This window comes from Quercus suber, unplaced genomic scaffold (assembly GCF_002906115.3).
Source record: "Quercus suber isolate HL8 unplaced genomic scaffold, Cork oak 2.0 scaffold_303, whole genome shotgun sequence".
Classification (NCBI taxonomy): Eukaryota; Viridiplantae; Streptophyta; class Magnoliopsida; order Fagales; family Fagaceae; genus Quercus; species Quercus suber.
The window spans coordinates 166358-238446 of record NW_027069759.1 but is presented as its reverse complement, the minus strand read 5'-3'; the positions used below and the strand labels follow the sequence as shown (position 1 = coordinate 238446).

The following is a 72089-nucleotide window of genomic DNA, read 5'->3' as shown; positions in this document are numbered from 1 at the left end:
ATCTCCTAGTTTTAGGCTCACTAGGGCCCATTTGTCATGGCAGGCTTGGACAGAGACTTGTGAGGTTTTTTTTTTTTTTTTTTTTTTTAAACCGAGTTCCAAGAGGTTTCCAATGAATGGAAAAGGTTTTGGTCCTAAAGGACGCTTTTTGGGAATTGACTTCCTTCTTCTTGCAATGGTCCGGAGGACCAGAATAATGGTCCAGCTGAGGCAAAGATACAGAATTAGTATACAGCTTAAAACTTACTTCCATCCCTGTGTGTAAGAGTTTTATTTTTATTTTTTTTAAAGAGGGTGTCAACTTATAACGCCCGATCTTCTAATAATATTTCTTTATTATTAAATCAAGATACTAAATAATTTTTAGCGTAAGCAGAGATTAAATTCTAAATTTCTTATTCGAGCATAAAATATTTATGCATGCAATAAAGTCTTATTCTTTTTTTTTTTTTTTCCTTTTTTTCATATTACCAATCCTCTACAAGTGGTTGCCATTGTCCATAAGCAAACGTTACAGAATTAAATTGACCTCTACGATTTGAATGGTATACGAACTGATACAGAATTAAATTGTCCATAAGCAAACGTTACAGAATTAAATTGACCTCTACGATTTGAATGGTATACCAACTGTGTTGGTACAGTGGTTGTGCCAGGGAAGAGGTGGACAATAATGTTGCTTTCTCTTTCAATTTTTATTATTCTGCTGATTTGTCCCATCAAAAAAAAAAAATATTCTGCTGATTTGTATAGGGAGGCTGGAGCCGGCATGGTTTTATTTTAGCTGGGGACAGGACAAATGCTAAATATTGGATTTTACTAATGGTGCCCTACCAACCTTTCCCACTCATCAGTCAAGTCAACACCACTTAAATGCCGACCTACTTCTTATTGCTGACTTCAAATGTGACATTTCTAATCTCAGATTCTCAATTACAACACATGTGAGCACGAGATTCGATTTTACTTCGCATATGAATAGTTTTTTTCTTTTCTTTACTTTTCTTGAGTGAATGTAGTTTTGCTGCAACAAGTACCAGCAGCAATGAATTCAACAGAATCAGAGATCTCCTTGATACAGAACAAAAGGAATATAATCATATTCTTCCAGCAAAAAATAAATAACCTTCTGTAAAGGAAAAAAGGGAGAGGGGGCGTAGCGTAGGAACTGGACAACAGCAGGACGGATGCGCATTTGGTAGATGAGAGCTCCTAAACACGGAACTCATATACATGTTATTGTGTTTGATCTTCTGAATCACACAGTATGTTGTATTTACATTTTTTTTTTTTTTTTTTTGGATAAGTACATAATTTCATTTGGTAGATGAGAGTTCCCAAATGTCCAATTATTGCAATAAAAGTATCTTTGTTAGGTTGGACTTGGAAGGATGGAAAATGTTGAAAGGATAATAAAAATTATAAAAAAATTTGGTCATCCATCATATATACTAGTGTGTGGTGCATTAGGCATTTGGCATTGGTAAGGGTAACAATGTTTGACGACCCTTAGAGCATCCGTAGAAACTCTCTCAAATGTGCCAAATGCCAAATATTTGGCACATTTGGCACACCAAACACAAAAATGGAGTTTTATCAGATGTGTTAAATGTGTCAAACTTTTGCAACATTGAACAATACTGTTGCAATTTTGACACGGTACGGACAAGAATGGCATTTGCATTTATTATTTTTTTATTTGACTTTTCTCTCTCCTCTCACTACTTTAATTGATTTTTTTCTCTCTCTTCACAATCTGTCTCTCTCTCCCAACCGGTGTTCTTTCCTCTTCAAATCAAATTCCCAGCTACTCCCTCAACCTCAATCGTCTTTCTCTCTCTTTGCACCTCAAATCAAACCCAAAAATCTTCTTTCTTCTCTCTTTATCGAGCGGCAGAGCTATGGACTGGGTCGTGATTAGTTGAGACAATAGATAGGTCAATTGGGTTGGGGTTTTTGGCGGGTTGTTGGTTGAGTTTTGGGTTTGGGTGGTGGAATTGGTTGAGTCGTGGTTGGTTGATTTTGGGATGGTGCTGTGGATTTGAGATTTGGGATGGTGCTGATGGGTTTGAGATTTGTGGTTGTGCCGATCTCTCTAGTTGTGTTTTTTTTTTTTTTTTTTTTTTTTTTTTTAAGGTGGCGTTGGTGGATGTGGTTTGTGCCGGTGGTTGCTGGTCGGTGTTGTTGCTGTTGGTGCTGTTGTTGCGGCAATGGTGGATGTGCCGTTGTGTGATGGATGATAGGGAGGAGATAATATATTATTTTAATGTGTAGTAAATATTTTTTATTATAGAATTGAATGATAAACATCTGATAAATGGGATGTTTAAAATAATGTAGTAAATATAATAAAGTAGGTTTTAGTATGTCAAAATTGCATTTTTATAAACATCTGCTACAGATGCTCTTACATTACATGGTATTGTTTGTCGATTAGCTTTTAGTGAAAATCAAATTGGTCAATATTATGTTTTTTTATTACTTACTTGTAAACTTCAAATAACTCAATTAATTAATAAAGTTAAAATGACCGAAGTTCTCTTGACACAAACTCATTTATCCCATATAAATGAGTATCATTTACAAACATAAATTGAATTTTAAAAATAAATTGAGTATTAAACAAATTTTATTAATTATTGGTAATTCCTTTTATGCAACCCTATAGTCCTCAAATCTTTTACTTTAAAAAAAAAACAAAAACCAAAAAACCAAAAAAACAAAAAAAAAACAAAAAACAAAACAAAAATATCTTCATATAATTTTATTTTTCCTAAATTATCTAAGTTTAAATGTTGATAAAATTCATTGGGTTCAAAAAGAACTTTAAAATTGTATGCTATTAGTACTCTAATTGACAATATTGTGAACAATAAGTTGCATGGAATTTATTGCTTATAATTGTTATAATTTATGTGCTTATAAAATATAATATATATATATATATATGTGTGTGTGTGTGTGTGTGTGTGTGTGTGTTAATTTGTTAGTTTTTAGATCATTTTATTAGATAGGTTNTTGAGAGATTTTGATATAAATCTTAATTTTGTGGTGTTCATGTCCTCACCTCTAAACATTGGTGTGTAGATATTGAAGGATTTGGTTCAAGAGGAGTATGGCCAATGTGGTAATAAAGGCTCACACATAAACAAGATATTACTAAAATATACAAGTGTAATAAATTACTCCTAGATAATGTAGTGGTCACAAGAATCAACAACATGTACAATATTATTAGACTCAGGGGCGGCCCAACAAATTTGGAGGCCTAAGGCAATATATTTAAATAGGGTTTTTTTGTTATCACTTAAATAATATTTAACTATTGTTTAATATCATTGTTTTTTTTTTTTTATATATAACAAAACTCTATTCTTTTTATTTTCTAATATGCTTTTTCTTTTTTTGGAAAAATGCTAAATCTACAACAAATTTTACTACAAAAAAACTTAGAAATGATGTAATAATGAATGTTATTAGTGATACTTCAAGAAGATAATAAATAAGTATTTGAATGAATGATGTTAGAGATATTATAAATTTTATAACATGAGGCTTACAAAGATATATCACCAATCACAAAATGTATTTTAAAAATGCATTTAATAAGTTGTTGACGTCCACAAATCATATTAATTGTCACATTAATTTGTAAAGGTCTTTGAAGTAAAACTTATAGTATATATTTCTTACATTTTCCTATCTAAATTATTTCTTGTGATTAATGACATATATATTTGTAGGAATCATTTATTTAAAGTTGTACTATCTCTAGCATTACTTAATTATTTGGGAGTTCTTAAAAGTAAAATATATATATATATATATCTCCAAAAAAATATTTTTTCAAAAAAATATATTAATTTTTACCCAAAATTTGGGGGTCTTTTTCTAATAAGGGGCCCTACGCGATGGCCTAAGTGGCCTAGGCCTAGGGCCGGCCCTGATTAGACTCAAATATATGAGTGTAAACTTTTGATTAAGATGATGTAAATGTAAGTCATGTAACTACATATATTATATTATGTAAAAGAGGTATCCCAGGCTCCTAGCTATTGGACTCAAATGTTGTCTCTCCGGCATAGCTTTATCCCGACCATTATGGCCTGTTTGGGAGTTTAAAAAAGGAAGGAGAGTAGAGTAGAGGGAGGGAGAGTAGTTCAATTACCTTGTTTGGAAGTTTTTTAAGGAATGAGGAGGAGAGGTTTGGAAGGGTTTTGGAGGGGTTTCAACTACTTCTAACCCCTTATTTTTAATTCCCCCAAATTGGAGAGATTTAGAGGGGAAGTAGAGTACATAAATTTTTGACCAAGTAAATTACTTAATTTACCCTTATCACATTAACAAAACTACAATGTTTTCTAACGTTAAAATAATAATAATAATAATAATAATAATAATAATAATAATCTGTAATAAGCAATTTGTGTGCCACTTTTTTGTGAGCCTCCTGTGCACAGAGTCACTATGGTCAAATAATAAGCAATTTATAGGTTTTTGAAACAGTACATGTCTGAGGTAATAAAGACTTCTAGTGTATCATTTTTCACGGTGGATCTTTGTGTAATATATAATCAATATAAATTCACATACTAAGAAAAAAAAATTAAAAATAATAATAATAAATGAAAGAAACACTCAAAATTCAATATTTTGTTGATTTTTTTCAGTAAACAAACAAACTAAACATTTTTTTCTTATTTTAATTATTATCAATTAAGGATAGTTTTTTTAGTATAATAAAAAAGTAGAAAAAATATTTAATCATAGATTAATGTTGATTATTTAATTCACATAAAAAAATTATAAAAAAAAAATAGTGCATGATATAGTCATAATTATTTAATCTAACAAATTATTCATAGACCAATGTTGCAAGTCCATTTTCAAATAGGGGTAAATTTGTCTATTTTAATCATTTTCTCTCCTCTCCTTCCTAATTTTTAAAACATCCAAACAAGGGGAAGGGCTAATTACTCCCTTCCCCCTTACTAATTTTAAAAACATCCAAATAAGGTGGAGGGGAACCATTCCCCTCTACTCTCCTCCCCTCTACTCCCCTTTACTCTCCTCTCTTTCTAAACTTCCAAACAGGCCATTAGTTTCACGAGGAAAGGTAGTTGTACTTCAATTTTAGTGATTAATGGAACATGTTTTTATTTTTAATAAGTGAATCGATTATGCTTTTTGGGTCCAACAACCCACTCACAGCAAGATAATACTAATCCGTATTGGATTTAGTGGAATCACCACTAATTGTCACGTCTCATGGATAATGCTCTACTTTTGGCTCCTTTTGGAAGTATATAGGAGAAACGAGTAGATATTATATACAGCGGCATAACACACGTCCGAGGACACCAAAGTCCGAGGTGAATGTAACTTTCATGTTATTGGGGAGACTCCGCCAAGTTGTATCTGAACTGGAAATTGAATATAACTTAAGGGGGCATCGGGGAAGGTAGCAAATATCTTCTAAGGCCATCACCTCCACATTAAATGCTTTCCAGCTAACACTCTGGCCGCATTAATGTGGAGGTGATACCTGAACAGTAACTAAGCAGCTTTATAGCCACTAAGCTGAAAGTTCCGGTAGGTGCTGGATGGGACAGAAAGGAGCTCCCAAGATAAGAACTACACGTGTACAATGGAAACAGGGGGAAAACGGAGTATATAACACAGGAGTGAAGGAAATAGAGGGGGGACTTTTTGAGAAAAAAAAGAAAAAAAGAAGAGAGAGACTGACTGAAAGAGAGCCGAGGAGAGTTTTTCTCAAGAAATGAACTCAAAGTATCTCTTGTTACTTAATGAGTAGAACATTTCCTGTTAAACAATACTAGTTCTTGGACCCATACTCTAAAAATTTATTGTTTGGGCTTGTTGGGTTGAAAACCCATTCATATTCAGGGTCAATCCAAATTGAGTCCCTACAATATTAATTGTCACATTAATTTGTAAAGGTCTTTGAAGTAAAACTTATAGTATATATTTCTTACATTTTCCTATCTAAATTATTTCTTGTGATTAATGACATATATATTTGTAGGAATTATTTATTTAAAGTTGTATTATCTCTCGCATTACTTAATTATTTGGGAGTTCTTAAAAGTAAAATATATATATATATATCTCCAAAAAAATATTTTTTCAAAAAAATATATTAATTTTTACCCCAAAATTTGGGGGTCTTTTTCTAGCAAGGGGCCCTACGCGATGGCCTAAGTGGCCTAGGCCTAGGGCCGGCCCTAATTAGACTCAAATATATGAGTGTAAACATGTTTTTATTTTTAATAAGTGAATCGATTATGCTTTTTGGGTCCAACAACCCACTCACAGCAAGATAATACTAATCCGTATTGGATTTAGTGGAATCACCACTAATTGTCACGTCTCATGGATAATGCTCTACTTTTGGCTCCTTTTGGAAGACACTTTCTCCACGAATCAATTATGAACTACGTGAATTATGATTCCATAATCATGGAGTTAGTGGGGGTTTAACTGTTTAAGTAATAGCTCTATGTTAATGATTTTTTTTTAATATTTCATGTTTATGGTTTGAATCTTACCTCTTCTTCCGTGTATAGTGCAACTGAAAAAATATAAAAATATCAACAAAATTTTGGTTCAAAATTAAACTAATGCCTATTGTTCTAATTTGAAGTTTCATGAGAGTTTGGGTTCAAACGATTGCTTCATATATAGTGATAGCCTTGATGGTATGTGTAGGATAGGTGGGAGGTGGTGGTACACAATGACCCATCTTGAAAGACCACTCTTTCGTCTAAGGATGTCTAATCGTTGCACCAATAATTCGTAGGAGGGATGACACTGCGAGGTGGGTAGTTTATCTGAGATTGATGCCTCCTAAAGAATAACAAAGGTGTGTGAAGGCAGGCTCAAGCTAAGGTTATGCTAGGCCTATAGATTTGCATTTCTAATAAAAGAAGAGTATATAATTAGATAGAAGTATATATAATTAGCCAGATCTTTTGAACTTTGAAGCTAGATATTGCCACATTAGCTAACAAAAAATGTTCTCTAAAGAACAAGTCAATTTATTTAATAAAGGTCTCATCACTCATACTAAAATTTTGAGATAAAAGCTTTTTTTTCATTATTGGCATCTAACATGAGTTATCAAGGGATATAATAAAATTACTTTCATATGTACATTATTAGCAGAGGTATCACACCCACCAAAANCAAAAAAATATTAAAAATAGGTCCCACGGCACTATTCACACACTTAAGAATTATTTTACTAAAATGTTTTCAGTTTTTAATTTTCAGCAAAATAAATTGTATCCAAACAGACCCTTAGGAGGTCAATTTTAGTATTTCTCAAAGTTTCATTAGATTCATGAGAGTTTGGGTTCAAACGATTGCTTCATATATAGTGATAGCCTTGATGGTATGTGTAGGATAGGTGGGAGGTGGTGGTACACAATGACCCATCTTGAAAGACCACTCTTTCGTCTAAGGATGTCTAATCGTTGCACCAATAATTCGTAGGAGGGATGACACTGCGAGGTGGGTAGTTTATCTGAGATTGATGCCTCCTAAAGAATAACAAAGGTGTGTGAAGGTAGGCTCAAGCTAAGGTTATGCTAGGCCTATAGATTTGCATTTCTAATAAAAGAAGAGTATATAATTAGATAGAAGTATATATAATTAGCCAGATCTTTTGAACTTTGAAGCTAGATATTGCCACATTAGCTAACAAAAAATGTTCTCTAAAGAACAAGTCAATTTATTTAATAAAGGTCTCATCACTCATACTAAAATTTTGAGATAAAAGCTTTTTTTTCATTATTGGCATCTAACATGAGTTATCAAGGGATATAATAAAATTACTTTCATATGTACATTATTAGCAGAGGTATCACACCCACCAAAAAAAATAAATAAATTATATATACTAGTATGTAACCCCGTGCTACCGCACGAGACTGGTTAATTGTAATGATGCTATTAGCCAATTTTTTTGTTTTTGTTTTTTTGGGTTTATCACACGAATGATAGAATTAAATCAAACAATGAAAAATATATATTGCATTTTATTATTTAAGTAATGCTATTGGTCTTTCTTTTCTTTTCTTTTTTTGATTTATCATACATAGGATAGCATTAGATAAAAAAATGAATAAAAAAAAGAGAATATTGCATTTTATTATTTAAGTGATGCTATAGTGAAGAAAAAAAAGAATATTGCATTTTATTATTTAAAATATATAAAGGGACATTAAAAAATAAAAACTAATCATTGAGCTTGGAATCTTCTAGGAGGCGCCAATAAAGCGCTAATGTATGAGAGTGTGAAGTAAGGAAAAGTGGAATTGAACATTGTGTTTGAACTCGGCCTTACTCTGAGAAATCTGTAAGGAGGAGAAGAGGGTAGTGTGTGGATCTAGTTGGTAGAAGATGAGAGAAGAGGAGACATAGGATGACGATATGGAATTAGAAAGAGATGATTTTTTGCTTTTATAGTCTTTCTTGTTGGACTCCTTGATTCTGGTTGGATGATTAGAAGAGCTCCAGACTCTATTAAGATCACCAATAAAAGTGTGCAAGTGAGATGTTCTTGCTTAAGCTAATGAGTATTATCATTGTAGTTTTCTTGATTTCCGTGTTAAATGTTAATACACCATTTATTTAGGCACAAAAATTAGAAAATTTAGATAAGATACATGACACGAAATTGAAGTCCAATTTATAATCTCCATAAAAGTGTGCAAGTAAGATGTTCTTACTTAGGTGAGCATTATCATTGTGGTTTTCTTGGCTTCTGTGTTAAATATTAATGCATCATTTATTGGGCACAAAAATTAGAAAATTTAGATAAAATACATGACACAAAATTAGAGTCAAATTTATAATCTAATTAGAATTTTTTTTGAGTTTTGGTTAGGACAAGTGGCGCAAAATTGAGAATCCAATTGAAATCTAATTGGATTTTCTCTCTGCTTCACCTATTATTATATATATATATATAGATTTGGTTAAAAGGATAAAAAAGTAGAAAGATGAAAAATTAAGGGTTATGTTTTTTTTTTTTTTTGAGATGAAAAGATAAGTAGAGCTTTATTTAATTAATATCTTTCTGTAACAGACATGGGAAAGAGAAGAGAGGGGCATTCTTCTACCCAAACAATAGCCTCCTCATTCTCTTTTGTAGCACTAGCTAAAGCTAGAGCAGCATGGTTACATTTTAAAGGAATAGAAACAAAGGATATACTAACAAATTGTTCACATATAAGCTTAATATCCTCCAAAATCCAAGCCACCTCTAGAGCGCAGATTCTATCTGAATTAATGAAGTCCACCAACTCAGCAAAATTACTCTCAATAATGACTTTGGAAAGCAAGTGTTTAGACAAAATACCAGGGCTTTACGCATGACCACAGCTGCTGTCCACAGAGAGTGCAGCTCTTTCCTAACACTCTCACAAGATGCTGCCACTTCCCTTTTGAATTACGAATAAGAAAACCCACACCAACTGAAGCTTTAGACCGAGACTGTGAAAGAGCAAGGTTTAGTTTGAAAACTGAATCAGAAAGGGGAGGAGACCATTTCCTGTCAGGTGCTGACTGTACCGCTAATCCAGTCTTGTTAACCTCCATAAACTCCATCACATACACTGACGCTCGAGACCACAACCCATCTGAACAGGGGGTTTTGTTTTCAAAGATGAATTTTGTTAACGAATGTCTTTAAGGCAATTGTTAATAAACCATTATTAGAAGTTTTGACACAATTTTCATAGAAAATATAAAAATTTGTCAACAATATTTATTGTTTTATCATTCTCCCAATAAAATGTTTCTAAAACAGATCCTATAAGGACATTAGTTAACATTTTCCAAAAAGAAAAATTAATTTTTTTTATTTGGTAGAGAAAAAAAAAAAAAAAAGAAGAGAGAGAGAGAGACAATGGAAAAGGTAGTTTCTATAAATTACTCTTATGCCTTTAAATTTTTTTAAAAAAAATATGCCCTTATAATTCATTATAAGTTAATGATATTTTTTTATATAAAAAAATCTTAATAGATTATCTTTTTTATGATGACATTATAATTAATTATGTAAAATATAAATAAATATTAATTATAACAATTGGTTATGGATCAATGCATTTTTACATNAAATAATAAAATAGACAAACATTGTACCATATACCTTCCCATATAAAACTAACCGTGGACTCATACCCGAACAAATTTAGGCCCCCCCCCCCCCCCCCCAAAAAAAAAAAAAAAAAAAAAAGGAAAAAGAAAAAAAAGAAGCAAAGTGCACCATTCAATTTTAGTAACATTTCAAGTAAGGATGGCAATGGGGCGGGGCTAAAGGATGAGGTCTTCGTCCCCGTCTCGCATGGTTTTGTCTTGCTCTATCCTCACCCTACCCCACATGACAGAAAAAACTTTCTTACCCCATTTTTGCCCCTTGGGGCCCCGCGAAGTCCCGTCCCACCCTGTAAAATTCTACTTTTGTTAATTTGCCCTAAAACTAGTACTTTTTTTTTAATAAAACATATTTCATTAATAAAAATATACTTAAAATTATAACTAAATTTATCCCATCAAATTAAATCAATTTTTAGAAAAAATTGAATAATATATCCAAACGTTTAAAAAAAAAAAAAACTTATAGTATAACACATAACAAAATAAAGGCAGAAAACCACGTTAGCTAAAATAAAATAAACTAATATTGATATATTTGTTTAAATAGTAGGGTTTTAGGGTATGAAATTTTTACAATTATAACTCTTAGTAACGTAGGCTAGGGCAGGGCGAGGCGGGGATGGGGAGGGGCGGGATGAGTTGGGTCCATAAAGTCTAAACTCATCCTCACCCCGCCCTGTGGTAGGAGGTTAAAATCTTGCTCCATCCTCGTCCCAGCACCTTTGCGAGGTGAAGTAGGAAGAGGCAGGTTAAGTAGCGCAGGACGAAATTGCCATCCCTAATTTCAAGGCTTCAAGCACAATATTGTAATTTCATTTCTCACACTTGTTTTCCTTTTCATTTTCACTCCATTTTGTAGTGATTAAAATTGGTGGGCTAGGATAGAAAACCCTAGACCCATCATTTTCTTTTCTTTTTTCCTATTTTCTCTCCAACGATCAAACAAGAGAACCATAATTCACCCTCCATTCTCCCTCCTCCCTTTCCAGTTCTCTCACTTTTCATCCCAACCAAACATAACATAAGCAAAGTGTGTGTGAGGCACTTTTATGATATCTTCTATATTCATCCTTTTCTGTTTCGGTCAACTTCATTTATAGTCCGAAGGCCTAAAAGGTTGGAGGCCTTATTCATCTTGGCTCGTTATCAACATATCATAGGGAAGGAAATAAATATTCTTACACGACCTTGTGTTAAACCAAATTAATTGGTTTTGAACGTATCCTTGCTAGTTACCCAAAGATCAACGAGGAATAGTACACGCAATGGAAGAGTATCAACCTCAACCCCTTTCCATGTTATAGTGCATAGGTACTATAATACGAGTTCCATTCACTTATTTTATAATACTAGCTCCATAAAAACCAACAAATTTTAAACCCTAAAACAAAACAACAAATAGGGTCTTGTTATAAAATCCCACTTTTACAGAAAAAATTTCTTGGCCTGTTTTGAAAGTCCAACTTTGTAAAAGAACATCATTTAATGCATTGTCTTTTACATAAAAATGTCCAAGTTTTAAAAACAACTATCACTAATTTAAATTTTGGTAAAAGCAGGGTATTGAATTTTTAAATAAAACATGGGGTATGCTAGGAAATTTATTCGTTAACTTTTCAATTGAGACTTCAGTTTGGGACATCCCAAAATGAAATAGAAGCCCAACAGAGATTGAAGTCTTTCAGCAATATATTCTATTAATTGTTATCAAAAGAATCTGCACGATTAGTGTCAATCTAAAGTGTCTAGGCACCATACTGCCCTTTCCCAGTTCACCACTAGAATGGCTAAGAAGAAAAGAAAGAGAGACATATTGGAGTTGCCACACACGACATGCAACAAAAACCCAACTTCTTTTGACGCTTTCTTTCAATAGTCAAAAGCTAAAGCAAATCACTCTGAAAGTTTGCAATTTGACAGGGCTTTTCCTCACTACAAATGCAAAATCTCTTAATTCTAAGTTTCCATAGCTCACACAAAGTTCCGGACAAATAAGATGTGAAGGAGTAACAGTGAGAATGTCATACATGTAACATACACCCAAAGCTAGTATATCTCATCATCTGGAACTTCAGGTGTCAAGAATTTTCTTGGATCTTTACTAATTTCCTCAAAATTTACTCTTGATTTCACCTTTTCTGGCACAGGCACCAAAGGAATAATGCTATCCCTATCAATTACCCCATCAATTATTCCATATTCAACTGCCTCTATAGGAGACATGTAACGATCCCTATCAATATCTTTTTGGACTTGTTCAAATGAGCGACCGGTAGATTCTGAAATAATTCTTGTGACATTATTCTTGTTATGCATGACTTCTTGGGCTTGAATCTCCACATCTATTGCTTGGCCACTTGCACCTCCCAGAGGTTGATGAATCATAATTCGTGTATTAGGCATTGCCAGACGCTTGCCTTTAGTGCCACCACCAAGGATTATGGAAGCTGTTGATGCTGCAATGCCAAGTGCAACTGTGGAAACATCAGCCCTCACAAGCTTTACAACATCATAGATGGCCATTGTAGCACTGATACAGATAATAACACCAAAAGACAATTAGGAAGTAGATAAAGTAGGGTAACTAAGACAGCAAATAATAAAAACAACATATCTAAAAATGGAAATTTAAAGGATGATATCTTTCTAGGTTAAAAATTGAATTTTTTTTTTCCAAGGTTTTGATAAGTAAATTATTAATTTTTTATTTACTGGTAAGTTACACACCTGATTAGTCTTGAGTCCACAACCTCACCCTTCACCTATATAAGGGGGAGGAGATGCCAATTGAGCTAGAGCTCAATGGCAGTGATAAGTAAATTATCATTTTAAAGCAAATCCTAAAGCATTATTAGTATGTAATTTAAATAAAAAATAACTACCTTGAAAAATACAACCAGTCATATTTTTGATAACTCAATAGTTACAATGGGGAGGGGAGATTTGAACCCTAGACATCTCTGTTGGAAATACCAAGAGGTGCTACTTGAGCTACAAGGCTTTTGGCCATACACCCAATCATCTTTTATAAGTCACAGTATAATTCCTTCATAAGTCCACGTATTTCCTCCAAATCATCCACAAAAGACATGATGAAATAGACTTCCAAATTTCACAACTTTTGAAACGACCATACACTCCCTGCCAACAAGTGCACAAATCAACAACTGTCTTTGACATCACCTATTGAACCCCAAACAGAGAAAAGACAAGTGAGCAAAGTTGTCTTGCCACTGTACAGTGAAGTTTGATAAGTAAAAATAAAATAATAAAATATGATTACTTGGACAAGAGAGCCTAGTGCACACATGCCTAAGCCCAAGTATAAGGTGATCTATTGTTTCCTACTTTCCTTGCATATTTAATACCAATCCACCATAAGTATACCCTTTTTCAGAAGATTGTCAAAATCTTCCTCCATGAAGCTGTCTAACCAAAGAATACAGAAACCTTAACTTCCATCTATTCTTCTAAGGAAACCCAGAATCCCACTTTCCTCTTAATAACCAGATTATAGTATCCACTAATACATCAAGATGTTAGAGTACAGAAGATTTATATATAACAACAAATTCCAACCCTAATCCTGGAGATCTCATATGTGCTCCTTGCTCCTCCAATCTCCATAAATACAAAGCAATAGCAGTCTCCTTATCTAAAGCTAGGGCGAACAAATTGGGATTTTTTTTTTACAAAGGAGAACCTCCACACCACAAATTATGCGAAAACAAACTTGATGCAGCCTAAAAAAGGCAGCAACGATGATAGGTTTCCTAAAAAACAACATATAAACCCTGAAAGGCAGAAAAATGAATAATTAATATATAGTACAATAATCAACTAATCATATAAGAATTTAAACATAAAAATTTATAAAATTCTCTTGTGCAGTACAAAAAAAAAACCAACCATCAATGTATATGGTTTACCCCAAAATAGTAAAAAGTAATGATTTTTATTTTTTTTTTTGATAAGTAGTAAAAAGTAATGATTTTTATGCAAAGGGTTTTAGGGGTTAAAGTTTGGGTTTAGGGAAAAAATAGAAAAGAGATTTTTATTATGCTTTGGGGCAATTCACTTCGCACTTTAAGAGCATCTTCTAGCAACACTGATCAAGTCTCTGGAACTATCAAAGAAGCTAGTTGGGTAGTCATTCACCCAAAATTGAGAACTGGACTGTTGAAATACAAAAGGCAAATCCATTTCCTCCAATCCTTGCAAAACCAAGTCTTTCCAACATATACATCAAATAATTCCAATTCATATGATTGTAGAACTTTTCAATATCCAAATCACAAATCAACCCATGCTAGCCACTATGTTTTATACTAAAGAAACACTCATTGGCAGTGAGTATCGAATCCAAAATTTGTTTACCAACAACAAAAGCATTGCAGTAGCCATGGCAGAAAGCATTCTAAAAATGCATAATGACATAATGATTTTTTTTTTTAGATAGAGTTTGGTATTATGCTAAAAATTTTACTAAAAAGTAATTGTCCAAAATGAAATTTTGTTTTGGTTATGCCATTGGAGAATGCATTTATTTTACAAAATAATAATAATAATAATAATAATAACTGTTTTTCTCAACAACAACAACAGGTTTGGACACGAAGAAGGAATGAGGTGAACACAGCGATGAGGAAGATGAGAGCAATTCCATGGCGTTGTTACTTGCTACTGTACTGGAGAGAGCGAGAGAGAGAGATTTGGAGGATGAGCAAAAGAAAGAGAGAGCAAGCAGCAAGCAACCCCTTGGATTGGGATGCCCTTTTGTTACGGCCCATGATTCATTTGATAGTTACATCAAAGCCCCTAAAACTGTGAATAAAAATTATCTATGTTTTAATTCTAAGAGCTGATGACCTTTTTTTTTTTTTTTTTTTCTCTTTTTCTTTCTTTCTTTCTTTTATATATATTTCAATTTCCATCCATTTTTTACAACTTTTTTTTTTTTTTTTTTAGCTATGTATTCAAAAAGTGCATAATGATTTTGGGTGATGCTTCTATTTTTAGGTTGTTTTGAATTTTGCTGTTAGGTTAGTATAACTCATATGAGAACTGTAAATTTTATAGTACTTAGAAATTTTACCATAAAGTTCAAGACACATTTCTTCTAAAAAAAAGAGAAATTTTACATATTCTACTTTTTTTTTAATTGAAATATATATTATTCTGTCAACTTTTAGTTCACATTTTTTATATGTAATTTGGTTGTCTTTTTGTGGTTTTTTTTTTTTTTATATATACATTTTCTTTAATATTAATGCAATGTATTATAAACTTAGTTTAAATATTAATATTACTATTTTCGTGTATATTCTAATATGTATTATTGTTTACTAAAAAAATATCATATTACGCATGTAGAAATGAAAAAAAAAAAATTCTTCTTCTTATTAATGTGAACTATTACAATTGTATTTGAAATTTTGAATGTAAGGTCTTAAATTTAAGAGATTTGAGGAATATATGTTATTAGATAACATAAAGTTATTTTATATGAATCTTTTAAAAACTTCAAGATCCTTTAGAAGTTTTTCTTTGCAATCTGCTTTATACAACGTTTGGGAGGTTACTTCAAATTTTGCAAACAATTGAAACTTTTTTTTTCTTTCTTATAAAATTAAATATTTCAAGAATAATATAACTAACACAACAATTTTGAAGTAAAATCCAAGTGATAAGTTGTTAATAATGGGTAAAAAATATAATGTCAGTTATGGGTTAAGATAAAAACTAGTTATAACTTGTCACTTAAAAAAACAAAGCTCTATTTATTGTGAAAGTAACGCTAAGATAATCATATTCAAACTTATTTTCAGTTGAGCTTAAAAAAAAATTATAGTCAAGGTGTTCAAATTTTTATTTTAAAGAGTACAAAACAAAAAATTAAAAAATTATATATAATTTTTTTTTATCAAGTTAGGGGGTTCATTTGAACCCCTGAGCTGAATGTAAAGTCACTCATGAGTATGGAGTAAGAATTGGNTATTTGTCAATTATCCTCAAGCAAAAAACAAAAAAAAAAAAAAAACAAAAAAAAAAATCTCATTCTCAACAGTAATAGGAAAAAAAAATCCCAATACAAGGCCTAAATGCATGCACTGCCCAACACACAGACACAAAAATCTTTGTTTTTTTAACTCTAAATTTGAACAATCAATCACATCTTCACCACTAATAGTAAAAAGCAAAATTTACAAAAACTCAATCAAGGAAAATGACGAATCACACTTTCAACAGTGAATTTGTAATGAGTTTGCAAAAGCTAGCAATGAGTTTGTAACGAATCACAATCTTTGTTTTTTTTTTTATAAAACTCTTTTTAAACAACTATGTTGTCATCCTGAACTCCATCTATACTTCCAATCTCAAACCCCAGAACTACCACTGAATTCCAAGCCCCAATCGCTGTCCTTCTGCACCTTCTCCAACACAGTCTCTCACATGACATCATCACCTTTGGTCAGAGTTCATCAACTTCACTGCCTTCTCCAGCCCCAGGCCCTCTCCAAGGCTGCCCTCAGTGTCCACAAGAACTACTCCTACTTCCACATCAACTCGATAACATCAAATGACAAATCAACAAGAAGTCAGAATTGAGAGGGAGAGAGATTGCCACCTCCTTGTGTTTCTAAGGAAGACATCCCCTCCTCCAACTATTGAATTATCAATAAAATAACAAATGAAGAGAGCACATGCAGCCATCTTCCTATTGTTTGTTGTAGACAAACTCGTCTTTTTTTTTTTGAAATGGAGTATGATGGGATTGTCAATTTGGCTTCAGAACATGAGAAATACAAAACGAAAACCAAGAAACTAGTCCCCAAAAAAAAAAAATGCATTTCATTTATTATAGGCAAATTACAACTTATCCACATGTGATTTGGATGAAATTTAAGTTGCCTACATGTGGTTTAAAATTTGATATTTTACCCACCTAAAGTTAGTTCAGTTAGATTTTCTTAACCCATCTCTGTTAAAAACATAGCTAAATATGTGATTTGTTTCACTTTTATGTTTCTCTCCTCCAAACACACAAAAAAAACATAAAAATACAAGGTAAAAAAGAATCCGGAACACTTACCAAATTTTAATCCACATATAGGCAACTTAAATTTCAGCACGTGGGTAAGTTATAACTTGCCCATTTATTATATAGAAATGCATAAAAATGAAATTCTAACAGAAACAGAGTAATTGAGAGTGAACTTCGTATCACTAAGTTTAAACCTATAATTAGGGAAATTTTGAATGGAAAATTTATAAAAAAAAAAATGAAACCTCAAAGCGCCACCAGGAGAATTGATGAAAAGACGGATATCCTTAGTGTGGTCGAGAGCATCCAAGAGGACCAACTGACTGATGATGGCGTCGGCGACGAAGTCATCGATTTGGGATCCCAAGAACACGATCCTCTCCTTCAGCAACAGCCCCATCGCGTCTGCTTCTCCTCTCGCGGGCATTGCCTGCGTCTCACTATTATTCTTAATAATAGTAATTGGACTCGGACTGCTGCCTCTCATGCTAGACGTAGAAGAAGAGTAGATTTTGGTCGAGGTTTTGCTTTTGCGGGGGCTTGAACCACGAGGAAGGAGAGACTTTGGGTTTGGACACGAAGAAGGAATGAGGTGAACACAGCGATGAGGAAGATGAGAGCAATTCCATGGCGTTGTTACTTGCTACTGTACTGGAGAGAGCGAGAGAGAGAGATTTGGAGGATGAGCAAAAGAAAGAGAGAGCAAGCAGCAAGCAACCCCTTGGATTGGGATGCCCTTTTGTTACGGCCCATGATTCATTTGATAGTTACATCAAAGCCCCTAAAACTGTGAATAAAAATTATCTATGTTTTAATTCTAAGAGCTGATGACCTTTTTTTTTTTTTTTTTTCTCTTTTTCTTTCTTTCTTTCTTTTATATATATTTCAATTTCCATCCATTTTTTACAACTTTTTTTTTTTTTTTTTTAGCTATGTATTCAAAAAGTGCATAATGATTTTGGGTGATAATTGAGGTTTAAGTTTTAAAGAGAGAGTTTCACATATATATACATAAAAGATAGTGTAAGATTTTAATCTCATATATATATATATATATATAAAGTCTTGAATATTAAAAAACAACTTGGTATTACATTTATGTTTTCTTAAATGCTCATGTTAATATGGCTGATGTTAACCAAAGGTCTTTATGTTGTCTGTAGGACGGAAAGAGAAGCAATCCATCCAAACCAACGATAAGAAGCTTTTTCTCAAAAGAAGAACACAGGGGGTCCCCCATATTGTCCTACACACAAAGTTATGCAAACAAGAAAAAATTTAAAAGGAGTAGCTCAACATTTTTCATGGAAAAAGATTTTAGCTTTCTATACAAACCGATAAATTATGTCTAGAAACAGTCACTGTATCATCGGCGGTAGGGTCAGCAGTTTCAGTTTCCATGGAATTAAAATGCTGAGGCATCTCATCCAAAAATGCATCAACAGTGGCACGGTCAGCACCCTCCTGCGTCTCATCCTGAAAAGCCTGAAGCACCTCATCCTACACACAAAGTTATGCAAACAAGAAAAAATTTAAAAGTAGTAGCTCAACATTTTTCATGGAAAAAGATTTTAGCTTTCTATACAAACCGATAAATTGTGTCTAGAAACAGTCACTGTATCATCGGCAGTAGGATCAGCAGTTCCAATTTCCATGGAATTAAAATGCTGAGGCATCTCATCCAAAAATGCATCAACAGCGGCACGGTCAGCACCCTCCTGCGTCTCATCCTGAAAAGCCTGAAGCGCCTCATCCTAAACAGCATGCATGCATTTTTTAATCCCATCTTGAGACGCACACAAGGGCTAAGTGTATTTTTTTTTTTTTTTTTTAGATTACATTGCATTAACCCATTTTATTTGCACGTCTCAAGAATTGCCCAAAAATTTCCCCCACCCCTCCCCCAAAAGCAAAAGGAAATATATCATACATCAAGTACATGAGTCTTCTCTCTCACATGAAGGTAGACCTCTCATAAAAGGGAGAACTCTTATATCCGATATATGATGTATTTTTCACAAAAACAGACACTTCATTCTTTCATTCCCAAAATTAGTCTGAATTTTGTAAAATAATTTCTTAATATTAATTATTTAAAATGATACTATTTTGAGTTATTTGAGAATGTAGCCTCTACTTTAAATTATATTCTAGAAACATATAATTTCAGTTGACTTGGCTGAATTTTAAATGATCTTGTTTTAAAAAAAAATACTTTTTTTTTTATTTTAAAAATATAGTAGATATTCAAATAGTTTCAAAACATTGACAAATTTAATAATTATTCTTAAAATAATATCTCCTCAAAATTTGCCCCAAAATTAGAGTTCCACAAACAACCCCACCTCCAAGGTTAAAGAATCAATTTTCTTTCCTTATTCTCATGGGCATCCAAAAGACCCTCTACTTTACGCAAGGGAATAATAATAGATACTAAACAAGAGATTTATTTTTTTTCCATAGTTAAATTATCACATGAAGAATGCTAAGATATTACAAGTTTTACCACATAACATTTATAAATAACCTTAGTAAAATTTGTTAGTTAAAATTTTTGGCAATAATGTATTAAAAAATTGCAGCCTAATCATAAAATGAGAGATAGTACATGAGTCTTCTCTCTCACATGAAGGTAGACCTCTCATAAAAGGGAGAACTCTTATATCCGATATATGATGTATTTTTCACAAAAACAGACACTTCATTCTTTCATTCCCAAAATTAGTCTGAATTTTGTAAAATAATTTCTTAATATTAATTATTTAAAATGATACTATTTTGAGTTATTTGAGAATGTAGCCTCTACTTTAAATTATATTCTAGAAACATATAATTTCAGTTGACTTGGCTGAATTTTAAATGATCTTGTTTTAAAAAAAAATACTTTTTTTTTTATTTTAAAAATATAGTAGATATTCAAATAGTTTCAAAACATTGACAAATTTAATAATTATTCTTAAAATAATATCTCCTCAAAATTTGCCCCAAAATTAGAGTTCCACAAACAACCCCACCTCCAAGGTTAAAGAATCAATTTTCTTTCCTTATTCTCATGGGCATCCAAAAGACCCTCTACTTTACGCAAGGGAATAATAATAGATACTAAACAAGAGATTTATTTTTTTTCCATAGTTAAATTATCACATGAAGAATGCTAAGATATTACAAGTTTTACCACATAACATTTATAAATAACCTTAGTAAAATTTGTTAGTTAAAATTTTTGGCAATAATGTATTAAAAAATTGCAGCCTAATCATAAAATGAGAGACAACACAAGAATAGCTGAGATAAGAAAAGAAATGATAGTTTATTCTTTTAGTCTCTGTTTAGACCTTCTATTTTTTCAAGAAACCTAATTTAATTAAAGGATGAGGTTAGAGATTTCATTACGCCTCCGATTCTCAATAATAACATATAGAGATTAAAGGAACAAAATGTTTCCAATAATATAAAGGCAACAAAAATTGAATATTTAATATAAAATTTTTTCCATGGCACCCTTTTGCCTGGTAACTGAGTTGTAACATTACAAATATTTGACCATACCACGACCCTCCACACTAAGTTTTGTGGCTTGAAGTTGCTTCTTCTTTGGTGCCTTCAATTGCTGTAACTTCTTATTCATCTGAGATTAACAAGTTGCAATCTGAGTTTAGAAAAATAAAATCAAAGAATTCACAATGCATATAGGCAAAACTAGTCACGTGTACTCCTACTTACACAGACATACACATGCTCACAAAGCAAACTTGCCGCCTAGGGAAAATCACACCAAAGATAATGAACTTGTGAGGTTCATTAATATACATCTTAACGCAGATTAAGTTACAAATTGGTCCAACAAATCATTCAACCCATCCCAATGAAAAAAGGAAGAGGGAAAATGATTCGATAGGATTGTATATCAATATATCAAGAAAATGTCATTTACACAGCTCAAATTTTTATATTTTAGTTATATCACGTATAGTCACAAACCACATCCATTAGCAGCCCAGAAGAGTAGTACAAGAGGGGGAAAGGATTGCATATGCAAGATATCAAGAAATTGTCATTCACACGGCTCAAATTTTTAGATTTTCCTTAGTTAGAACAAAGTTTATCTACAAATTGGTTATAACCTTAGGCTACAACCTTACTCAATGTCTTTTTATTGAAGGTGAATTTTGACAAATCTACCATTGAATCATATCTTCTTCTTATATTCTCCATACTTGCAAAATTTCTAAAAAATTAAAAATCAATAGCTATGTCATCAATAAATTATTTAAATTGTAAGTTTTTGTAGTTTAAAATTATGCATAAAATATAAATTTATAGATTATATAGTTAAAGATATCCAATTGACACAAAATTTGACGTGTATTGAGATCATAAAGAACATACAATTCAACAGTTAGATTTCCAAAATATATAGTAATGTTTATTTTATTGAGTAAGGTAGTAACCTTAGGTTACAACTAATTTTGTAGCTAAATTTTGTCCTTTTAGTTATACAAATCATGCAGTCATTCACAAACCACACGCATGTGAAACTAGGGTGCATGTGAAACTAACCTATTAAAAAAACAAAATAAAAATTCTCTGACATTTACGGGGTTCCAAACAAAGCACAAATGGCCTCACTTTAGTTTTAACAATACGAATTGTCAAATTTTGAGCCCTCCTACAAAAAGTTTACCAATTAGAAGAGAGCACAAGCATAATAATGTCTAGGGGTCCAGCATTTTCGTACACAGCTTGTAAGCTGAAAAACTAAAATTTCTACCAGCCCCAAGGTACAAGCCTCCTCCCTTCATTTTCAGCCCCACAGAAATGAAGTCATTAAAGAAACAAATTTGAACCCAAAAAAATAAATAAATCAGAGCTTGACATTAACCAGTAACCCATAAAAGCACTGGATTCTCTAAAGAGAAGTATTTTGGAAAAGTTTCATGAATACCGTATTCATTTGGGCCATCAGATAATCATTTTGAAAGAATAGATATAACGACTTTCAAATCAGATCATTCCTATTCACCACCATTAAGCTAATGCCGGAACCTAGGACTTCAACAAGCTAATGCTCTTGTTCTAAGACTGAGAAGGAATTTTGGGTGAAAATTATGTTCTACAATAAGCAAAAACTTATAAGAGCAAAGCAGAAGAGCATAGGTAAAATTTAGGCAAAAGTGTGAGCCTTGCCCCTTTAGTGAATTTTCATCATCTTTAGAATTTCTGATATCATTGGTTGATCATTGAGACTTTTATAGAAATAGGCAATTGAGCAGAAAAAAGTAATAACTAAAGGCAACATTCCCCTAAGATTTATCTATCGAATGTATATATATATATATATATATAAATATATATTCCCCTATGATTTTAAACCACTCTTTCTCTCGGATATGAAAAGTGAACAAGAGCAACTCATTTGTGTCCAAATTGGAGTAAATTATCTAACTAATTGGAACTAAACATCTTCATCACTCTATTCATGCTGACTTCAAGAGATGCCCACAGGTAGTTTCACTAATTCTAATATTTAACTTTTCAGCAAAGGAAAACAAACCTTTAAACGACGCTGATCTTGTACAACTTGTTTTGCACGAGCTCTAATTTCATCTGGATCAATCTTAGATTGTGGACGAACCACAAAATCTAAAGGAGTTGCTTCTGGCCTTGTAGCGTGCAACCTGGAAGATGATTGGCCAGACTTGCGTTCCCTGCAGTGTAATAAAACTTAACATCTAATATGATATGGCGTTGGAAAATTGTGCACAAATATAAATAAATTAAGGCGCATAGGAGCAAATATATGTCTGTCATTGCATCATACCGTGAGAATTCATCCAAACCAAGATCACCGTCTCTAGATTCCATTCCAGCAGCCTTATTAGCCGGCCTACCAAAATTAGAATAAAAATTAAACATAAGTATATATAAATTTGCGTGTGAAAGCAAAAATTTGGAGAAATATGCAGACGAGTTCACAAACAGTACTTCTTCACAGGTGGCCTCCGGTATGGAACCCTCTCATCATCAACATTTCTCATCTCCTCAAACCTAGTACTCTTATTAAATATTGGTCGACTCTGCACTCAAAGTAATGAAAATAAATATTCAATATTAATGAATACAATATGAAACCCATTTACAGATCTACATGGGTTGTTAAAGAAAGAGACTACATTTAAAAAAACATGGAAAATATGTGGAATCAGTTGTTAGCAACCTCATTCGTTCCATATATGAGTGGTCCCACGCAGGGAAGTTTGGCGATTCTCTTGTATTGTTTATAGTCCTTGCCTTTTTGTACATAACTTTTTCTAGTTGTAATTGTTTAGAGACTGCGTTGTTTGGGAAAAAAAAAAAAAAACATTGTCTCTTTTGAAAAAAAAAAAACTCATTCTTACTTACAAAAAAAAATCCATAAAAGTATTACAAAAATGCAACCACTGACCGAAAACATAAGAATCAGAAATTTGCAACAGAAATAGGAACCCTCGTAAAAAAAAATCAATTGACTAAAAATTAAGGAATTGAATGAGGTGGAGGAAGACATAAAATAACACTAGTAGATTAAAACATGTATATACTTAGGAGTTGAAACATGTATCACATTACCCATTTATCAACCAAATCCTTTGCAAGTTTTCTGTTGGATGTGGTTTCCTCATCAGATTTTGATAAAAACATAATGACCTGCCCAAAAATATAGTCAATCAGTCAAAGTTATTCCTTCAATATCCGAGCTGCAAAAGTTATGGACTGATTCTTCCAAGGTCATTCCTACCTTTCCAAGACCACTCTTCTTCAGTTGTTCTCTTCTATCATACTGCTCTAGATCAATAGGAAACTGCATAACAGAAGCAACATATCAGAGGCCACATATAGTCTGTCAATGGTCATTGTTACTACATGTTATAGACCAAAAAATGCTGGGAACTCTGACTTTACATCAGTCAAAATCTTCAGAATTGCAGCACGAATATTAATGTTTGGTAAGCTTCCATCAGGAAGAGGTTCAAGCCAATTCTTTAATAGAGTTAACACTCCATGATCTAAAAATTCTTGTTGAAGCTGCTTCCTGCACCAAGATTGGTTGACACAGAACATAAGAACCTAAAAGATACAAATTACTGATGCTATTAAAAGAGAAGAATTCCCAAAAATACTGATAGCAGACTGTTTACTTTGAAAGGACCTCGGTCAGAAGAGGCAGTTTTTTTAATTTATTAACAGCAGGCTTCGCCTGTCTATTAAGGTCTGCATCCTCTTCTGCTGTGACCTCAAGCTCAGCCATGACATTCTCAACTAGCAACGCAATTTCTGCAGGGCTTCTCTCATTCTTCTTTCTTTTCTTCCCCATCTTAAAGAGCTCCTTAATTTCATCATCTTCTTCACCCTCTTCTGCCTAGAAGCATCCAATGATGGATCAAAAAAAAAACAAAAGAATCAAGATACCAACCAGGCAGAAATCAAACAATCAATAGGAATGAGTTGATAAGCAGATTACTCAGTCAACAACATAGAAAAATACATATAGTCGATGTTTGGTGATCGTGTTGTCCTTTTTTTTTTTTTTTTTTACCCCTCAAACTTCAAAAATTTGAATCAACTACAATCAGCATGTACTTCATGCTATTCTAGGAAGAGCTTATTAAATGAAAAAACAACATAAACAACAAAAAGAGATGCACAGCAGCATTACATCATCCGTACTTCACCTAGAAATATATAAATATATATATATATATATATATATATATACAAAAATGAAAAATTGACCTGAGGAGCTTCACCAGGAGAACGCGGCTCATTACCACTTCCATACCCATCAGCGGGTTCCACACCAGTGTCATCTATGAAGTTGTCATCATCCACAGTCCTGGAACCCTCTTGATCATCCTAATCCATTGAAGAGTGGGAAATAATTAAAAATGTTTACTAGGATACTAAAAGCATAGACAACATACAGACCAAATGGATTTGTGGTAAACTATGATGAATTAATCTTCAAGGTCCCAAGATTTATAAAAAAAACACTAAAATCAGAATGTTAATTCCCAAAGCAAATAAATGAAAGGTTTAGCCCTTCATAATCTATTTATTGTACACACACCACACACAAAATACATCTGAATGCAAATTCTGTAAAAGCCAAATAAAAACTTAAAAGAAATCAGCAATGAACTAGATAAATATAATGCCGGAATGTAGAACATATCACAACTGGCTCTGAGCATTATCAATTAACCAAATTCCGGTCATCTTAATCACGAAATTCCATGGAAACAAAAACATCAAAGCACAGGCTTTGAACTCTGAAGACTGAAATAGATTTCGCGTCCCAAATCAAAACCATAAACAAAGAAGTCACAACCAATTCCAACTTCACCTAAAACTAGTTTTATCATTTGTTCTTTGATAGGTGTTATAGATCATGATGACAATAGTATAACCCAAGTACAGAAAATCAAAACCCTAGAATACCTCAGAATCGCCACCAGCAATAGTGTCCCACATCTCTTTGACCTCACCATCGTGATCCTTGCCAGACTTACCAGAAGAGAAGCCTCTCTTCGAGTCACCGCCGCCCTTTCCCTTTCCCGAAGAAGAAGAAGAAGAAAACCCTCTCTTCTCTCCTCCTTTACTATGCCTCTTTTCCTTCTTTCCACTACTTTCCTTTCCCTTCTTCCTCTTCCTCTCAAAATCATCGTCCTCCTCCTCCCCCACCAGATTCCTCAACCCTAAACCGTCGTCTTCGTCTTCGTCCTCATCGATCAAACTCGGAGCCACGATCTCCTTCGCCGTGTCTCCACTCTTCTTCACCAGCCGCTTCCGCGGCTTCCCGGACTTCAACGACGCCTCGTCGTACACCGGCGTCTCCGATCGCTCTCTCTGTTGCCAGTTTTCCTCATCGTCGTCATCTAAGAGATCCTGCCCCCGCGGCTCCGGAGATTGCTCCCGATCCGACTGTACGTCGTCGAAGTCCATCAATGGCTCTCCATCCTCGTCACGGAACCTGAAAATTTTCCAAATTTTATTTCATTTAATCGAAGTTAAAAAAAACCCTAATTTTGAGAGGAAGAGAGCAAGAAATACATACGGATCGTCTTGGAAACCCATAATTGGGGTAATGAATTAGAGAGATTTCAGTGCGAAAAGAAAATTGCTCTCAGAGAAATTTTTAGAATCCTCTATAAGGCAACCGAAAAAACAACAAGAAAGAAAATTTCGTTAGTGTGAGAGAGATTATGGAGTTTGAATTTGAGCACAGAGAGAGAAGCACGAGAAAGAAGAGTAGGTGGAGCTGTGGTCTTATACTGTGCGGATCTGTATAGCATTAAAGGTCGGTTCAGGTATTGTATCGTATTGTATTGTATGGTCAGTGATCAAGCCACGTTAGGATATAGGATTACCATATTCTCCCCCGACCGTCCCTCCCCTAAAGATATATGTAGATATGATTAGCGGGTTCCTTTTTCGACCAACAGATTTACGATGAATATATGAGTTTCATTGTTGAATCCATTGACTCGAGCATAGGAAATTGTAAGTTTGAGCAGTAACAAGTTTGACTATTATTTGTACATTCATAGTACTAGCATTTAAGCAGAGGTAGCAACCATATGCATGAGCTCCCTTTTTATCCATTAAAAAAAAAAAGCAAGGATTTGGCTGCAATAATTCTTGCATAGATCATTGTATTCATTTTGTTTTAAAGAAATCAACGGCAGATATCAAATTTAATAAAATAAAAGTGGAATTCACGTAAATAACTTGCCACATTGTACAAATCTCAAAGCACATGAAGAAAAATTTATAAACATGTGTCTATTTAATAGCTTGACACATCACCATTATGCAGGAATTGCTGCGGCAAATCCTTACCCTAAAAAAAATGGGAGTATCATCAACGCACTCGTGCTGAGCTTAATATCTAGCTCATTGGATATTGAGCTCTAAAAAGTGATTGAGGTAAAGTTTATGGGAACTTAACTTAGTTAGGTAAAGTGTCAACTTTTGAACAACAAATAAATAAACTGGAATTGAGCCATATTACATGTAGGTAATCTGTAATTATCCAAAAAAAAGAAAATGATAAATTATGCAAAGTTCCCTTGAGATTTGGGAGAATAATACTCCATAGTCTACTCTCATCCTTTGAGATTAAAGAAATCAACATATTAATTATTCCTCTAATAATAGTAACAAAATATTTCAAATTTTGAAAAAAATTCCTCAGTTAAACCCTAACCACTGTTTGGTGACAATAACATACACCCAAAAATAAAAAATAAAACCCTTTCACTAACCAATGATTAGGGTTTCATTGAGGGGATAATTTCAAATTTTTTAATATTCTTATTATTGTATTAACAAAATGAATAATGTGTTGATTTCTTCATATCTCAATGAAGGGGAGTGTTACTCCCTTTAAGATTTAAGGTAGAGTGGTATCCTCTCAAATCTCAAGAAAAGTTTGTGTAATTTACCCCCAAACAATATATCATTGTCATTAGACCCATTGGATAACATGAAAGGGAAATTCATTGTGGAAAGTATATTAGCACTTAAAACCTTTTTTTTTTTAAGTTGCATTCATCCAAATAAACAAAATAATAAGTTATATAATCTAAAACAAACCATCTATATCATATTCAAAATTTAAAATTTTCAGATCTTATTATCAAATTTATGAGTTAGATATTATTATCAAATTTAACTTTGGAATTTTAAAACAATAAATCTAGAATACAAAATGGTCCAAAGAATAATAAATGAGTTTCTTACAAACCGGGAGTATGGGTTCTCGCCCGGAAGCAAGAGGGTGCTACTATGGTCACGTCCAAGTAAGGAAGCGACACTGGTTGCTCCCCTCTACTCATTTTTTGTTTACCAAAAAAAAAAAAAAAAAAAGTGCAAAAGTTCACCTCTTGTTTTTTTTTTTTTTTTTTTTTTACAAATAGTCTAACATGACTCAATATGAAAATAATATTATTCTAATTAATAATTATATGTCCATAACTTACCACTTAAAAAGTTTGTGCCAAAAAACTTGGGATCGTACTGTGACTTTTCTTTTTAAAAAAAAAAATTAATGTTACTTGTCTTTTAAAAAAAATAATGTTAAAATTGCAAGATAAAGAAGAAACATGACTTTTTTTTCTCTCTCTCTTTAAAAGAAGGAAAAATTCATTGATGCCCACTTTCCTAATAAATGTTTTGCGATCACATGTTTAGCCATATTTTTTTATCCCACTTTCTAAAATAAATTGTTCACGTCCATATATACACAAAAGGTCACCTTATGGTAGATTATGTATATGTCATGCATGCTTGTGTCATTCTAGGATAGATTGTACGTGTCATTCTCACATGTCATTCTAGAATAGATTTTACCTTTGCTTCGTGTCATTGCACGCATAATATATTTTCTTTAAAACCAAATGCCAAATATTTCAATTGTTATTTAAATTGTGAGATTTAAAAATTAAATTTGAAACAAGGTACTATCTTATTGGATAAGCGTTGTGAGATGTATAACACTTTCCCCTTATGTAATCAAATTTCTAAATCTATGATTTTTGGTTCTAGACATTATTTTTTTAGCTTAGGAGCCCTTGGGTTTTCTGTATGGAGTCCGCAACCTCAGTCCAACCTTTCAAATTGTTTGGCACAACCCAACAAATGGGTGGAGTCGTGTTATTTTCTCTTAAGAGTGAAAGTTCTACTGAAAAATGAAAAAGTGAGGACCAAAATGGAAATAAGGTGAAAATATAGGGATAGAAAAATTCATTTTCACAATAACTTTTTATTGGATTAATATTTCAAAAATCCTATCATTTAATTACATGTTTTCTATATTCTTAACATGTATACCAAGTTTCATAACAATCAGATGTAATTTTTTATTTAATCTAAAATCTCATCTTTTATGCATAATTTTATATACAAAAAATTGAAATTTAAATATTTGATCGATGACATAATTATTAATTTCATATTATTTTGAAATTTTGCAAGCATTTAGAGTATAAGAAGAAAACATAATTTAACAGTAGATTTGTTAACATTCATATCCAATAAAAAATATTGAGTGGTATAACATAATTTAGAATATATAGGGGAGTGGTCCCTAAATCACACTCCGCGGGTCATAGAACATAAACTCATTAAAGAGTAGAACTGTCCAGGGAAATGGACCCGTACCATGATCCTGGGCCCAATGAATAAACTAAGGTCTGACAACAAAAGTGGCTTGCATCCCTGAATTGATGCAAGATAATATATGACCCTTAGACAAAGATAGCCTAGGAGCTTGATGCCGATGAAGTAGCCGACAACAAACACAGCCCCATAAGGACCGTCCGAGGTTTCTAGGTAAATAACCCTGAAGACAAGCAACAATCACTTCTGCATTAATTAGACGTTCCTAGCTGACACAACTGCATTTATTACTAAATGACTGGCCTAAATAGTTTTTCATACCCAAAAATCCATTTTCATCGTCAAAAGAGAGGAGGAAACACCTGATGGGACAAGTATCTCTTGACGCACATTATGACAGTCCACTAATGATAAGAGGGCTTAGGGGTATAAATAGAGAGGAGAAACATACATAGAAGGGGCAGAAAAACTTAGAGAGAGAAGAGTTTAGAGGAACACTTGTATTTGCCTTTGGATGGATGTATCCTTGGCAAGATTAATTCCAAGCCGTTTATCAATAATAAGTTCGTATCATTTAATTTCTATTCTTGTTAATTTCTATTCTTGTTCTAACCTCCCAATGTGGATTATACATCTTCCACTCATTACAAATTAGTTTTGATGATCAAATTCTGATTAGCGTTTCATTTTGTTAGTTAGTTTTTGACCCCGACAATACACACACACACACACACACACACGAGGTGCATAGTTGTATAACAAAAGTTCTCCTAAATAATTAGATGATAAAAAGAATTACAAATTGAAAAGAAAGAGAATCAATAAAATTTACAAACAAACAAATATCATTAAGACCATAGGACCAAGAGTGCAAGAGCATTCAAACAAGGATCTCACAATCCAGGACTCCCAACGCCATAACTGATTACCGCACAACGTTAAATGTATGATTGATCCTCTCGCTCCATATTGCCCACGCTAGAATAACGAGGCTATAATCCAAACAAAATACCTATGATGTTAAACAGTAGAGGATGTACACAACCTTCTTAGGCATCATCCAACGTACCCCAAACATATAGTAAGAACAAATGACAAGACTACCAAGTCTCAGGCTATTCCACAATTATAACAAATATTCCATTGCTGCACTACTTTATTTGCACATGCAACACAAATCTACCAAAACAATTCCTCTTTTAACAAGGGTTCACCTGTCAAAAAAATTCCCTTTGTTTCTGTCTAGATAAAGAGCAACTATCTTTGGAGTCTTTGTGCACCAAAGACTCTTCCATGGAAAGCTATTACCATTGGAATCTCTTAGATCCCCTCAAAGAGCTATTACCATGAAACAGGTTTTAATGAACCCTGTTGGAAGAAGATCCAGAATGACCATAATAAGAATAGAGAATCAAAATAACGAATGAGTTTGCCTCAAAACAAAATAGATATTCTTGACTTCTTGTTTGATGCTAAAGAATCTTCTTTTCTTTTCCTTTTTCTTCTTCTTCCCTTATTTTTATTTTTAAATTAAGAACATTTCTCATCATTAACAGATATAATAAAAGAAAATGTTTCTGTAATAAATATAAACAAAAGTCCTTTAAGTTCTAAAAACTTTCCTTTAATTGGATCTTCCATCCTTTCTAATACCACACTAAAGCCACAACACTACGAAAGACCTTAATCCCAAAATTTCAAAATACACTTTTTTTTCTAAAAGTATTATACCAATTGGTATAAAAACAAAATAGATATTCTTGTTTGATGCTAAGACTCTTCTTTTCTTTCTTTTTCTTTTTCTTTTCTTTCTTTAAAAAAAAGTTAAGAACATTTCTCACCATTGCAATACAGATATGATAAAAAGAAAAAATTCCTGTAATAACGTACACAAAAGGTCACTGAAGTTCTAAAAATATTCCTTTACATTGGATCTTCCATAAAGCCACAATAAAGAGAAAGACACATAAATAACAACAATGAAAAGACCTTGGCCCCAAAATTTTGAAATACACTTTTTTTTTTTTAAACATACCAATTGGTATCAAAACAAAATAGACATTCTTGTTTGATGATAAGTCTATTTTTTCTTCCCTTTTCTTTTTTTAATTAAAAGCATTTCTCATTATTGCAATACAAATATTGTAAAAAAGATGTTTCTGTAATAATATATTCAAAAGTCCTTGATTTCTTTCATACTTTCAAAACTGGGTCACTGCATATTTTCTGGAATGGATTGTACTAGAGTCACATGAGTCTTATTTTATGTTTTGAGTCCTTTTTCTATTTTGGTTTAAAAGTTCTTAATTACTTCTCTTTATAATTAGGAGTCTCAGTCTTTCTAGATAAAGGTTGTTTAGCAATCACATTCCTACTAGAAGTAGTGTTGGCAAATAGCCTATACAAGAGTATTCTATGTATTCAATAATAGACAGATGGCGAGATTAACTATAATAAAATTCCAGCAGCTTAAGAGTGCAATTGCCTTCTCCTACCTAAGAATGATTTTGTGTAGGAAACTAGAAGTTATTTCTAGGGTTTATCTTGCTTTGTTTCTTGTTCTATCCATGGTTTTAACTTTTAACATCTAAAGGTTATGAAGCTCATTCACTAATTACTATCCAAATTTTTTTATTACTTAACTAGGCTTACACCCTTAAACACCAACCCTAATCAAGAACCTTCAAGATTTCATCAAGAACCCTAATTTAGTGCTGAATTCCTAAAGATTCTACATCAAAATTGGCTTCTATGAGTTCTATCCTACATCACACGTGTGACATGAAAATTCAACAAGCACATACCTGTTATTATGCACAATTAAATTTTTGAAAAAAAATGTTTATCACATGATAAACTAAGGGGAAAAAAAATACTTAAAAGGGAGTACAAAATAAATAGCAGGCAATCCATAGTGTCATTCTTATAGTGTTGATTATGCAAGCAGTATTTAAACACAAGCAGGTTTTTAACGACTCCAACCTTCCCCCCAAAATACACACTAGAAAAATGCTACCATGCAACTAGTAAACCCAGTCATGTACAAGTTGCATATAAATTTCACACTCAATACTGGCTTTTCAAGCATAGCAACTAGACATATCAAAGATGAAGTTGTGCAAAACCAATCACTGAGGAGACCTCGATATTAGGAAATTATAAATACAATATATAAGATACAACAACTAATTAGCAGTCCTTTTTCTTGAGGACCATTGACAAAAAGCATAGAATTATTAGAATAGGGAAACTTGCTCCTCCTCTCCCCCAGGAAAACAAAACAAAACAAAAATAAAAAAGGTATAACCAACTAGTCCAAAATCATTAAACAGCCTAATTTTAATCAATCTGCGGGGTTAAAACACTTTATTTGAAGATTGTTAGTATGCAATTGGAAGGACTCGATAATAAATAGGTCAGGAATACTTATTAAAAATAAATAAATAGGAGAGGAATGGTTGCGTTTTTGACAAATGCAGTTTCTAGCTCACATTATGTAAACAATAACATCCACTTATTTTACAATACTGTTATGATGATCACGAGACTAAATTATAGAAGCCTACCAGACAATTCTGCGCAACTTTTCTCACTTATGTTTGTTTTCTTCCTCAATTAATAGAATTTGTTAGTGTGCTTTTCTATTGACTGAAATTTAGGGCCTGAAGTGACTGCTTTATACCAATTTTAACAATCTTATACAGTTTGAAGTGTTCAGAATTGCATGAATAACTAGTAGCATTAACAGTAAGCATATGCAATGCAGAATGTAGGTGCAAGTGCCCCATTACCTGATATGCACCCAAGAACACAACCCATCCGATCATCCCCAAACATCAAAATTAATAAACAAAGATTGTAATTTGTGGAGAACTTAAACTATCTGAAGCACATTGACCTCATGATTCTGTTTATGTAGGATATTAAAGACAAGATAGTGTAGTTATACAACTGACTGCATTATGTTAAGGTGAAGTACCCTCATTTGCTACAGAGGTCACAAAGGGTGACCGAGAATAGTCATTAGCTCATAAGGGTGCTTGATGTACATTAACATACTTCAACCCCTAACTGATGAAAAGCTATACACAGAGCACTCATTACCAGAATTACCTCCGCCAATCAATACTAAGCAAATCTGAAGGAAGTGAAGCAGGATCAAGTTCCCAACAATCTTTCAAAAGCTCTGGAGCCTCATTCCCAGAAAGCTTCCTTGCTGGAATCTGATGTGAAAACAACCGAACATCATCTCCTTCAAGACATCTAATAGCATGAGAACCAATCTCCCTTCTCTTAAACACCGTCTTGAACCCATCAACCTTCTCAAGATATGCCATGCTTAAACCATGAATCTCACTGAAATTAGTCAAAATATATATACACAAAAGGTCACCTTATGGTAGATTATGTATATGTCATGCATCCTCGTGTCATTCTAGGATAGATTGTACATGTCATTCTCACATGTCATTCTAGAATAGATTTTACCTTTGTTTCATGTCATTGCACGCATAATATATTTTCTTTAAAACCAAATGCCAAATATTTCAATTGTTATTTAAATTGTGAGATTTAAAAATTAAATTTGAAACAAGGTACTATCTTATTGGATAAGCGTTGTGAGATGTATAACACTTTTCCCTCATGTAATCGAATTTCTATATCTATGATTTTTGGTTCTAGACATTATTATTTTTAGCTTAGGAGCCCTTGGGTTTTCTGTATGGAGTCCGCGACCCCAGTCCAACCTTTCAAATTGTTTGGCACAACCCAACAAATAGGTGGAGTCGTGTTATTTTCTCTCAAGAGTGAAAGTTCTACTGAAAAATGAAAAAGTGAGGACCAAAATGGAAATAAGGTGAAAATATAGGGATAGAAAAATTCATTTTCACAATAACTTTTTATTGGATTAATATTTCAAAAATCCTATCGTTTAATTACATGTTTTCTATATTCTTAACATGTATACCAAGTTTCATAACAATCATATGTTATTTATTATTCAATCTAAAATCTCATCTTTTATACATAATTTTATATACAAAAAATTGAAATTTAAATATTTGATCGATAACATAGTTATTAATTTCATATTATTTTGAAATTTTGCAAGCATTTAGAGTCTAAGAAGAAAAAATAATTTAACAATAGATTTGTTAACATTCATATCCAATAAAAAATATTGAATAATATAACATAACTTAGAGTTAGAATATATAGGGGAGTGGTCCCTAAGTGCCCGTTTGTTTGGGCGTTTTGAGCCCAAAAGTTGGCTTTTTGAAAAAGCCAGCCCAACTTCAGTGTTTGGTGAGCACAAAACGTAACTTTTTGACAAAAGCTGCGTTTTACATTTACAAAGGAATGCGCGTTTCAGTTTATGGACATGTTTCGGTCCATAAACTAAAAGCTGGAGTGGGCGTTTATAATGTATCCGTTGAAGTGAGTGCAATTACCAAAATTACCCTTCAATTACAACAACAACAGCAGATCAAGAACCGAAAAAAACAGAAAAAAAAAACAGCAGATCAAGAACAGTAGCTGGAGTGAGTGCAATTACAACAACAACAGCAGATCAAGAACAGAAAAAAAAAAATTAGAACAATAAATGATCAAGAAAAAAAAATAGAAGCCGATCTGATAGGAGGAGCAGCGGTGGCGGTGTGGTGGAGCAAAGACGATTTCTCCTTTCTCTCCATGCGTGTCTACGTGTGTTTGAAGATAATGACACCAGAAAGCAAGATTATGGAATCAAGTATTACAGAGAGAGCTAGAGAATTTATGGAATCAAGTAAAAAAAAAAAAAATAAATAAAGAGAGAGAGCAGAGAATGAGAGAGCCATGAAAGGAAGGCTCTGGAATCACGTTTGGTAAATGAAGAGAAAGAAGGCTCTGGAATATAAAGGAAAAAGAAAGATGAAGGTCCTTGGGTATACGTGTGTGGTGGATAAAATGCAAGAGAAAAAAAAAAAAAGGAAAAAAGAAAAGAGTAAACGTATGGATAAAAGAAGTCAAACAATTAGAAATTACAATTTAAAAATATTACAATAATATTTTCACAATATTTTCACAATAAATTTTAAGTAATTAGCTAATATTGATAAGTAAAAATATAATTTCAGTGGTGGGTTTAAATTAGAACTAGTAACAACTTTCCATATAAAATTTTGTTATGATTATTGTGAAAGTATTGCAAAAAAATATTGTAGATGTAACACTTTTTGTTGAAAAATATAATTGTTGAGAATGAATAGAAAAAGAAAAAATAAATATTAAAAAAGAATAAATTTGATTAAAAAATAAAGATTAAAAAAGTGGATAATCAAAAAGTAAATGTCACAGTTGATTGTCCAAACAATACAAAAATTTGTCTAACCTGCTGAAGATGCTCTTATATATACATTGTCCTTTTTGGTAATTTATTCCTCAAACTGCCACTTTTATAAATACTAGCCAAACACTCAGCTTTTTCAAAAAGCACTTTTAACAGTTTTTACCAAACACTCAGCTTTTTGAAACTCCACTTTTTCATTATGCACTTTTTAAAAACTCAACTTTTTCATTATGTACTTTTACAAAAAGCTGAACCAAACTCACCCTAAATCACACTCCGCGGGTCATAGAACATATACTCATTAAAGAGTAGAACTGTCCAGGGAAATGGACCCATACCATGATCCTGGGCCCAATAAATAAACTAAGGTCTGACAACAAAAGTGGCTTGCATCCCTGAATTGACGCAAGATAATATATGACCCTTAGACAAAGATAGCCTAGGAGCTTGATGCCGATGAAGTAGCCGGCAACAAACACAGCCCCATAAGGACCGCCCAAGGTTCCTAGGTAAATAACCCTGAAGACAAGCAACAATCACCTTTGCATTAATTAGACATTCCTAGCTGGTATAACTGCATTTATTACTAAATGACTGGCCTAAATAGTTTTTCATACTCCAAAAATCCATTTTCGTCGTCAAAAGAGAAGAGGAAACACCCGATGGGACAAGTATCTCTTGACGCACATTATGACAGTCCACTAATGATAAGAGGGCTTAGGGGTATAAATAGAGAGGAGAAACATACATAGAAGGGGCAGAAAAACTTAGAGAGAGGAGCTTAGAGGAACACTTGTATTTGCCTTTAGATGGATGTATCCTTGGCAAGATTAATTCCAAGCCGTTTATCAATAATAAGTTCGTACCATTTAATTTCTATTCTTGTTAATTTCTATTCTTGTTCTAACCTCCCAATGTGGATTATACATCTTCCACTCATTACAAATTAGTTTTGATGATCAAATTCTGATTAGCGTTTCATTTTGTTAGTTAGTTTTTGACCCCGACAATACATACACACACACACACACGAGGTGCATAGTTGTATAACAAAAGTTCTCCTAAAGAATTAGATGATAAAAAGAATTACAAATTGAAAAGAAAGAGAATCAATAAAATTTACAAACAAACAAATATCATTAAGACCATAGGACCAAGAGTGCAAGAGCATTCAAACAAGGATCTCACAATCCAGGACTCCCAACACCATAACTGATTACCGCACAACGTTAAATGTATGATTGATCCTCTCGCTCCATATTGCCCACGCTAGAATAACGAGGCTATAATCCAAACAAAATACCTATGATGTTAAACAGTAGAGGATGTACACAACCTTCTTAGGCATCATCCAACGTACCCCAAACATATAGTAAGAACAAATGACAAGACTACCAAGTCTCAGGCTATTCCACAATTATAACAAATGTTCCATTGCTGCACTACTTTATTTGCACATGCAACACAAATCTACCAAAACAATTCCTCTTTTAACAAGGGTTCACCTGTCAAAAAAATTCCCTTTGTTTCTGTCTAGATAAAGAGCAACTATCTTTGGAGTCTTTGTGCACCAAAGACTCTTCCATGGAAAGCTATTACCATTGGAATCTCTTAGATCCCCTCAAAGAGCTATTACCATGAAACAGGTTTTAATGAACCCTGTTGGAAGAAGATCCAGAATGACCATAATAAGAATAGAGAATCAAAATAACGAATGAGTTTGCATCAAAACAAAATAGATATTCTTGACTTCTTGTTTGATGCTAAAGAATCTTCTTTTCTTTTCCTTTTTCTTCTTCTTCCCTTATTTTTATTTTTAAATTAAGAACATTTCTCATCATTAACAGATATAATAAAAGAAAATGTTTCTGTAATAAATATAAACAAAAGTCCTTTAAGTTCTAAAAACTTTCCTTTAATTGGATCTTCCATCCTTTCTAATACCACACTAAAGCCACAACACTACGAAAGACCTTAGTCCCAAAATTTCAAAATACACTTTTTTTCTATAAGTATTATACCAATTGGTATAAAAACAAAATAGATATTCTTGTTTGATGCTAAGACTCTTCTTTTCTTTCTTTAAAAAAAAGTTAAGAACATTTCTCACCATTGCAATACAGATATGATAAAAAGAAAAATTTTCTGTAATAACGTACACAAAAAGTCACTGAAGTTCTAAAAATATTCCTTTACATTGGATCTTCCATAAAGCCACAATAAAGGGAAAGACACATAAATAACAACAATGAAAAGACCTTGGCCCCAAAATTTTGAAATACACTCTTTTTTTTTTTTTTTTTTTTTAACATACCAATTGGTATCAAAACAAAATAGACATTCTTGTTTGATGCTAAGTCTATTTTTTCTTCCCTTTTCTTTTTTTAATTAAAAGCATTTCTCATTATTGCAATACAAATATTGTAAAAAAGATGTTTCTGTAATAATATATTCAAAAGTCCTTGATTTCTTTCATACTTTCTAAACTGGGTCACTGCATATTTTCTGGAATGGATTGTACTAGAGTCATATGAGTCTTATTTTATGTTTTGAGTCCTTTTTCTATTTTGGTTTAAAAGTTCTTAATTACTTCTCTTTATAATTAGGAGTCTCAGTCTTTCTAGATAAAGGTTATTTAGCAATCATATTCCTACTAGAAGTAGTGTTGGCCAATAGCCTATACAAGAGTATTCTATGTATTCAATAATAGACAGATGGCGAGATTAACTATAATAAAATTCCAGCAGCTTAAGAGTGTAATTGCCTTCTCCTACCTAAGAATGATTTTGTGTAGGAAACTAGAAGTTATTTCTAGGGTTTATCTTGCTTTGTTTCTTGTTCTATTTATGGTTTTAACTTTTAACATCTAAAGGTTATGAAGCTCATTCACTAATTACTATCCAAATTTTTTTATTACTTAACTAGGCTTACACCCTTAAACACCAACCCTAATTAAGAACCTTCAAGAACCCTAATTTAGTGCTGAATTCCTAAAGATTCTACATCAAAATTGGCTTCTATGAGTTCTATCCTACATCACACGTGTGACATGAAAATTCAACAAGCACATACCTGTTATTATGCACAATTAAATTTTTGAAAAAAAATGTTTATCACATGATAAACTAAGGGGAAAAAAAAAAAAAAAAACTTAAAAGGGAGTACAAAATAAATAGCAGGCAATCCATAGTGTCATTCTTTTTTTTTCTTTTTTTTTTTTTTGATAGGTAAGAAAAAACATATTAAAAAACTGCTAGATGCAAAAAAAGCACCAGCAGGGCAAATTACAAAAAGGAAGAAAAAGCAAAGACATAAAAAACTTAAATTACAAAGAAAGAGAGCTAAGGAAAAGAGGAAGAGAGTCACTAGATATGAGTCCCCAAGCCCTAGCCCAATCAAACAGAGAACCAGAAAAGAAAGCATGCATTTGGTCCTCAGATCTATCCAAATTCTCAAATGTCTGTCAATTGCGTTCCTTCCAAATACACCACATCAAACACAATGGAACTAAGTACCAAATGTAAGATGAATGCTTCCCCAACCAATTCCACCAACTAAAAAGAAAATCTGACACCGTAAATGAGGAAACCTAAGAAATCCCAAAAATCTTAAAGACAAAGCACCACAGCCGATAAGTCTTTCCACAATGTAACAACAAATGATCCACTGTCTCACCACAGTAACGACACATAATACACCAGTCAACAAAATCAAAGCCTCTAAGCCGCAAGTTATCACCCGTGAGGATCTTATCCCATGGCTGTCCAAAGAAAGAAAGAAACGCGCCAGAGAGCCTTAACTTTCCAAATACCTTTCCAAGGAAAAACAACAGAAGAAGGGCCATGTAACTTATGATAATATGAACGGATAGTAAAATCCCTGTTTTTGGTCAACTTCCATCTCAACCGATCACCAACAGTCCCTGAAGGTAAATTGGCTGCCAAGAATCGAAAGAAATCAACCACCACAGCAGCCTCCCAATCATTAGGATCTCAATTAAAACGAACATTCCAAGTTCTCCCATCCCCTGCTCCTTGACTTATCAAAGATGATTCTACTGAAGTATTTAAAAATGCTTCAGGGACTCCAACCTTCCCCTGCTCCCATAGTGTCATTCTTATAGTGTTGATTATGCAAGCAGTATTCAAACACAAGCAGGTTTATAACGACTCCAACCTTCCCCCCAAAATACACACTAGAAAAATGCTACCATGCAACTAGTAAACCCAATCATGTACAAGTTGCATATAAATTTCACACTCAATACTGGCTTTTCAAGCATAGCAACTAGACATATCAAAGATGAAGTTGTGCAAAACCAATCACTGAGGAGACCTCGATATTAGGAAATTATAAATACAATACATAAGATACAACAACTAATTAGTAGTCCTTTTTCTTGAGGACCATTGACAAAAAGCATAGAATTATTAGAATAGGGAAACTTGCTCCTCCTCTCCCCCAGGAAAACAAAACAAAACAAAACAAAAATAAAAAAGGTATAACCAACTAGTCCAAAATCATTAAACAGCCTAATTTTAATCAATCTGCAGGGTTAAAACACTTTATTTGAAGATTGTTAGTATAGATTTGGAAGGACTCGATAATAAATAGGTTAGGAATACTTATTAAAAATAAATAAATAGGAGAGGAATGGTTGCGATTTTGACAAATGCAGTTTCTAGCTCACATTATGTAAACAATAACATCCACTTATTTTACAATACTGTTATAATGATCACGAGACTAAATTATAGAAGCCTATCAGACAATTCTGCGCAATTTTTCTCACTTATGTTTGTTTTCTTCCTCAATTAATAGAATTTGTTAGTGTGCTTTTCTATTGACTGAAATTTAGGGCTTGAAGTGACTGCTTTATACCAATTTTAACAATCTTATACAGTTTGAAGTGTTCAGAATTGCATGAATAACTAGTAGCATTAACAGTAAGCATATGCAATGCAGAATGTAGGTGCAAGTGCCCCATTACCTGATATGGACTCAAGAACACAACCCATCCGATCATCCCCACACATCAAAATTAATAAACAAAGATTGTAATTTGTGGAGAACTTAAACTATCTGAAGCACATTGACCTCATGATTCTGTTTATGTAGGATATTAAAGACAAGATAATGTAGTTATAAACTGACTGCATTATGTTAAGGTGAAGTACCCTCATTTGCTACAGAGGTCACAAAGGGTGACTGAGAATAGTCATTAGCTCATAAGGGTGCTTGATGTACATTAACATACTTCAACCCCTAATTGATGAAAAGCTATACACAGAGCACTCATTACCAGAATTACCTCCGCCAATCAATACTAAGCAAATCTGAAGGAAGTGAAGCAGGATCAAGTTCCCAACAATCTTTCAAAAGCTCTGGAGCCTCATTCCCAGAAAGCTTCCTTGCTGGAATCTGATGTGAAAACAACCGAACATCATCTCCTTCAAGACATCTAATAGCATGAGAACCAATCTCCCTTCTCTTAAACACCGTCTTGAACCCATCAACCTTCTCAAGATATGCCATGCTTAAACCATGAATCTCACTGAAATTAGTCAAAAATTGATGAAAAGCTATACACAGAGCACTCATTACCAGAATTACCTCCGCCAATCAATACTAAGCAAATCTGAAGGAAGTGAAGCAGGATCAAGTTCCCAACAATCTTTCAAAAGCTCTGGAGCCTCATTCCCAGAAAGCTTCCTTGCTGGAATCTGATGTGAAAACAACCGAACATCATCTCCTTCAAGACATCTAATAGCATGAGAACCAATCTCCCTTCTCTTAAACACCGTCTTGAACCCATCAACCTTCTCAAGATATGCCATGCTTAAACCATGAATCTCACTGAAATTAGTCAAAAATACAACTATGTCATAGCACCGCTTATCTTTAGCAGAGAGGTTTCTTCCTTCTGCATCAACAGCAGCATCGTTATAAAGTGCCCACACTGAGCCCTTCCTCGGATAAATTCTATAAACCTCCCTTGCTGCTCGTTCACAATCCACAATATGTGAAAAGACATTCACTGAGTTAATGGAAGTCTTCCTAGCAACCTTAAATCTTCCACAAGAAATATGAAATCCCATTTTCTCCCAAATTATAAGCCCCTCATCCCCATTACTTTGAAAATCCAACCAACTCATCATCACCTCAAAAGGATTGACCGAAACAACTTCATCTATCAAACCATAATGCCTCGGCATTCCATCATCATCATCATAGATAGCCCACACTTGCCCTCTCTTAAAACTTTTCTCTACTCTATCCTTATCAAAATCATAATAGTCTGAATCCTCCACTGACATAATCTCCAAATCCCCACTTCTAGAATCCTTGCGCCTTTCAATTTCCAAGCCCACGCCCTTCTTCCTGTGCCTCTCAATTTCTAAATCTCCACGTTTAGAATCCCTACTCTTCTTCAAATCTCCATGCCTCTCCTTCTCCTTCCTCTTTTCTCTTTCATTCTTCTCCTTTTCCTTTGACTTCAATTTCATCCTCTCTTGATGTGCCTTTTGCTTTGCTTCCAACTGCATCTCCGCCAATGTCATCATTTCCTCCCCAGTTTTCGCCCTCTTCGGCATTGACCTCTCTAACACATCCCCAACAGTCCTCATTCTCTTCAAACCCGAATTCCTCAATCTCCCACCACTCCATATACCTCTATCATCACCATCACCATCACCATCCTCATCATCATCCTCTTCCCTTTCCAATTCCCCACTTGTCACTCCGCCACCTCCGTGCAATCCCCCCTTAACATTCACACTTCCCAAATTCACACCACTACCCCTTTTTCCCTTCACACCACAGACACTTGTCAAATTCTCAACACTACCCATTTTCCGATTAGAACCCAACTGCTCAAAACTCCTGACAAGACCCAAATTTCTCTTCCTCAACCTCTCACTCCGAACCCTAGTTTCCTCCACAGCATCATCGCCATCATTGGTCTCAACCTGCACAGCCAAAAAGCTCTTCCTACAACTAGGACACACCAAACTATGACCCAAATACTTTTTCTCAAACTTGTGCAACAAACGGCACGTGGAACAAGCGGTCCAGAAAGTGTCCAGAACTGCAGGAGCAGCAGCATTGACATTGACATTGTCATCCTGAATCCTAATCCTAAGCTTCATATCATACTCTTTCCTACGAATCTTATCGGACAAGAACCGAAAGGCGTCGCCGACGAGCTTAAAGGCCTCTTCGGAGCCGGCATAAGGGTTCTTGTCAGGGTGAAGAAGCAAGGCAAGTTTTTTGTACTGTTTTTTAATGGTGTTAATGTGAGCAAAAGGTTCTACCTGGAGGATGGTGTACCAATCAGAATCAGGGGAGCGGAGGATCTTGAAGGATGTGACCATCTCCGAGAGCCCATCCAGGTTGGGGGCTAGCCGAAGGGCTCGCTTCGCGTACTTGAGGGCGGACTTCAGGTTCGACTTCTTGTATTTCGTCTCTGCTATGCTTTTCAGACGCAGCGCTTCTTCCTCTTCTTCAGGACCCCCCATTTCTCTTATCTCTAATCTCTGGGACTCACTCACTGACTGAAACAACAGCAATTGGTTTGGGTGAGGAAGATATATCAGGGTTTTGGGAGTGAGCCTAGAATGAAATAATAACGAACATTCCAGCAGAGATACAAACTTTATTACATAAAATTTTATAAACCGGATTGGTTATTAGGAAATAAAAAAAAGTGTTATTGTAAATTTCGGGGAGGTCTGGTAAAGTGTTCTTTTATGCTTGAATAAAATATTTGAAGTTTAATTTTTGTTTATATCAAAAATTAATTGGTGTTTTGATCTGATAATAAAAAGTTAGCTATATTAACACTTTGTAGAAATATTGTAAAATTGTTTGTGTATTAGCATTTCTCAAAAAATAATAATAATAATAAATTAATAATAATAATAATAAAATCATTCGTAAGCAATATGTTTACAATAATACTTAAGTGACAAATTGTTATTAGTTGTTATAATTAAGTAAAAAAGTAATTTAGGTTATGAATTTAAATTAGAACTAATAACAATTTACTACTTCTAATTTATTATGAAAGTGTTATGAAAATGTTTTAGAAAAAATGTAAGGTAAATAATATGAATAATGTTTAATTTCACTTTACAAATAATAATAATAATAATAATAATAATAATAAATTTGACTAATCCCTATAAAAAAATTTTGATTAATCAAATTATTTGTTCTATGTCTACAAATATATATATATATATATATTTTAGATATCCTTTAGGGGATTGGAGTCCGGTTCCTTAAAGGATATCTTTTTTTTTTTTTTTTTCTTATCCTTAGAAGCATGATGCCTTCCCGCACGATATCATTTAGGGAACCGGGCTCTAATCCCCTACAGCGTTTCTCGAGAAAGTTTGGATCCTCGGGAGACAACCTTTATTCGTCATTATTTGTTCTTGTCCTCATCCCTTTGCTTTACAAGCTTATCTTACTGTTCAACCCTCTTCAGGCTACTCTACATTCTTGGGCATGGCCTACAGCCCAATATTCCTACTTGGCTCATTTATCCTTACAATATATATATATATATGTGTGTGTGTGTGTAGGGTTGGGTTTAAGTTACAACTGGTGTAACTTTAAGTGATGTTACACCACTCAATATTTTGTAATTGGATGCGAATTTTAAGAAATCCACAGTTGGATTACATTATCTTCATATATTCTCTATGCTTGCAAAATTTCGAGGTGATAAAAAATTAATAGTTATGTCATCAATCAACTATTTAAATTCAAATTTTTGTATTTTAAAATAATGCATAAAAGATGAGTTTATGGATTAAATGATAAATAACATCCAATTGGCATGAATGTTAAGAACATATAAAACATGTAATTTAACAGTGAGATTTTCAAAATATGAATTTTATAACAAGTTCTTGAACTCAACCCATATATGTACATATATATATATATATATGTATGTATATATACAAAGTTGACTCATTTCTCATCTCTTGTAAATTCCTATTAATTATTAAATTCACATGACTCATTTTATCACATTTTTAATCCACAGTGCTAATAAAAACATAAAGTACCAAATTTAGAATTTCATAAAGGTAATAATAATACATATAGAATTTAATAGGCTTGAAATAGTGTGGGTTATCCTTCGCATCAATGTGTATAGCTTGAAATAGAGACTCCTCATATTTTTAACATTAGTCAACGTTTCTTGTGATTTGTAACAATTGTGTATAACTACCACTACTCTTTTGTTAATATTTCTCGATAAGTTGATTCAGCTAATACTACAAGGTCATATTAATAGTTAGAATGCCAGAACAAGATTCTCGAAGAATTTGCTCAATTCTACCTTAGCAAAAGACCAAGATCCAATGTTCACTTGCTTCACATAGAACCAATTGGAAAAAAGGAGGGGAGAAGAGCTAAAAAACTTTAGAGGCAGTACTTACTACATCTAATTGCCCTCAAGAGATCGAAAATCCCACTTTAAAGAAAGAGAACAAAAGCAGCGACAAACGATTCTCATATGGTTATGCTCTTTCTACTTTTAGTTCTTGACAGAGGGCTCAAGAGAGATAACCAAGGAGATGCGATGAGTTAGTCTTTCACAACATGCTCTAGTCCTAAGGTCTTCTGGTGGTCTTCTAGCGTTAGAAGAAGTTGTGTTCACAACGGACATTTGCAACGTCCTCCCACGCTTTTTTGATTTGAAATATGCAACCCTTCAAAGATATAATTGTTTATAAAATATTAGCAAAATAACTATGATTTAAGTCATTATTATTTTAGCCTTTCAATTTATTAGTAACAACAAAAAGTAAGTTTAGAGTAAACAATCATCAATATAAATTTACCTAGAAAGCCCCACTAACAGCTTCTGTCCAGTGCCTCCAGTGCACTAGACTTGCTGTGATCATGACACATGTCTATTTTCGGACCTGTGTCATGATCGCAGCGGGTTCAATGTCACAGGACACTAGACAGAAGCCACACCCCCCATTAAGTATGTTACTTTTTTTGCTAAGTGAGTAACTAAGATATAACATAGGCTCCATTCTACTAATGATAAAATTCCTCGTAAACCTAAAAATGTCTTTTGATGAATGAGGAATATCAAGACACATTAAAATGGTTCCAAGACTTGTAAATGTGATTGCACTCAAAATGTTTTTGCAACTGCTATAAAACCTATAACAACTCTTATTTTGTTTATAGTTTTTTAATTCTTTCTTTGACATTCCTTTCTTTCTCCTTTTTTTTTCATTCTTTTTTATTCTGGAAATTTTTCACTTTATTAATAATCAAAGAAACAAAAATTTTGACTTCGGAATAAAATCATATTCATCTAACACATCGGGTAACTTTAATAAAATGGTTTATTATGTTAATAATGAAAATCATATACGATGTTGACAAAAGAAAGAAAAAAAAAAAAAAAAAAAAAAAAAAAAAAAAAAAAAAAAAAAAAAAAAAAACCTTAAATAGGAGCTATTACGAAAATAATTATCGCATTCAAAAAATTGTCACTCTATTTTTAACTGAAAAGTTGAGATTCTTCCCAGCATAGGTATATTATTTGGTTTTATTTTTATTTTATTTTTTCTATCTCTTGTCTTCTTTGTATATTAAATTTATAATCTATTATCAACTATTTTCCTTTCATGTGCGACCCAATTAACCTAAAATTTCATAGAATATGATAGCTAAATGTAGAGATAAACTGCTGAATTACATGCTTTTTCTAAGAATAACTCCATCATTTCCCAACCATTTCGTTCTCTCTCATCTCTCACAATTTCACAATTATAAAATAAGAAAAATAATTATAATAAGAAGTAAATTGCTGGTTAGATACAAACTGTGGGACCAGAAAATCGGGTAGCCTCGGCCCACTTCAAACCAGGCCCAAATGGCCCACGCCGAGGACGACCCTGTCTTCAGTCGTCCGAGACTTGGGAAAAACACGAGACCGCCCCACCAAAGGACTCCTGGAATATCCGAGGAGGAGAGGACCCAGTGCCACGTGTTGGCAACAGAAGTATGAAGAAGGGCCAGGCCCTGGGCGGACTGTCACCTCGGCATTGAATACGCTCACCTAACTCTTTTGGCCGCATTAATGGGGATGTAACCCCTTGACAGAGCAACATCTATTAGGGCGAACCACTGGAGCATGGATATGGCCTCTGATGGGACGGACGGTCAGGAGGGAGGCTAATAGATGATCAACAGGAGGAGGAAGAGAGGGATAGGAGGAAAAAAAAAAAAAAAAGGAGCTACCAAACAAACGTAGCAGGAAGACAAAAGTTCAAAACAGAAGATCCAAAAAAAAAAAAAAAAAACTGCACATTACTTTATTAAGCAAAAAGTTACAATGTACAATCAGAGGCTCAGACATGCGTGTTTTAAAACTATTCCTACAAGCTAGTTCTACAATCAGAGGCCCAGGTGGACCTGTCCTAAAACTAGCTAGAGGGAAGTGTCAACCCGTACTCTTATTGGCATCAAGAGAATGGGAGAACTTGACAATAAGATGGGGGAAAGGGGCTGAGGCTGGCTCGCTTCAAGGCCACCAACAACTCCTTTCTCGGTGCGGCGGAGCTTGAACAAAGCGAGGAGCAGATGCAGGGGCACCGGGACGCCCTCCCCCGTGATGTTCCCTTGATTCTCTCCAATCCTCACGAGCATTGGCCGTTGGAGACGGCAACACTCGGGCACCAGCCATGACATGAGTTCGTGCGTCTCCTCCGTCGGGGGTGCGCTCCGGGGAGAGACATTAGGTACTTCAACGACGTCCCTCTTGGCCACCGCGTACGGCACTGTCAATGTTATGCCTAGACTTTGCCGCACCGGAAGCCCAGTGGGGGCTGCGGTTACAATGGCTCTTGGCACGGATGTCCTCACACCCGCCCAAAGCTGCCCCATATCTGCCAACTCCGGTCACAATTCCGGCGGGGTTATTAAAGGGGCTTGGGGGGTTGAAAGGGCGTGTTTTCTGTTTGTGTTGGGAAGTTCATGGCGTATGGAGAAACCATTCCCCCGGAAGGCCTTATATAAAGGATGAAGGTTGGTGAGAATTAATCCACACAGAATTCGAAAAGAGAATTATCAGTAGTGCTAATCACGAAGCTACCAAATTCCAAGGGGACTGTAGACCGCTAGATTTGTGTTAATTCACGAGGACATTAATGAAGGCGCGTCTCGCACACCGAAACGTCAAGCACGGAGCGCGAACGGCCAAAGGACGCCTCGTAAATGAAAAAGATGGAGACTCGAGCTGGAGGCGAGATCAACGCCACGTGTAACATCATAGTCCAACCCAAGGAGGAATCGTCTCCAATAAAGCGGTCTGAGGACAAACCCCTCCTTACAGAGAAATGGAAGCGTTAGACAGAACCAAGGCACTGCATAGTCCTCGGACTCAGGCCTATGGGGAAACTAACTGCTCAGCTATACCTGGGTACTAGACAGAACCAAGGTATTGCATGGTCCTCAGACTCAAACCTATGGGGAAACTAGATACTTACAGAGAAATGGAAGCGTTAGACAGAACCAAGGCACTGCATGGTCCTCGGACTCAGGCCTATAGGGAAACTAACTGCTCAGCTATACCTGGGTACTAGACAGAACCAAGGTATTGCATGGTCCTCGGACTCAAACCTATAGGGAAACTAGATACTTACAGAGAAATGAAAGCGTTAGACAGAACCAAGGCATTGCATGGTCCTCGGACTTAGGCCTATGGGGAAACTAACCGCTCAGCTATACCTGGGTACTAGACAGAACCAAGGTATTGCATGGTCCTTGAACTTAAACCTATGGGGAAACTAGATACTTACAGAGAAATGGAAGCGTTAGACAGAATCAAGGCACTGCATGGTCCTCGGACTCAAGCCTATAGGGAAACTAACCGCTCAGCTATACCTGGGTACTAGACAGAACCAAGGTATTGCATGGTCCTCGGACTCAAACCTATGGGAAAACTAGATACTTACAGAGAAATGGAAGTGTTAGACAGAACCAAGGCACTGCATGGTCCTCGGACTCAGGCCTATGGGGAAACTAACCGCTCAACTATACCTGGGTGCTAAACAGAACCAAGGTATTGCATGGTCCTCGGACTCAGGCCTACAGGGAGACTTAACTACAAAATATCCCAAGTTAGGAAAGGATCAAGCCCCACCTAGCCCTTGAGACGCAAGAAAGCTGCCCATGCATACGTGCTCTCTCCTTATCATCGTTACTGGCGCAATTGGCCGACATACAATTCAAGCTAAAATCGTACAGATCAAAGGAAAAAAGGAAAAGCAGGCAGCGTGTACACAAATAAGCAATTCAAATAAATATAAAGGGAAATTAAATTCGCATTACAACAATGAGTTCGTAAAAATTGCATGGCAAGAGCCACAGTACATAGAGGAGAAGCACAACAAAATAAAATGAAAACGTGAAAGTAGGACGAGCCGAGACGCCGGGAAGTCTACTCCTTTTGCTTAGGCTGGACAGGGGCAACCCCTGACCCATCCGAGCCCTGGCCTAAGGGGACGGCCTGCAAGGGTACGGCGAGAACAGCTACTTCCTCGGTAGTGGGGGTTGGATCATCAGAAGGGATCTCCACTATCTCTTGGGGAACCCCCTCGCTCGAATGCTCCACCAGTTCAGTCGCCCCCACCTCTTTAACAATTTCCCCAACCTTAGCGCCATCAGGGGCAGTCTCGCGGATAGCAGGGGGTAATACATGCTCTCTGCCTTCCACAGGTCGGACGTGGCCTCCACCCCAGCCTGTTTGAGGGCCTCAGCCCAGACTTGGGAACAATATCGCCTACACACCCCCGGGACTTGAGCCTTGTAGAGGGCCTCTACTGCAGCCATCCCATCAGCGTAGGCTGCGGTCTCAGCCTCCTCCTTGGCACTCTGGGCCATCTCCCTGCCATGGTCAGCCTCGTCTTTAGCCCGCCGAGCCTGGTCTCTGGCCCATTTTGCCTCCCTCTGGGCCCCTTCGGCCTTTGTCACCTTAGCCTGCAGATCAGCGATCAGATCCCTCGCGATCCGCAATTGCTCATCCGCTTCGCCCAGGCGCCTCGTCTGCTCATTGGCCTGGTTCTGGGCACCCTCAAGACCAGACAGGGCACTGTCTTGCTCCTTGGTCACCGCCTTCAAATCCTCTCGGGCCTTGGCGAGGTCAGCCTCGGAATTCTTCAGAGCCCCGGTGGCCTGGTAGCGCCAATCACGCTCCCGTTTGAGGGCCTCCTTCTGGTCGTTTGCCGCCGCCTCCAACATAAAGATAGCTTGGACAGCCTGCCAGAATAACCAATGTGCTATAAGCCCAATAAAAGAAAAAGAGTGGGAGAAGAGTCGAGGTTGTAGCCCTTACCATCCCCACATATCGCTTGAGGCTAAGGAATACCTGCTCGCTCGTCAAAGAGTTAAGCTCAGCCATATCTGTTGAGAGTAGTAGGCTCCTCTCTAGCGCATCGGCCACGCGCGCACCTTCGCCCTCATTGAAGTCCCTGAGGGAGATGTTATCCCTCAAGGGCTTCCCACGGAGCATCGGGGTTGGGAGCCAGGCTTGGGCCTCGGAAGAGGTGGTGTCGGCGACCTGCCTCTCCTAGCTCTTGACGCTTATTTTAAGCTGCTTAGACGGCCGTAGAGTAGTGTCCTCCTCCTGCGAGGACACCGTCTTATCCTCCACAGGCCTTTTACCCTTATCCTTCTTCTTCTTGGGGCTAGCAGGCACGGACCCAGAGGGCGAGCGCGTCTGAGAAGGAGAAGGAGGGAGCTTTTGCCGAGCGAAAGTCGACCTAGTCTTCAGAGGTGGAGTGGGAAGTTTCTGTTAGGACTCCCCCGGCTGGCCCTCAATCAGGTCCAGCAAGTTGGTGGTGGGCTTCCTCTTATAACCCATTGTCGGCCGAGGAGGGGCTTCTGAAGCAAGGAGGCCTGCTTCGGTCAAATTAGGATCACCCAAGTCCCCGGGAGGGTCCTCAGACTGATCAAGCTGAGCGAAAACGTCAAACGCGTCCCCTTCCCCCTCTGGAGCTTCCTCGGCGGCCTCGGCGAACGGTTGGAAAGAGGAGGGGACGGCTAGTGTGACAGCTTCCTGGTCGGACGGCTCCTCGGGGAACGAAAATCCGTCCTCGGTCACAGTAATCCTCTGAAGCCGAGGATTGTTGGCTCCGATGACGTGCTTTGGAACCGGGAACGATTTCTGGGTAGGTTTATACCCTAAAATTATGTGGGCGGCCCTAACCTGATTGTCATCCTCGTTTATATACACCGGCGCCCTCAGCACCTTTTGCAAATCTTCCCGGTTGACCAGATGGAAGTGACGCTCAAAAGCGTGTGGATTTGCAAACGGAAAGTACTATCGTGTTAGTAAAAAAAAAGGGGGAAAGAAAAAAGATAAGAGCTTGAAACCCCTTCTGTTTCCCACTGCCCCACCTGGTATTCCCTCTGTTATTAGGCAGTGAAGGCCGTCATGCCACTCCCCTGACACGATGAGGAAATCCTCGTTGAACCCCTTGTTGGACTCGGGGAGGCACTGAATGAGCCGCACTCTGTTGTCTCTCGTCTTCAGGTAATACGACTTGCCTTTAAGAAGCTGAAGGTTGTAACACCAGTTCACGTCGTGGTGGGTCAAACTCAGCCCTATCTTCTCGTTCAGGGCGTCCACACAGCCCAGAATCCTAAAGACGTTTATCCCACATTGGGTGGGGGCCAACCGGAAGTGCATGAGGTAATCCCTCATCACCTGCCCTATGGGGATCGTCATCCCCCCTTCAAGGAAGGCGACTATGGGAATTACCATCTCGCCCTCCTGCCTATGTATGCGCCACTCCTTGTCCTCACAATATCTTAGACCTACATTGCTAGGAATTCTGCGGTCGGTGATGAATTTCTCCATCGCCTCCGCGGTATCGACGTATTTCTTAAACCTACCCATCCCAGTTGACGCCTAAAAGAACTAAGAAAGAACAGGCAAAGTAGAAAAAGGGGTAAAGAGAAAGAGAGGTCAGAGAGAGACAGAGCAACTTACTGGAAAGAGGAAGGGCTCCTCGGACAGGCTTTTGTGCTGGAGGTGCTAGTGAGAGTGTGGCTGAACTCAGGAGGGGCGCACGAATATTTTCGATTACAAATGAGGAACAGGAAGAGGCGGTTCGTACGGGTATTTATACCCCGAATCGAGGAACCATGCGAGTTTTCCCGCCTATAAATGCAAGACGAACCTCCACCGTTGGATGGGTAACGCCTCATTAGACGTGGGGAGCACAGAGCCGCCTGAATTTAATGATGGGCACGTTACGTGCTCCGAAACGTCAGCGACGTGCCTTGGGCAGGTGAATAGACCCCAGCACTGACGGGGGTGGGGGGGTAAGGCCGAGGATGTCAAAATCCTTCTCCCCTCCCGAGGATGCGTGCAGTAAGATTTTGAGGGGTTATTGTGGGGCTAGAAAATCGGGTAGCCTCGGCCCACTTCAAACCAGGCCCAAATGGCCCACGCCGAGGACGACCCTGTCCTCAGTTGTCCGAGACCTGGGAAAAACACGAGGACCGCCCCACCAAAGGACTCCTGGAATATCCGAGGAGGAGATGACCCAGTGCCACGCGTTGGCAACAGAAGTACGAAGAAGGGGCAGGCCCTGGGCGGACTGTCACCTCGGCATTGAATACGCTCACCTAACCCTTCTGGCCGCATTAATGGGGATGTAACCCCTTTACAGAGCAACATCGATCAGGGCGAACTACTGGAGCATGAATATGACCTCTAATGGGACGGACGGTCAGGAGGGAGGCCAATAGATGATCAACAGGAGGAGGAAGAGAGGGATATATAAAAAAGGTGAGCAAAATGTCAAGGGGGGGAAAAGGAGGAAAAGGGGAAGAAAAACCTCCTCGGCCATGGGCTGAGGAGCATCCCCCAGTTGTAAACTGTTCTTAGTATTTTTCAATAAAAGAAAGTAGTTTATGCTTCATGCATGCCGGCGAGCGCCTAAACCTTCGATCCACTCTCTACAAATTCATTGTTCTGGGTTCGTTGGGCCTTTAACCCATATCCTTTGGCCTTGGGCAACAAAAACAGACCCTACACAAACCAATATATATATATATATAACTTAAATTGATACAAAACCCAAAGGAGAAAGAAGCGAACGATTTGAAATATTGACCATGGCCAATGTAGATAGTGAACTTTTTAGGTAGTCAGGTCATGTAAGTACCATTGGAAGAATTATAAGCATCATTATTGACTTAAATTATGAATAATACAAACAGAAATTTTAGAATAAAAACAACAGTGGAATTTTATCAAACAATTTGTGATCATTTTAGTAAAATGTAGTTACCATTACCATTAGAGCAATCTTTCTAACGTATAGACCATCAATTACATACAGTTGGGTCAATTTTTGAGTAGGAAATGTCAGAGAAGTTCTTGGAGGTCTGTTGCTTATTCATATGAAATTGTGGTCTTACACTATTTGCATTAAGTAAATCTGTAAATGCAGCATCACATCTCTATGAAAACAAACTGTGTACGTGTTATATTGTATGTAATATTACCAACAGAAATTGCTAACTTGACATACGGACAAAAAAAAAAAAAAAAAGAGTAGTTTATTGCCACATCAATGGAAATTAATTTTTTATTTTGTCTATTTGCCATGACAACAATTTCTATTAAAGAGACAATGGCAAATACTAAATTGACACGACACTGAAAAGTTATGGACCAAATTGACAAAATTAAAAGGATATAAACTAAATTGAAATATAATATAAAGAATAGGAACCAAATACATAGTTTATCCTATATATTATATACAAACTTGGTAAAATTTTTGAAAAGTTCCCTAGTAGAAGGGAGAGGATAAAAATCCTAGGAGTTCCCTAAAAGGGAAAAGATTAAAAATTCCATGGATTTTATTTTGAAAAGCTTAAGAAATTTTATCAGTGAAAACCCAATTTTAAAGCAAAGCATATCATACATCACTAAACCAACATCATCAAAATATTGCATCATCAAGATATCAAAAGTTCTAATCCTAGGATGACTAAGCAAAAAGGATATAACTTTAAAGCACATGATGCAAGCATTACTCAAAAGGAAACCTTAAACATGACAATATAAATAAACAAAAAGGGAAGTTTAAGTTAAAGATGCAACCTTTGGGTACCCAGATTGAAACTTTGTCTCAAAAGGTTACACTTTGAACCTTAACATTAAAACTAACATGCATAGATGGATATTTATATAAGGAAATGCAAACTAAATATGAAGGTTCAAACTTTGATAAGGTAAACATGAATTTAAATATCAAAGGAACCAACTTTAGGCCAAAATGCAAACTTTCATGGATATAAGAGATGAACAAAGCATAGGATATAATAAAAATGAAAGCTTCAAAACAAAATGCAAGTTTTTCATGTCAACATGCCATACTCAACATTTTATGAACAAAGCTTGAAACTTTTCAACCAGTGTGACATTTTTAAAAATAAAAGCTCTAGCTTTAACTATTAAAACTTGTAGAACCATCGTGCACCCTTGGTGCGGTGGTCACTCCATAAGTATAAATGCATGTAGGGTGTGGGGGGTAAGGGTCGGGGTTCAAGTCTCCAAAAGGAAGTTTCACACACATATACACTTAAATTCGGCAAGAGTAGAAATTCTATCTTGTAAAAGAAAAAAAAACTTGTAGATATAAAAATGTAACCTTGATGCAAAGCTAATAGCTTTTAAACAAATAAATGAACCTTTATAAACAAAAAAATTGAAGCTTTAAAGCTCAAGGGCATTTTTAATACAAAGCTTCAAACTTTGTTCATGGAACAACTATGGCATCATCACGTATAGGCTCACAAACATAGATTCTAATATTTCACATGATAAACATCAATAAACATAAGATAGAACAAACAAATAAACACCATAGATGTATAGATATTAAGCTACCATATCTAAAAACCAAAACTTTACATCAAAATCCATAAAAGGTGAAACTTTCAAGATTATTGATAAAAAAAAAAGTATCATTATTTAATCATCTAACGTGTTAAACAAAGAAAACCAAAGGTCCAAAGCAAAGGAAGGATACATAATAACCAAGAATGTTTAGAAACTCAAGCTTTATATAAAAGGAAGAGCTTTCAAACAAACAACATGCAAACATCATTATTCAAGCTACAAAGCAAAGAAAACAAGCATGGAAATGATGGAAAACTAAAAGAGTTTAGAGATTATACCCTCCCAAAAGCTTGATTTTGATGAAAATGGAGAATAATTTTTTTTCTAAGAGGTTGGAGGGCTGTCCAAAGGTAAAGGGGAAGGCATAACATTTTTCCTATGTGTAGGAGCTCTGCTGGAACAGAGGGGAGCTAGAGCTTTTAAATAAAAGGCCTTGCACAATATGCACAGCTTGAAGCTATGCAAGTTGGTCCATGTGCCAGCTTCAAGCTGTGCATGTATAAAAATCCCATTTTTATTCCAGCTTCAATTCTAGTTTTGATCAATCTCAGGTACTTTGCACACTAATTTGAAGGCCTTCTGGAACTCTGATTTAAATGATCATGGTGTCCATGGAAAGATCTCATAGCATACTTTTCACAGGTTTTGACCTCAAGTCATTTGTAGCACCATGCTTAAAATTATTGGCCTCCAAAGTTGGGTGCCTACACTAATTTTCATAACTTTGTTTGATTTCCCCAACCTGATATTTTGAGAGGCCGCGCCCCAGCCCAACCTTTCAAATTAAGGATTGGCATAACCCACGTGAATGGGTGGAGTTTTGCTAGTGCCTCTCAATAGTAGAGGTTCTATTGATTTTATCATCCATCCTAGGTTAAGAATTTTACAATGGAGTCGCCACTTATTTAATTGGAAAAATAAGAAAACCAAAAGAATTGAAAAGTGCATCTTTATTGATGAATTTCAATTGAATATACATCTATTGAAAATAACTCGAAAGTTACATGATTTTGGTCCTAGATACAATCCAAAACAAAAGTACATAGCTTTGTTTTCTAATTACATTCTAGAAATAGAAAATTACAAGGAAAAGTGTAATCTACTATTCCTTGACCTAAGTTCGGAGTCTAGATTACATGATTGGGAAGATGTTAGGCACCATACCTGCTTGGTGAAACTGGACTTCTATACTGTAGTGGCAATGATCATATCATATCATTCAAGAGTTTATGTCATCCAAGAACATGTGATTGAAAAGAAAAACACTCAAGAGTATGATGAAACCCTATTATAGGCATGCAAGGAATTGATATTGGAAAACATGGTGAATATGTGTGTGATGTGAGAAACTCAAATCTAAGAACATGTGAACATGTTACATAAAAGCCCTAGAAACATGCAAAACTAAGAACAACCTAGATCTAACATATTCAAAAATCAAGTACATGTGAAGAACTTGAAAATAGAACATGCTTGAATCTTAAGAACTAGGGCATACATTAAATAGGAGGTTTAGAAACCTTACCTACATGCAATTGCACTCCAAACAAGAAATCATCTATAGATGGGGATTCATGAATAGGAAGTTGGTCTTTAAGACTATGATGACCAAGCTATCCCATCTAGCAAGTTGGGACCAAGAGGATCAAAACACCAAAGGAACCTTCAAATTTTAGAGAATGTGGATAGAAAGAAGTGAATAAATTTTAGGTTTTTCTCTGAAATTTGGGGTGCTTTGAATTGTTGATGGAGAGAGGTATTTATACTGGAGGATTGGGGGGGGGGGGGTGGGGGGGGGGAGAGGGGGGAGGGATGAGTCTCTGGGCAAGGTGGGACTAAAGAAAATTTGAATTTTTTGAAGTAAAAACGTTGGGTGCAGTCTCTGGGCAAGGTGGGACTAAAGAAAATTTGAATTTTTTGAAGTAAAAACGTTGGGTGCAAGGTCAAATTGAGTGAGAGCAAGACAAGCTAAAAAGTGGAAGATTTTTGGGGATTCTAATCCAAGCGCCGATCAACACTTGATCTAGATTCTCCAGAAATCCTTTCATTTTCAATTCATTTATTTCCAGTTTCAATTATGATTTGTTTTCCTTCAAATTTTGACTTCTAATTTTTTTTTCCTGATTTGCCTGGTCCTCAACCTCATCAAATTAATTTCAAATTTGTCAAATTAATTAATTAATAATTTTTTAACAATTTTTCAATGAATTAATAAATTTCTTGTTTCTAGATTAAATCAGGTGCATGTAGCCACACCATAAACCATATCCTTAACTAATAGTGTTATGACACATCATTTATTTTGAGTTAGACTAAAATTAGACCATTTAGAACTAAGAGTTCATAATCAAGTGTGGTTATGACTTAATTCATGCTAGTGTATGTTACCATTAAAATTTGTTTTCTTGATATCTTTTAATCTGGCTGTCCAATTAAAGCCCATGAACTGTTATTTTGGTCATTATGACCTCAAGATTTTATTTCATGAAATATATTTGGAGATCAAATGGCACAATTACAATTTTGCTCTTGTGACATGATATGCAATGTAATATAATTGAGATGCAAATGAAGTTAAATGGGAGTTGTAAAATGAGGTGTCTACAAATATCTCTCAATCCATGCGTCAAGCTGTTTGTTATGAGACGTCAAGGAATGCTCCTAGTCCAGGAAAGTATGTGCTTTTTGGGTCCAACATCCATGAGCAATTAAGAATCAGCATGCAAAGTTAGTACCAAAAGTGCATTTTTAAGGATCTTTCGTCAAATCTTTTTGGACTTCCCGACCTCCATTTTGATCAAATGAGGTGTCATTGGAAAATTTATGAGGTCTACTTTCTAAAGGTACTTGCTTATTATCTCCAACTTTCAAATTGAGTGAGATTAGAGCTGTTGAAAAAAATGTGAAAAAACAAGGTTTGATAAAATAATAATAGTAAAGTAAAATTTTGGGTTTTTAACAGATTGATTTTTATCAAATGGAATTTTAGAAAATTAAGCACACCAAAGTGAGGTTAATCACAAAACCTTTACAACGACACCTTATTTGGGTTATTTTGAGGTCATTTATTTATAATTCAATGAATTGAATTATAACTAAACTTAAAATTACCCATTGCCAAATTTAATTTGTAAGATTTCTTTCCCTTTGCGATGTCTTACTTGTTTTAAGTTTGATTTGGGCTCGTGAACTATCAAACTAAAGGGAATTAAGTAATTTACAACATTGGTCAGAAATTATTTTGATTAGAAATTTAGATCTTTTTTTTGTCAAAATATGGGTTGATCGTAGTCAAACTTACTAAGTTTTAAACAAAAATTGGAAAAATTAAATTTAACATGAAAAGATGAAGTTTAGCATTTGGGTAAGAATTTGACTTAGTTTGACAGCCGATCAACTAGGTCAAAGAATGGTCAACAAGGGCATTTTGGTCATTTTGACGTTAAACATGAAAAATTGGATAATTTGCCGTCCAATTGGGATAAATTTTAACATTTTATACATTCCCATAATCCCATGATTAAAACTGTAAATTATGCAATTTTGTAGAAAGAGATAAGATTTTGGTGTGCAAATTGAAGTGGACAAAATATGATATCAACAATAACCGATTGCAATTTACCATATATAATAGTTATGAAAAATGGTGTGATGGATAATTGTAGTGTGAACTTTGAACAGAAACCAGAAAAAACGAAACTAATAATCATCCCCTACCGTACATTATCCACATCATCGTCATCAGAGTCCCGATATCAGAAAAGACTTTTAAAGAGGATCCCCACTTATCAGGGACAAAAACGGAATTTCTCACAGCCAAGAAACAACAGAAAAGGAAAATAAAAAACAAAAAAATAAAAAAAAAAACCAACGGGACCGTGACAGCGTACGGAGAGCCACAGACTTGGCTCCGTGCACCCTCACCCCGCAAAACTCACCAAACGCAAACGCAAACGCAAACCCAAACTCCAAAAACTCTCAAACTCAAACTCAAACTCAAACTCTCAAACCCCAAAACACCAAACAAACCCTAATTTTCTGATCTCTCAAAACTTCAATCTCCCAATCTTGCCCTAACCCTATATTCAAATTGACCTCCCTGTCCCCATCGCCAGCTTTCTTCACCAATTTTTGCTCTTCTCGCTCTGGATCAGATTCCTATTTCTCTTCGACTGTGTCGAGTTTTAACTTAAAAGCGGTAATTCAGTTTTTTTATTTATTGTATATGTATTGTTCAATTTGAATTGTAGCAATTACTTTCGTGTTAAATTTGTTTGCTTGTTTTTTCTTTTGGGGGTTTTTGATTGGTTGCGGAAATAGAGAAATTCGTGTGATGTATGATCTGTTTGGTTGCTGAGAAACCGTATGAATTATTGAGTTTTGAACTTTAGGGCTTTGATCGTTTGGCTCCAAATTTGTGTCTTTTTTTGACATTCCGTTGTGATCAATACAGTTTTTTAGTTTCGTGTACACAAGTGTAACGAGATACAAGGCAAAAAAGATTTTGAGTTATGGGTTCTGTTTGTTTCCTGGGAAAATTCTGGAGGAAAATAGGGCTTAACGATTTAGGTGGTGTTTATGTTGTAGGATGGTTTGAAGGAAATTTTGGGCAAGTGGTGATATTGAAACATGGGTAGCAGTGAGATCGATAAACAGGCAAAAGAGAAGGAGCCGAAGACTCCTCCAGCTACTACAACTGCGCAGGTTTACTTGAGTAATTCCTAAATTTGTTAATGAATTTGTCACTGATAAGTTTGTGGGGGGTAGTCTCATGATCATATGTGCTATGTTTTATAATTTTTACTTAAGATATTTATTTGGTTTCTCAGGAGCAATCTACCACTACTACTGCTGGTGCAGTTAATCCTGACTGGTCGGGATTTCAGGTTCTATAGTGAAAAGCTGTTATTTGGGCAGTTGTGTTTTATGTTGTGTTTGGATTGTTATATGGGTTGATTGTTTTTCCCCCCTTCACAGGCATATTCTCCTATACCTCCACATGGGTTCTTGGCGTCAAGTCCCCAGGCTCCCCCATATATGTGGGGGGTTCAGGTATTTTTATTTTTATTTTGGTATTACAAGAATATTGGGATGATGATGATTGATTGAACCTTGTGCATATTATGAAATTACACAATTTGGGTGGTCAACTGACCTTTCAAACTGGTTTTTAGATTTCTAAGAGTTGAAAGTGTTGGCCGAACAGTAATTAAACATTGCTTGTTCTAACTTCTAAGGGCAGTGTTTATTACAGGTGTGGATTCACACACTGCCCAAAATTCACTGAACTCATGACTTTAAGTCACAATTTCAATAACAGGTTTTTCCAATCTAGAGAGCTGGGATAAATTAGTGTCTGTGTATGTGAGCCTGGGCATGTTCGTGTGCCCTACTGAGCTTATTTTTCATTTAGTTCATTGTTAATTTTGGTGTTAGAACAAGATGAAATTTTAATATTTGCTGCTCTAAAATTTGAAGGCGTTAGGTGTCATTCCTTGTTCACTTATAATGTCTTGCATATATACCTCTTTAACTATCTTGAAAAGATTGCAGAAAGTTTCTTCAAGTTCACCTTCTGGTTGGAAATTAATGAGTTTAATATAATGTTGGATCGCAGCATATTATGCCTCCCTATGGTACCCCTCCACATCCATACGTTGCAATGTATCCACATGGTGGCATATATGCGCACCCATCCATTCCGGTATATCTTGTGAATGCTTTAGTTGAAGTTCTCAGATTGTCACTATATCCTCATGTTCCGCATGTAAATTAACTCTTTTCTATGAAATAATTCAAACAGGGATCTTATCCTTTTAGTCCTTTTGCCATGCCTTCTCCAAACGGAATGGCTGAGGCTTCTGTGAGTTTCCTATACTATTATGTCTTATACCTATCAAAAAAAGAGTTTCCTATACCATTGTGTCTTTAATTTTGCTACTGAAAAGACATGCCTTTGTCTGACTACATAAAGAGAATAATTTTTGAATTTGCTATTAGGGAAATACACCTGGCAACATGGAAGCAGATGGTAAGCCATCTGAGGTGAAGGAAAAATTGCCCATCAAAAGATCAAAAGGAAGTTTGGGCAGTTTGAATATGATAACAGGGAAGAATAATGAGCATGGTAAAACATCAGGTGCATCTGCTAATGGAGTTTATTCTAAAAGGTATGGTGGCCATATATAGCGATTAGATGATTGTAAAATATCTTTTGGCAATTTGTTTATGCTTGGTGTGTGTTAGATGATTATGAATGTTGACTATTGATTACTGCCCATGGTCCTTTTTAAGTTTTTTTGGGTGGTGGGGGGTTAGTGAGCATCAGCTTCAGTGGCACTCCGCCCTTGTAAGAGCAAGGTGGAGGGTAGGTTGTGGGTTCAAGACCTGCTAGATGTGTGTATAACTTACTAATACAGAAAAAAAAAAGTCTTGTTTTCTATTTTTTGAATGCTTTATAATTACTCTTCTGGCTCTTTTTGGATGCGAAGAAAGAGATTTTTTCTTTAAAGCTTCTTTTTTAATTTTTATTACTGATACAGTTCATGAAAATTCATGAATGTTGTCATAGAATTTATAAATACTCTTCACATTTTCAGAAATTATTTTGTATAGAATTCATGATTTTGTGATTTGAGATCCCTATGTTGCTTTGTTGAGTCATGTTGCTTTCAAGAATATTGCCTTTATTGACCTGTCAGCTGTCACTACTACCAATTTCTGTCCTGGTTTGATGTTGTATGTCACTGTGAATGCTTATAACATTGAATTATCATTGTTACTGTTCCATGCTGTTACCAATCTGTATTCGGGACATGCAGTGCTGAGAGTGCAAGTGAAGGTACTAGTGATGGAAGTGATGCAAATTCTCAGAGTGTAAGTTCGATGCCACCAATCATTTATTTTGCTGATTTGCTTTTTATTTTTTTATCAGCTTGGTTTGACTAGGAACCCATGCTCGTTCCATCTTGCCATTTATAGATAGAAGAACTTGCTGTGTCTGAATCTATTGCTCCTGTTTTAATGCACTAGTTAAATTTTTGGTTTTTAACAACTATTGACTCTGTTTGAATACTTTGCCATGGTTGTTGTTCCCTTATCATTTGTAGTGTTGCATGTAATATGTTTATAGGTTGCTTGATAGTAGTTAGCACATTGTTGATTTCTCTGCCTCTCTCTCTCTGTCCCTCTTTCTCTCTCAATACATTTTTTTTGTTGTGTTCCCCTCATTTTAGTTTGGAAGGTCATTGGTGATTCTTGATGATTATGCTTGAATTTGAGCTGTTGTGAGCTTTATTTTGTCCTGTGTTGTATTTACTCTCAGCATGTTATGTGAGCCACAATTATATGGTGGCAACGAGGATCAGGTGGTAAATTCTTAGGCATTTTGAAACAAAAAAATTCTGATTATTAAAGCAACTGCGAGGGTCTGAATGCAATATTGGGCTGCAAAAGCCTTGCTAGAATTGATTTCTGATTTTCCAACCTAGTTGTTGCAACACCTGTATCATTTGAGAACAGTCTTGCCTTATAATTTATCTTTGGCTAGTCATTTGGACCACCAATTCTATTATTGTGTTTCAGACTTGTTTGCTGTCACATTCCAGTGATAACTTATCTCCATGGGTTTTAGAGGGCAAAGCACAAAATAAAGGTGTTGGTGCAAGCCAAAGTATCAAAGTGTGACTTGTAGGCTTATCAATAAAAAAAATGTGTGTGGTGGAATAACTCTGACTAATGTAAAGTTGATATTAAAAAAAAAAAAAAAAACAACTTATAACAATTAATTTATAGAAGGTTTATGTGGAGGATAAATATTAATCTTTCTTAGACAATGTAGAAGTACTTCATAACTACTATAGTTATCCAATGAAACAATTAAGCACAAATTAATCACTGTTTTCACAGCTGAAAGCATAAAAAGGAGCAATAATGACTAGATGAAGTTTTAAATGTATTGTTTCAGATCTTTTCTATGTTTGGGGTCAGTTGTGTTATTTTGAAAAGTGTTATTGAGCTACTTTGTTGTTGGAGGAACCTAACCCCTTTATCCCTGTTGTGTTCTTTGTGGAGGGAGAGGAATCATCTTGCATTCAAAGGTGTGGAAGTCGTGGTTATCCAGCTAAAATTTTCTTTTGAGTGGTCTTGTGTACATGAGAGTATCTTATGTATGTAAGATAAAGTAATTTATGTACTAGGAAGCATGGGTATGGATATGATAGGTGACATGGCAATTTTTAAAAAAGTAGGACATGAGTACGACAAGGATACATATATTAATTATTAAATATATTTTTATTTATATTTTCTATATATTGTTAAGTATTTTTTTTTTATGTATAATGTTAAAACATATATCAATTTAAGAGCAATAGTGGATAATAAAGTGAATACATAACTATTAAATGGTGTTTAGAAATTAGAATACAAGATTGAAAAAAAAGGGCACAAGTTAAAACAGTATTATGGACTTGATAATGAAAAAAAAGGCACAAGTTATACATATATATAACTTGTGTGTGTATGTGTGTCTAATTCCATGTATCACGTTGGACTTGGGGGAAGGGTCCAAGACTTAATTAAGTCTGAGAGTTCCAATGCTTTGTCACGTGCCCAGGCTCACAAAACTAAAAAGGATAGATAAAAGATAAACAAGGCAGAGAAACTAAACAAGAGCAGGAAACGAAAAGTCAAAAATGAAGAACAAAAGGAAGGACCAGAGGTGAAGAAGAAGACTGCTCTGCGTTGTCTGCGATGGGCTGGGGTTGTTCTTCAGGCAACCAGCACAAGGTGGCGACCTACCATACTGGGTTTGTTAGTCATTTTTTTTTTGTTTGCATGAGGCGTGTCCTGACCATGTCCCAAATGTGTCCGAGCCATGTTCGATTATTAAAAAAAAAAGGGAAGGACACACATGCAGCCGTGTCCCGTACGTGTCCGACACAGGCACAGGCAGGCAAATTGCAGTGTCTGTGATTTACAGTATGCATATCCTATGTACATGAGATACTCTTCTGAAATAAAATTCATTACATATTAAAAAAAAAAAAAATTCAGGTCTATAGCAACATATGTATTTTAGGTGTATGTTAAGTTAAATGAAATAAAATCCGAGTCATCCTTTGACCGCCTTGCCTTGAGGTAAGTCTACATTGAACTTCTGAAAATGCATCCTATTAATACTTAACCTGGAGATGGTGTGTTACTTGATCTGAATTAGTGTTTTTGTCTGCCATCACTGCATGGGGTAATCCCTGGAGCAGTTATTATTTGTGTTTTGTTTTCCTGTCTTCCATTCCAGATAAGAGAAAACTCTCACATCTTACTTTCTTTGGTTTTTGTAGGATTCACAACTGAAGTCGGGGCAAGATTCTATGGAAGGTTTAACAATGATCTCTTTTATTAATGAAAAAAGCATACATGATAATGGTCTTATCTTCTAGCTGCAATGATATGCATATTTGAATAATTCCCATGTTTTTTTTTTTTTTTTTTTTTTGCCCAGCTGAAGCATCTCAAAATGGAAATTCTGCGCATGGACCTCAGAATGGGGGACCAAATACACCTCATGCAATGGTGAATCCAGCAATGGCCATGGTGCCGATGTCAGGTGCTGGTGCTGCTCCCTTAGCTGTTGCTGGTCCCACCACAAATTTAAATATCGGAATGGATTATTGGGGTGCTCCAACTTCATCAGCTATTCCTGGAATGCGCGGGAAGGTTCCTTCCACTCCTGTTGCAGGAGGAATTGTTACTGGATCACGGGACAGTGTTCAGTCACAGCTTTGGCTACAGGTTAATCTGAGTCCATGAATTGTTGAATTTCTAATTCTGTTGACCTGCTTAAACCATGGTAGTTCTCTAGTAAGGCTATGTTAAATTATTTTCACAGTCCTCCCCATTTATGAAAACCCATGAAACATGGACATAGTAATAGCATTCTATATTTTTGATTGCTGGCTGTGAAACTTGGTGAAGATGGATACATTTCAGTGCATGCTGAAGTGTGCATCTCCAAGTTGCTTAAGTATGAAAATCAAGTATGTGTATGGGCTCAATATTATGATTGAAGTCATAAGTTTCTATATGGAAAATTGTGCAAATTGCAATGTGAAAATGATATTATGTGTCTAGACGGGAAATTATTCTGATGTGCGGTTATCATAAGATCCTGAAATGGCTGTATTATTTTGATCATGATATGCATTGGTCAGATGGAGTTCTTAATGATGCATAAAATTGGAGGAGTTAGTGTGGATCAAGCATATTTATAAATGGACACAACTCTGATATCTAATTTATTGAAAAGAGCATTTACCTCCTTAGTCTTTTTTTATTTTATTTTTTATGATTTGCCCATTGGATTTGGGGCTATATGTTCTATCAAATCACAGCTCATAGTACATTGCTTTACTTATATTTGGCTTCCATCTTATGCTTTTAGCAATTTAAACACAACCAAAGCAAACTTTATGATACAGCTGTAACCTTTCATTCTCTTTGCCATGCTCGTATCATCTTTAGAATTCCTCTTGTATTCTCTTGTTCTGCTTTCACTGTAGCCTCATTCAAGTGAAAGCCCGTATAATCGTAGTCCAGTACTTTATCTTACTATTGTAACCTTTCATTCTCATTCCATCCCCATATCAGCTTGGTCTAATTCCTTTCTTTCTCCTGTTCTGCATTTACTGTAGTCTCTTTCGAGTGTGTGCATTTGTTATTTATCTGCAATAAATCAGTTTGATGACAGTCTCAACCCAGCCTATTTGAGACAATGTTGCTCTCGTCTCAACTGCTGCTGTTACATTTTGTTATCAGTTATCACTTACCCATCCATAACCTTTTTGCTGAGAATTATTAAAGAATTTGTAGCAAGGCTTCTATGAAACTTGGAATTGTTTGTACTCTTGATTGCAGGTTGTATTAGAATTTTCTTGTGGAAAATTTATTGTCATCTATAAATTTGGATTTTCTATTCCTACGGTGTTTTTTGATTCAAGAAATAATGCTAACTATTGGTACGTGTAGATTTGTGTTGTTTAACTCTCTCTCTCTCTCTCTCTATATATATATATATATGTATATATTATTTAATATAGAATTTAAATACTATTTTATAATAGGAAAAAAAAGAATACTATTTAGACATATTCTAAATATAATATAGAATATTATAAATATAGACAATAAATTAGTATAGATAATATGGAGATATAAGCGGGTAGCAGGAATCAAACCTGCATTGTTAGCTTGGAAGGCTAGGGGTTATAGTCGACGTTGATTCATCATTTTTAACATCTCTAATTCAAAACTGAACGTGAAACTTTGGTTTCATTCAGCTCCTTTATGCAAGATGGACAAAAATTTCACATATGTCAGATGTGAACTAAATTACCCCAAAAAAAAAAAAAAAAAAAATTTCGGCCCATAACATCTATTTCAGATTTTCTGTTTGAATGCATACAAATCAAACTGAGGGTCTGGAGTGTTGATGCTATAGCTGGATGCCAAACTTTTTTTCAACCGGTTTTTAAAATAAAGATGAAATTTTGAAAAAGATAACTTTTTCTGCTTCTATATTTTTATATCTTTTTGATCAAGTGACTTCAGAATTTTCCATGCCAGGGCATTCAGTGCTGGGCAATAATTATTTTGCGGCAAGAGGATCTATTCTCAATTGTAAAGATGTGTGCTTAAGTTCCTCCTGTTCTAAAACTGTCGAGCACTGTTGTCTCACATTTGTTTGATAAAATTCATATTGGATTTAATACAAAAATGAGCTAGAAACCCTCACAGGTGACATAGAATGGGATAAGAGGATTTAAAAAAAAAAAAAAAAAACAGTAAATAAAAATTAATCTTTCAACCAAATTTCATGTCAAGAGTTGCAGTTTTATTAGGTGTTTTAAATTTGATTTGTGTTTTGTTGACATTTGTGATGGTTCAAGACTTACTGCTGCACTTGTATGTATATAATTATTATGTACTGCTTTCCACCTGATTCGAGAGCTTCCAGTTAAGAGTAGATACAATTAAAAGCCTAGCATTTTCTATTCTAAAGCTTCACTGTCATATGTAAATTGTATTTTACATATATACACACTGTTTTGTGGATTTAGGATGAAAGAGAACTTAAGAGACAAAGAAGGAAGCAGTCGAATAGAGAATCTGCTCGTCGATCCAGGTTGCGTAAGCAGGTAAGGAAGTGTCCCTTAGATCTTTTTTTAAAGTCCATTTTAGCTACCTTGCATCACTTGCTTCCATATGAATTCATTGATTTACGCATGCATTCTTTTGAGTCAGGCGGAATGCGATGAGCTAGCTCAGCGTGCCGAAGCCTTAAAAGAAGAAAATTCCACTCTTAGATCAGAAGTGAGCCGGATCAGGAGCGAGTATGACCAGCTACTTGCAGAAAATGCTTCAATCAAGGTGATGGTTGGGTCTTGATTTGACGCTATGGGTGTCTTTGATCTCTTTACCATCCTCGACCCCATGCCACAAAGAAAGAATTGGTCCTTGATTTGATTTGATCTGATGAGTGTCTTGACCAAAAAGGATGAATATATTTAGAGAACATCAAATCTCCCCCTGCCCCCTTTTCTCTCTCTTCAGTTCCACTAAAAGTTTTATGTTTTCTGTTTGCTTAAACTTTCATACTCATCTAGTTATTAAAATATTTTATCTGCAGGAGAGACTGGGGGAAGTTCCTGGGCATGAAGATAAAAGGTCTGGCAGGAATGACCAACATTTGAGTAGTGACACTCAACAGACTAGGCAAACAGAGCTTGTGCAGGGTGGTCACTAGGATGTAGCTACCTTGCTTCATGCTGCTTTCCAGGAGCATAACCTAACCAATTAGCAACAGGAAGTTCTTATTTTGCATAGCGTGTAGTTGAAATTTTATCAAAGCTGACCTTTATAGCGTTAGGATCTGTTTATTTCACATCCTCCCCCTTTTCCAATTTGGCCTATATAACATTTTAAGTACCTGAATGGTGTGTTTAAGTGTGATAGTGGTCGTACCCTTAACTGTTTTAGAGGGTAATATTCACACTTATATCTGTATTAGATTGGTTAATGAAAGTGTAACTCGGATGGAATGATAATCAACTTACATAGATTTTTTTTTTCCTTCAATGTTTTATATTTTTCTTGCCATCTCCTTGTTAATCTTCATGCTAATTGATGATGAAGCAATGCTGAATTTGTTGGACCAAAGGACCGAGTTGTTTCTGGTGCATAAGAATACATCTGACTATCTGAGAACTAAGATTTCATTTAAAGCATTGTGGATGAATATCATAAATTAGCAATATTTTAAAAAAGAGAAATGCTATGGATACAACAAAAAAGCACAACAATTTCACAATATTCTTAGATTAACGCAACTCATACACATGGGCCACCACAATCTCCAATTGGCATGTTGATTTGGGAATGTTGTAAAATTGTTGTGGCTTTTTGTTGTATCTATAGGATTACTCATTATTAACTAGGACTTTATTGAGGGGGGGGAGAACATGAATTGGAATGTTTTGAATGTTTTGATTGTTCAAGAATAACAAGTATACTAAAATTTAAAATTATATTAATACATAAAAAATTTGTTTCATTCCCCTTTAAAAATTGCCAGCTGGAGTTTGTGGTGTACTTTTATAACAAATATCTTTAATTTTTTTTATCATATAATAATAAGTTAAAAAAAAAAAAAAAATTCAAAGGAACAGGTGCGTACGTCCCTAACAGCTGGTTTTAGAGTTTGCGGCTTGTTTGAAGATAAATCAGTCTAATAATGGCTTTAAGACGGTGGCCGAATTCTTGTACCTATTCCGTAGAAACATTGGTCACAGACTCACATGGCAACTTACATCAATTCCTCCATTTGTTAAACTCAATACACAGCTAGCCCAGGAAATTAAAAGCATGAAGGAGTTGGGGGTGTCTCATTTTGAACTAATGGTTTGTTTGTTATATGGTCTCCTCATATCATATTAGAATTAGAGTAAGCTCTCCTTCGTTGTGTGATTGCAAAAAATGTGCCGAGTCGAGATTTTCCAACATGTGGTATCGAGAAGCCAACATGTGTACTGTTCACATTTTGAGAAAAACTGTAGGAAGAAGATCGAACATGAGCCAACATATACATCAGGTTATCCCCCCGTTTTCATTTTGTATCAATCTCTTGTTTGGGATCTCATGGCAACTCCAACATGACAACTTCGTATTTTTAATGATCCGTAATACTTCTTCTACTCTTACTTTTTCTTGAATAAATCATTCATTTTTTAATCTATTAAAAAAAAAATCCATAATATGTTCATAAATATGATAGTTTTTCTTTGGAAAAATTAAACAAACCATTCTTGTGTTATAAACAAATGAAGGTTACCTTCAAAGTTTTACGGTACAAGAATTCTCCCAAGTTTTCATAAGATCTTTATCACTAACTTCAATATCTTACAAAGATTTGACTTGGTTTGAACTTGGGAAGATAACGGTTAAATTTATAATTTTTCTTCTTTATATTTTCCACTTAAGATTATCTCTCTATTATAAACTATAGTTAGTAAAACATGATACATATTTAATATAGTAAGTATACGGATGAGTATAAATTGACATCTTTTAAAAAAGTACATTTCAAAAATTTGGCAGAAAAATACAGAAACAGTGAAAAAAAATGAACATATTGTACAAGTATAATATGTTTATTTTTGAAAAATTCGTAACAAAAATACGGAGACATTTACCATATATATTTTTGAGATAAATACAATAATTTTTGCATCATAACCTTTTAATTGTCGTCAAACATGACAAAAAATCTTGTAGCTCAACTAGTTGACACTTTCTGGTGTTTTCAATGGAGATATTCATAGTTTAAATTCCCTTTACCCCAAACTATTGAATTATTATATAAAAAACACTCATCAATATATATATAAAAGCAGAGACCATATGCGGGAGTGCATGAGGTCTTGCCAAGTGGCATTCTAATTTTGCTTTGTGCATTTTTTTTTTCTTTTTACCTCTTTCATTAAGTATTTTTACTATTATCCAAAAGTTCATATTAACTTATTTTACTGTTAGCTTATTAATGTCTCATTAATTTACTAAACTTACACCACACCTTTCTCTATTCTTCATGTCTTTTAGTACACCCACCATTTTAGTATTTTAAAAAAAGCAAAAAAATAATAATTAAGGACTAATAATAATAACTAACCAGATAAGGCCTTGAAGAAAGATAGAGAGACACAAAAATGTTGTGGATTGTTATATAAAATGCACTGTTTCACTATACATTACCAAAATAAAAAAATCTAAGACTGACAAAACATTTGAAAGAGAGAGAAAGAGGAATCTAAGGGGTCACCACCTTTGTTATATAGGCCACCTACTACCATCAAGACACCGAAACCCCTACGGGTTTTTTTTTTTTTTTTTTTCCTTTTTCTTTTTAAAATTAAGGGCTTAAATATGATTTAGGTTTACAAATATGAACATTAACATGAGCATGAACATGAAGGTAGATTTCTATTCATTTTCTTGAAGAAAAAATATACTTACAAAAAAATTCCAAACTTTATTAGGTAAAGAAGAATCGAGTTATAGATAGCAAAATCAACAAACCAAAAATTTTAGGAGCCTAAGAGGAGCCATTACTCATTTGAAACAACCCAAAATACTCAAGGACTAAAAAAAAAAAAAAACCATCCACTCCACACATCCATCGCAACTGCTTTAGCTCAAGGAAAACAATATATATATATATATATATTTATTTTATTATTTAGAAATAATTACAGTATCTATGCTAACCCCACAACTTAAACCTTTTCTCCTTGACTCCCACAATTTGAACATTTTCTCCCTTAAACCCTAGACACTTTGTGTATGGGGAGGTGCCAATTCAGCTACATGGCCCTCGACATATATATATATATATATATCTCATTCAATAAATATAGAACTTCCCTTAAAAAAAAAATTAATATGTTTATCATAATTAAGGGAAATCCTAATGGGTAATTCACTTGAGCATATGTGAAAAAGGCATATACATACCATAAATGGCAAAGGAGAAAGAAAAAAGTTGCTAATCCCTTTTAATATGGTTAATTGCTTGGCCTTAATTACTCGCCCAAACAACATACCGCTTATTCATTCCACAACCACAAATGACAATGCAGCATTGGCCATCGGTAATTGCTAATCTAAAAGTATAGATTTCTTTAATAGCTCTACCTTCGTTTCTTTTGGCTAATATGTCTTTACTAAATCAAATATTAAACCACAAAAATCATATAAAAATCACCAAATTAGAGTTTAAAATTATAATTAAATTTTTAAAAGAAATGTAGGCACAATTGCACAAAAATTCCATGTAACTAAGTTATACTCAGGAATATTGGACCCTTTTTCCTTTGTATAAATAGGGGGGTCCCAATGGGATGAGGGGGCTAACAATTTTCTCTCCAAAACATTTATTGTAGGAACATAAAAGTTTTCCATCGTAGACTTTTCACGCTTAAAGAACATGACTTGCCAACTAATCAGCCTATAGTTTTTAGTACCTACAGCAATTTCACAACATCAAGAATAAATCCCAGTGTATACAATGTCGAATTCCATAGTCTCCTATTACATCAAATGAGTGTTTAGTTTTTCTCGCAAAGTATTGAATAGTAAAGCTTCTGGGTTATAGTCTCAACTATAACTCTCAATCATGTTGGACTTGGATGACACCTTTCCACAACATATCATTATGAGATGCAGAAAAAATTTGGAGTGTACACAACGTTTAGTGTGGATGGGAAGAAATTTCATACTATTCCAATTGGTTAGGTCAATAAGGGACCTATTCCAATTTAATGATCTTGGAATTTTGTATACAAGTAATAACCAAGGAAACTTCCGCCTAAAAGTCGGACTTTTGGCAAGAGAGAAAATTGATGTCTAGACAAATCAAGCCAACCAAAATGGACCATATTCTTAATTTCTTATCTTGATTTGTTCCACGAACAAGATTTACAGTCAATGCTTGGCGTATAAAAGTTGAACATCTTATCTAAAGTTCATTCTTTGAAAGCTTGAGAAAAAATTCATTTAAACCAACACAATATATAAATTATAAAGGAATCAAAGAAAAATTGTCAAAAATAATGAAAATTTAATCTGTGCTTAAATTCTTATAAGGATGAACACAATAGCAATATCCTTTTTTTTTTTTTTTTTAAAGATAAAAAAAATATATGCTTATTTTGTATGTTTGATAAAGTCTTATCACAAAGTTTTTTTAGACTCATGCTGATTAGTGATTAGGAGTTATAAAGGAATAATCATCAATATATATATATATATATATAAAGCAGGGATCTCATGTATGAGTGCAT

The 72089-nt window shown here is 34.8% G+C and overlaps 5 protein-coding genes across 5 annotated transcripts; 1 reads left to right on the top strand and 4 right to left on the bottom strand.

Annotated features, from left to right (window-relative positions):
• Positions 1-12022: 12022 nt before the first annotated feature.
• On the bottom strand, positions 12023-18001 carry LOC112023931 (ATP-dependent Clp protease proteolytic subunit 4, chloroplastic). The gene is made up of 2 exons (XM_024056555.2): positions 17479-18001; positions 12023-12718 (listed from the first exon to the last, which is right to left on the bottom strand). The coding sequence occupies exons 1-2, from the start codon at positions 17718-17720 to the stop codon at positions 12235-12237; spliced, it is 726 nt and encodes a 241-aa protein (XP_023912323.2). The 5' UTR covers positions 17721-18001; the 3' UTR covers positions 12023-12234.
• A 302-nt stretch (positions 18002-18303) lies between these two features.
• LOC136071334 (uncharacterized) lies at positions 18304-19028 on the bottom strand. The gene is made up of 3 exons (XM_065782483.1): positions 18823-19028; positions 18569-18733; positions 18304-18479 (listed from the first exon to the last, which is right to left on the bottom strand). Exons 1-3 carry the CDS (start codon positions 18907-18909, stop codon positions 18348-18350), a joined length of 384 nt encoding a protein of 127 aa, XP_065638555.1. The 5' UTR covers positions 18910-19028; the 3' UTR covers positions 18304-18347.
• Positions 19029-20592: 1564 nt separating this feature from the next.
• Positions 20593-26566, bottom strand: LOC112023932 (protein IWS1 homolog 1). The gene is made up of 11 exons (XM_024056557.2): positions 26328-26566; positions 25712-26243; positions 25007-25126; positions 24412-24632; positions 24176-24305; positions 24012-24074; positions 23843-23920; positions 23219-23310; positions 23055-23120; positions 22788-22941; positions 20593-20861 (listed from the first exon to the last, which is right to left on the bottom strand). The coding sequence occupies exons 1-11, from the start codon at positions 26345-26347 to the stop codon at positions 20763-20765; spliced, it is 1575 nt and encodes a 524-aa protein (XP_023912325.1). The 5' UTR covers positions 26348-26566; the 3' UTR covers positions 20593-20762.
• Positions 26567-41297: 14731 nt separating this feature from the next.
• LOC112023913 (uncharacterized) lies at positions 41298-43378 on the bottom strand. The gene has a single exon (XM_024056538.2). It carries the CDS (start codon positions 43238-43240, stop codon positions 41333-41335), a length of 1908 nt encoding a protein of 635 aa, XP_023912306.2. The 5' UTR covers positions 43241-43378; the 3' UTR covers positions 41298-41332.
• Positions 43379-58595: 15217 nt separating this feature from the next.
• On the top strand, positions 58596-67824 carry LOC112023926 (bZIP transcription factor 16). The gene is made up of 13 exons (XM_065782465.1): positions 58596-58891; positions 59281-59397; positions 59523-59579; positions 59671-59745; positions 60311-60397; positions 60497-60556; positions 60694-60863; positions 61515-61569; positions 64038-64074; positions 64199-64488; positions 66813-66890; positions 66997-67122; positions 67382-67824. Exons 2-13 carry the CDS (start codon positions 59323-59325, stop codon positions 67496-67498), a joined length of 1227 nt encoding a protein of 408 aa, XP_065638537.1. The 5' UTR covers positions 58596-58891; positions 59281-59322; the 3' UTR covers positions 67499-67824.
• Positions 67825-72089: the final 4265 nt, after the last annotated feature.

Coding starts and splice junctions, on each gene's coding strand:
- LOC112023931 (XM_024056555.2), bottom strand. CDS start 17,720: ATGAGAGGCAGCAGTCCGAGTCCAATTACTATTATTAAGAATAATAGT. Junction 12,719..17,478: donor TCTCCTGGTGGCGCTTTGAG/GTTTCATTTTTT, acceptor TATCTGTATCAG/TGCTACAATGGCCATCTATG.
- LOC136071334 (XM_065782483.1), bottom strand. CDS start 18,909: ATGCCTCAGCATTTTAATTCCATGGAAATTGGAACTGCTGATCCTACT. Junction 18,734..18,822: donor TTTCTAGACACAATTTATCG/GTTTGTATAGAA, acceptor CTTTGTGTGTAG/GATGAGGTGCTTCAGGCTTT. Junction 18,480..18,568: donor TTTCTAGACATAATTTATCG/GTTTGTATAGAA, acceptor CTTTGTGTGTAG/GACAATATGGGGGACCCCCT.
- LOC112023932 (XM_024056557.2), bottom strand. CDS start 26,347: ATGGGTTTCCAAGACGATCC. Junction 25,127..25,711: donor TTGCTGGTGGCGATTCTGAG/GTATTCTAGGGT, acceptor TCAATGGATTAG/GATGATCAAGAGGGTTCCAG. Junction 24,306..24,411: donor CTGACCGAGGTCCTTTCAAA/GTAAACAGTCTG, acceptor ATCTTGGTGCAG/GAAGCAGCTTCAACAAGAAT.
- LOC112023913 (XM_024056538.2), bottom strand. CDS start 43,240: ATGGGGGGTCCTGAAGAAGAGGAAGAAGCGCTGCGTCTGAAAAGCATA.
- LOC112023926 (XM_065782465.1), top strand. CDS start 59,323: ATGGGTAGCAGTGAGATCGATAAACAGGCAAAAGAGAAGGAGCCGAAG. Junction 59,398..59,522: donor CAGCTACTACAACTGCGCAG/GTTTACTTGAGT, acceptor TTGGTTTCTCAG/GAGCAATCTACCACTACTAC. Junction 67,123..67,381: donor CAGAAAATGCTTCAATCAAG/GTGATGGTTGGG, acceptor TTTTATCTGCAG/GAGAGACTGGGGGAAGTTCC.